The sequence below is a fragment of the Pecten maximus genome, chromosome 13 (genome assembly GCF_902652985.1).
Source record: "Pecten maximus chromosome 13, xPecMax1.1, whole genome shotgun sequence".
Taxonomy (NCBI): domain Eukaryota; kingdom Metazoa; phylum Mollusca; class Bivalvia; order Pectinida; family Pectinidae; genus Pecten; species Pecten maximus.
Genome location: NC_047027.1, coordinates 35,235,632 through 35,297,134, shown reverse-complemented (window position 1 = coordinate 35,297,134; position 61,503 = coordinate 35,235,632). Strand labels below are relative to the sequence as shown.

Genomic DNA, 61,503 nt, shown 5'->3' with positions numbered 1-61,503 from the left:
CGTTTCAAGATAAATCATGTTTTTACAGCATGTGTTCATAATCAGAAATTAACTCCTTTCCCCGAAAATGTATATTTAGCAACAAATATCATATAAATTTTTAATTCTTGTCGTCATTACAAGTATATATAGTACATGTCCGTAAATTGGTTTTGACTTTGTGGTGTTATAATGTACGTAGTACAATCATTTTTAATCTTTACAAATGTGTAAACCTTCTACGTCGATCTAAGATGGCGACATATGGTGATCTGTCATTTTCCAAACAGAGTTTCAGGACTTGAAAGAATCGGGGAGGAGGGAGGAGGCAGTAGGAAATACAAACAAATACAAAAAAAACAAAAAACAAACAAAAAAAAAAAAAAAAAAAAAAACAAACAAACAAACAAACAAAAAACAAAAACATTCTCTTGCTTTATGTGCTCAAAAGACGATATTATGAAACATTAAAGAAACAGATCTGTAGCAACTACTTATGGTCTTTAACTTACAAAGTATGAATTACAGTATCTAGTTTTTATCAGCAGTTATTGGTAACATTTGTGAACATTTCAAGGGATTTTCATTTGTGTGTTTATATTCGTCTCGCATATTATGTAATAGGTCAATGGGAAAAAATAGCATTAAATTCAAAATGTATATCACGAGGTCGCCAGGAATATACCCAGTACGTTTTCTTATACGAATGCGGAACAAACTAATCTGATATGGTCCGTACAATGTAATTCAGTGAGATAAAAGATACAAAATGTAACGGCTTCTCCATCCTTAAGGAAATATATTTATCGAAGTTGAGCAACACATCATTTTCGTAAATATATTTTAACTAATTCTGTTTCAGCGGAAATAAACATTTACCCTGAAACCGACAAAGCTTGGATCCGGGAATCACGACCTTTGAACCTCACGTGCATATTCACCGGACATCATATCAGAGATGTCACGTGGCAAATCAACGGAAGTGAAATTAGAAATGAGCTTGGTGCGCAAGTCACAAAACAGAGGACATGGACCTATGAGACATCTTATCTAACTGTGACGTATTACAAGAGGGATGCCGAGTTTACAGACACCGGAAACTACTCCTGTCATGCGGGGCAACTCAGCAAGTCAATAGAGGTGAAGGTCACAAAAGGTTAGTATAGAATTTCGCGTCTCAATTATAAAACGGAGCTACTTATGAAGTATTACATTGTACGTTTTTTACGTGCTGCAAAACCATATAAACATGCATTTAAATTTCACAATAAAACAACAAGATGGAAGTGAGCTATTTTAACGAGTTTCGTAAATTCGAAAGATTGCACCAGTGAAAAGGCTATATTAAAGTGAGTTTATTTTATGAGCCTCGAACTAATTAAAACTATTTGAAACTTCAAGCGTTGTTTTGAAGCAGATTCGTATGCATATTTCGCTTTTAATACTTAACTGACAATGTAAAATCGTTAATTTCGCCTCGTGAAAAATTAGTCTCTTAGTCATTTCAAAACGTGCTCTTTAGTCGACCCCCCCCCCCCCCCCCCCCCCCCCCCCCCTGCCGCTTTATCAAATACTTGCTCGACATTAACTCAAAGTGACAAATATTGAACTTGCCTAGCGTATGACGTCATGACTTGTGCGTATTATTACGCAGCGTTTGTAGTTAATGATTTTTTTGACCTTTTCTTCAAAGGTCGATTACGGATACGACCTGATGTCGACAAAGTAATCATCATGGCATCCAAACCGATCACTCTTGTTTGTGAGTTTGAGGGTAAAGACTTACTTCCGGTCACGTGGTATAAAAATGGCATGCCGGCATTTGGTTTCATGACACGTGGTTATGTCGTAAAACCAACAACATCTGCAAAGAAGGTAGCAGTTTCCTCGGAAATAAGTGAGCAGTTTGCTAAAAGGGAAAATTCGGGAAAATATACGTGTATCGCTGGACCTTTCATTAAAACTCTCATCCTCGAAATATCGGAAGGTAAGTTTGCTCAAACTTTCTATGCTGTTGAAGAACCCCTGTATCAATCTTAGATGTGCTTTTGCTTAATTTTAATACCATCTTATCGATTTTCGATTTAGAATCACTGATTCATTAGCTCGTTGGATCCTCTACATCCTTAAGACTGTCAGACTAAACTTTTTTTTTCCAACAGAACCTTGCCAGGTGGCGCTGGTGAAATCACTCCCTGGCGTCAGCATCACCGCGTCATCATACTACGAAGATACGCTTTATTCGGACGCGCCCTCTAGAGGCAAACTAGATACAATCAAGGAAGGGGACATAACCGAGGCTAAGACCGGAAGAAGAAAAATTCTAGGAGGTTCTTGGCAGGCATCTATAACCGATAAACGGCAATGGATACAGGTATGTAATCTGCATGATTTCGTCACTGTCCAGGTGGAGAGTGGATATTCACTTTTATGATATTTATCTTGTTTAATGACATTAACACAGATGAAAATGAAATAAATAAAAAAACTTATATTCCGAAAATACATGTAAATTAATTATCATATTCAATTTCAATGCTGTAGACTTGAGGGTTTCCAAGGCATCGGTTTTGATTTCAATTGAAGGGATATTTCGCACAATTTACCAAGAATGCACAAAGGAATTATTTACGTTCTTATAAAGTATGCCTTAATTCAGTATATAAACAAACATCAGATATCTACGAAAGCCGGTTGGGACCATTTTCGTAGAAAAAAATTTTTTTTTTTCGCGTAATAACGCGTTAGTTTCGCGTTATATCGCGAAACTTTCGCGTAATTACGCGAAACTATCGCGTAATATCGCGAAACTTTCGCGTTATTACGCGAAACTAACGCGTTATTTCGCGATACTTTCGCGTTATTACGCGAAACTAACGCGTAATATCGCGAAACTTACGCGTTATTACGCGAAACTAACGCGTTATTACGCGAAACTAACGCGTAATTACGCGAAATATTATTATATGACTGTGATTTCCCCCCTTTCCAGATTGGGCAATTCTAAACATTATCCCTTTGATCAAATATTATTATCAACCCCGAATCCGTGCCTCAGTGTAGGACAAAACACCCCCGTCCGTTAACCCCAACCCCCGGACAAAAGCCCCTTCTATATAAATTTAGTTGGTATACGTTATATACTATTAGTAAATCTGTATTTTTTAATAGTATTTTATCAATAATCATCGATTACATGGTGCCATCAGGTTCCTAAAACATCTCCTTTTTCAGTATCTGTGTCTCAAGTTATAATATAATGACTGCCTTACCAAACATGTTGCTCTGTCTTGTAATCATTTAATTTTAGGAATGATTAAAATCAAAGAAATCATATAAAAAAACAAATTGATACCTGTGCAAATAAAGACATTTCACTGTTGATACACATGAAGACATTAATGATATATTTCTTTTCATGAGAATACAACATCAATGAAAATGTACATATATTGAAATTAATTTTTATATATAAAGGAGCTTTTGTCCACTTTTTGATTAGTATGAAGGGGCTTTTGTCCTAGGGGCTAATGTCTAGTGGGGGGGGGGGGGGGGGGGGGGGGGGGGGGGGCGATCTAGGCACCACCCAATAACTCGAATCGCACCCAAATATAATAACAGGGACTCCCCCGCAATCCGTGTCGTCAAATCCAGGGTGACATAACAATCCAACAACTCGATTACACACCCAAATATAGTAACAAGGGAATGTCCAACTATCCGTGTCGTCAAATCCAGGGTGACATAACAATCCAACAACTCGATTACACACCCAAATATAGTAACAAGGGAATTTCCAACTATCCGTGTCGTCAAATCCAGGGTGACATAACAATCCAACAACTCGATTACACACCCAAATATAGTAACAAGGGAATTTCCAACTATCCGTGACGTCAAATCCAGGGTGACATAACAATCCAACAACTCGATTACACACCCAAATATAGTAACAAGGGAATTTCCAACTATCCGTGTCGTCAAATCCAGGGTGACATAACAATCCAACAACTCGATTACACACCCAAATATAGTAACAAGGGAATGTCCAACTATCCGTGACGTCAAATCCAGGGTGACATAACAATCGTACAACTCGATTACACACCCAAATATAGTAACAAGGGAATGTCCAATTATCCGTGTCGTCAAATCCAGGGTGACATAACAATCCAACAACTCGATTACACACCCAAATATAGTTACAAGGGAATGTCCAACTATCCGTGTCGTCAAAAATGTATGCTTACATGTACGTGTAGGTATGTACTCCCGGACAGAGTTTAATAGACTGAATTCTTAGTATTTTAGCATTTACATTTTGTTGAATTTTAAGCAATAATAAATAATGAAGTTTAAATTCATTGTTGACTTTGACTTTTTAAATGTCATTTTGAACCTTATTCCAGTCGATCACTATTATTTTTTCAATCCTATGACAGGTAATGATAATCATTCTGTAATATGAAAATCTTGCAGTTTTGTCATATAATAAAGCAGTTATCAACCTGTTTTCAGGTGAATACGATGACCTTCGGCCTCGGGAAATATCATTCGAGTTGTTTATAAATCATCATATTTACCTGAAAACAGGTCGATAATTGTATAATATCACGAAACTTTTGCGTTATAATGCGCAGCAGGTTATATCAGACGATGAAATGGTTTCAGAGTATCATCAGATACTGACTGTAAAGATGGAGGGCGAGAACCAAGATTTTTTTTCTGTCCAGAATTTTGTAATTCTTTGAGAATGAATAATGCAACATCGTATATATCCGAGAACTAATTTCCTTATTGTTAAACACTATCGTTTCAAAGTTCGTTTACGTGTTGAATTGCTTAAAACAGCACTATCCACTATTGTTAAAAAAACTCAAAATTTCAGCTTGGGATAGGAGGCTAAGCTCAAAATAAAAACTCACTAAACTGTCGTGCCTTATGTCAATACTCTTCAAAAGTAGCCGATACTTCTTATAACTATCAATATATATTCGTGATATGACGCGTTAGTTTCGCGTAATAACGCGTAAGTTTCGCGAAATAACGCGAAAGTTTCGCGTAATCACGCGTTAGTTTCGCGTAATAACGCGTTAGTTTCGCGTAATTACGCGAAAGTTTCGTGATATAACGCGAAAGTTTCGCGTAATCACGCGTTAGTTTCGCGTAATTACGCGAAAGTTTCGTGATATAACGCGAAAGTTTCGCGTAATCACGCGTTAGTTTCGCGTAATAACGCGATTTTTTTTTATTTTCTTCTACAAAAATGGTCCCAACCGGCTTTCGTAGATATCTAACTTGTGGAAATTCTTTATGGATTTAGATATATTTACAAACTATCACGTGGTCCTGTTGACGTCATAATAGGTTTGCATTTTACTAGATGGAATATTAATTTTGTGTACATTTTAATGTACATGTACAGTAGCTAAGAAATAAGCCAAACGCAGCAATGACATTGCGTTCCGAGTTGAAATCATTGATGAAAAATGAACACAATTTTGTATTTATCAAATATTTCGTATAAAATCTTTGTTCCAATGACCCATTCAGTTCCGGATTCTCCAACGCGCTACATCGATAGGCGGTCTAATTTTGTAATGGCCGAAGTGTTCTCACCAACTTCGCTTGTCCAAACTGACCACAGGAAAGATGCTTTGATACTGACAATAGTTGTATATGTCATTGAAATGAGTTTTGAGTACAGAACAGTCATAAATTGACCAACTTTAACTTTAGAATAATGCATTGCTGTAGAGTTTAACATTGGATACGAGTCTACGATTAATGGTTCCGGACTTTTTTTTCCAGTTGGAGTTTCCACAGCTGGCCATAGTGACACAGATAACGACACAGGGGAGGTCATCCACGGACTGTTGTACACAGCGACAGTGGGTCACCCAGTACAAAGTTCTCTTCAGCAAAGATGGCCAACACTGGAACAAGTACCGAGAGATCAAATCAGGCGAAACAAAAGTACGTTTTTTAAAACTATACCCGATATGGTTATCTGGTGTGTAAAAGACAAACCATCAGATTAACTGCTGTGTTAATCTTTATGCTTCAAACGCCACGTTATTTTATAATTTTTTTTTTTTTTTGTATTATTTTCTTCATTTGGGCTAAAGATTTAAAAACTGAAGTCTATTCAACCAATGGATCATGTTTTTTTTTACATGACGCGTCATTAATACCAATAATCAAATACCCATTTTCCAACACCAGGTATTTGAAGGAAACCATGACCACGACACCAAGCGAAAGCACGAACTTCCGGTTCCGGTTGTTGCGCGATTCTTGCGAATCAATCCTGTATCCTGGAGCGAGAAGATATCTCTCCGAGCCGAGGCGTTTGGATGTACTGTACCTTCGAGTGCGTGATGAAAATTTATCATACGTTCACAAATAATATATGCCATTTAAGTAATTTCAAAACTCTGACTTTTCATTTATTTCTTTTTCTTGACGGGTCCCTCTAAATCGGTTAAGTTCGATTTTAAGAATGTCTTTTATATCGTCAATCTATAGGAATTATAACTTCAGTTTTGTGTTTTTGTTTTTTTGTTTTTTTGTTGTTTTTTTTTGTTGTTTTTTTTTTGTTTTTTTGTTGTTGTTTTTTTTTGTTTGTTTTTTTTTTGTTTTTGTTTTTGTTTTTGTTTTTTTTTTTATTTACTTATTTTTCCAAATTTATTTTGCAAACATGTTGTGTCGTATTTTGCATAATAAACTAATAGCCTATAAGTTTATTAAACAAATTTAACTTAATTATCAAGACTTAATTTTCTTTGTTTACAGCATTGAAAATGATTTATCCTCTGAAGCCGCTGAACTACTATCGAACAGAGGAAAGTTTTCAAATCACCTGTGCGTTTGACGGGCCCGAGCCTCCGATGTTTCGCTGGATTAAAAACGAGCGTGACCTTCACCTTGATTCAACATTCATGAAGGTCATCGATACGTCATATAATCATGACGGAGTCACAACACGAGAGACTCTCATTAAAAGTCAGATGACGTTTAAGGATTCTGGGATATACACATGTAGGGACGAAACTTCAAAACTCCAACAAACCGTGGAAATGTATACAGGTAAAATCATCATATTGAAATGACTGAATTATAATTCATTAACATTTCTTATGTTGTCCATATTTTCGTTCTGATATGTTGCTTCGGTATATTTTAGCAGCATATATTGGATATATATATACATTGTATATAGATGTATACATAATGTATGTAACTTCTACTCAACACATAAATCTGTAAAAAATAGACTTTAGACTATAGACTTTATGGAAGTCAAAATGACACTGTAAAACCGGGTCATGGATAATGCTTGAACATCATTTGTCTTTTATTTTCTACAGCGGAACTAGATATCAAACCGGAAGTAGATATAATGTGGGTCACAGCGGGACAGCCAATCAACATACAGTGTTCATACCGGGGATCGGAGAGAAAACAGATCGATTGGCTTATAAACGACCAATCAAACGCGAGTACATTTTCTTCAGATTTGAAATACGACACGTTTGATGATTCCTACGCTGTTAGGACTAATATTTCCAAAATAGCCGCCAGAATTGAGCCTTTTGATATCTCCTGTACAGTGGCAACTCTGAAGAAAACAATTTCCATTCGAGTCATTGCAGGTATTCAAATTAAAATCTGAAGGCTTTATATATATAATTTATCTAGATTGTAACTTGGCTGTGCTAGTCATGCAGTGCTTGAATTGCACATACGGTTATTCACAGGAATTAAAAAAAAAAAAAAAATCTTTGGTAAATTTTAATGATGTATTTTTTCGACCACAGGTTCACTCATTGCCCATCTGATATACCATTTATTATCAGGTTGGAGTTTTTTTTATATAAATTACTAAAGCATGGTCGTTTTAATATTGTTACCGTTTGATTCTCTCCCTTCCATAAGGGAACGTTGTTGTGCAATAGGAATGTATAAGTTGCTAGGATAAAAACGCCCCGTGATAAAAAACAGAACAATAAACATTGAAAGTATGATACTAAAAATAGATTTAAAGGTTTGGTCTGATATCCTTGACGATTGTATTGTAGATATCAGTTTATTGCAACCAAACACCGTTGTGAAATATTTTTGTTTTATGAAAATAACCTTTATTATGTAGAAAAAATTGAAAGCATCGTTTTGAAAGAAGGGGAGACAACCACATTGGATTGTTCAGACATCGGCCGTATAGATGACGTCAGGAATGACGTATTTTGGACCAAGGAGCACGTGCCCCTGGAGAGAGTGACGGGTATCGTGGGGAGATACCAGTATGATTCTGAAACAAGGCGATTGACAATATCCGATTCAAGTAGGTATACTAGTTGTATTAACAGAAGATATGGTAACCGTGCATTGCCCAGTTACTTCCCCTGGTAAGATATTATACAATTATTGCCCTTGTTCCGGGTTGACATGAATATTTGACCACCCGAGAGGTGTCATGTCACCCGAGGGCGTAGCCCGAGGGTGACATGACACCTCAAGGGTGGGCAAATATTCATGTCAACTCGGAACAAGGGCAGTAATTGTTTTATTATACCGAAAAAAACATAAGTGAATTAATTTTGGTATCAATAAGTTTATTTATTACTATCAACAGTTTTTAAGAAAAGTTTTTAAGAGGTACCCCATCGTCTTTCTGGACCCGGCATAAAATTCTCCCAGTTGAACTTTCAATGTATGGACGTCGAAGTTTTCACAATCCTTTGGTCTAGGCCTACCTGTTGCAGATAGGAAATGTCTAAAGGAATCCACGGCCACATTGATGACCCTTTTGGTGTTTTTAGAATCCTTTTCTTGCAATAATTTCGCCAATTCCTCCTCTGTTGGCAGACGATAGCGTCCGCCGGCAGCCATTGTTGTTGTCAAGCAGAATACTCGGAACTTCTCTGATTCGACTACTTTTGAAGACGTTACGGAAGAGAGTTCCGAGTTGGGGCTCACGAGAGGGTGACATAACGATTTTGGAGGGCTCACGAGAGGGTGACATAACGAATGTTTTTAATCACGTGACATGGTTTTCACTAATCAGAAGCTGTGATACAAGTCTGAGGTATAATAAAATTGGTTATCACAGTAATCACAGTATGACATCGATGTAAGCCTTAAAAGGCTTGTGTGATGTATTATCGCCATGTCATTACAGAGATTTGTCAAATAGGAGGTTAGCGACTTCGGATTGGTTGTTTCTTCACTAAATAGATATACATGTATATGGTAATGCACATTTTGTACACTTGAAAGAATATGCACTTATTTACACATACTATTTACACTTGATATATGTATCTTGACAATTTCTCACGAGAAGGCTTCATTTCTAAAAACATCGTGATCAAATCGCTTTATTCTTTGATACTGTGATCAACTTAGGCGATCTATAACGTATTTATTAAGGCAGGTCTAGCAACAAGTTCTTTTATTCGTGGTAATCTTGCTGCTCATTTTTATTAGAACTCTCCGATGCTGGGAGGTACGAATGCAATGTCCTGTTAGAAGTTGGAACGTCACATCAAAGACAGATATCTATACCGGCGGCCGTTAATGGTGAGGTCCTTAATAAAGGAAATCCTTTTTAAAGCGATAATTAAATCAAAATAACTGGTTGTCCATGACACGGCATCGTAAATAATCTTATTTTTACAATCTAAGATCTACGAACATTTTTAATTGAATCATGCATCAACAAGTTAGGAAAATAAAACTTTTAACAGTTAAAGTAAGAAAACCCAGAAATTGGTGGGATTTGTCCACAAATATTCCAGTACACAGACATATATCGTATGGTCTAAATTACAACGGCTGTTTCAAAGATATAGTCGTGTTACCATATTCCCGTTCTCGTGCTCAGAGATTTAACGAGATTTGACATTTCATGAAATACGTTACAGTGGCACCTGCTATAACATTGGAGGGACAGTCTAGCGTTTTGGTCGGAAGTACACTCCACATCTTCTGCCACATAACCGGATATCCGGTTCCTAACATCACGTGGTATGGAAATGGTGAACCAATCAGAGCGGAGCCCCATAAATATGTCTTTCTTCCTCACGAAGGGTCTGACAACGGCCATCTTGAAATACATGACGTCACAGTGAAGGACACTGGGAAGTACGAGTGTACTGGAGAGGGAGGGGTATTTCCGGTTGTAAAGAAAAGCATGGATGTCCAGATGACAGGTACTTGCTAATCTGTAAACAGAAAGTTAATCATAATCACATGCATTTTCAATGATATAACAGTATGTTCGTATATAAAAAAAACAAACAAACAAAACAAACAAAAAACAAAACAAAAAAAACAAAAAAAACCAAGTAAACAAACAAATAAAAAAGGTAAAAAAATATTAAATGTATTGATGCACTCAGTGATAACGATGATGTGGAACGACAGCGTGACATTTTGCTACAAAAATGCCTTAATTAAGAAATAATCGTGATTCAATTACAAAAAAGCCCAACTAAATCGGGTCATACTCGTCCTATTTAAGAAGAGCCGCTCACACCATCCGGTCTTTTGTAGCAGATGCTTCTTACTATTTCATTTAATTTTGACAGAGACCGGTGAGGGTCGTACTGTCCTCATCCTCGGGGTTCTTGGCAGTTTCTTGACAATTGTCATCGTCATCTGTTGTTCGGCTGGTATCGTCAGAGTACGTCGACGAAGAAAACAACGAAAAGGTCAGTCACTGTGGTCATTTATAGGGAAAAAAATTGCCACATGTTAACTTTACATTATTGATGGTGCAAAGAATGAAGAAAGGCATAACATATTGCTAATGGCAGAAAAAATAGGTCGACAGAAAAGGAAAACTATCGACCCTTAAATGTTACGATTGATCATAAGTCTGAAAGTTCCCGAAAAAGAAGACGAAAGAAGAGCATCCTCTATCTTGAATTGTTGTATTGTTTCTAGGATCCCGTGTTGAAACGGAGAAATATATGTAGCATATCACTTAGATCACATAGATCACTCATCTTGAGTTGCTTGTCCTGTCGTCTACTCTTCAGGGGATATTTGAGAACCCAAGATAAGGCATGCTAGAAATCACTGAAATTAGATGACTTGTTATCATCGGCATACACTTAGAGGCTCGTTTTTGGACTCTTCTGTTCAGAGCGCAACCCAAGAGTAAGGTATATGAATATCCCACTGCAACCAAATTTGGGTCCATTCAGAGTCGGGATTTTTTTCTGTGTCTCTGGCTTTAGAGTTGATCTCTCGTTCCATATACAGTATTTTGAAACAATATTTCTGAACACAAATATAGTCGTTCGCTACGCTATACTTCTCTCAGATGAGCCCAATGTATGTCTACCCTCTCCAACTCAGTTTCCGAAAATCAACATCCTGCGAAACTCAGCTTTTAGAATTATTCTGGGAAATTTTTCAAAAACGTAGACAACGTTGAAACATGACGCAATTCTAAAGCATTTGAGATATCAGTCGCTTCTTTTAGTACATATGTTGAATCACTGTTGTGTCCGAGGGAGGTCGACGGAAAATTGTCTTTTGATAAATAAGTCGGAGAGGATTGTCTCATTGCAGTCTTGTATTCCCGAGGGATCTATATTATGAACGGCTTACTATTGGACTTGCATCTTCTACCGTCATTTCTCGGACGACACTATGGTGTATATAGGCGTTAGTAACGACGGCGGACGTAAACGGCATCATGGGAGGAAACATGGAAAACGGTCTTTCATACTGATAAATGTGTACTGCACTCTCTTCCATCAAAAACAAAAAGCCTCTTACGACTTCACCCTCCTGAACCACATATCCGAACATTATGAATATCATATTATGTCTCTTACCGTGTTCTCCCTCGCTAAAACAGGTCCACAACATTTTCAGGTCTTGGTTGATGCAGTCTTCAAGCTTTATGTCGACATAACTTCCCACAGTTTATAAAATCACTTCAACACCCAAAAGGGTAAGACCAGATTTTCTCCCCATACTCCTACCAAATACTTGTTACCTGTTAGCTGTCGTCAAGGTCTTCTATAGGCGTGTGCCTCGCGGACCAATCACAATATTTATTTCCGGTTCCGGTTAGTTTTGGTGGCCGTCCGGGCAGAATTCAATGTTCATGTTTTCCAAAATTCAGTTACTGATGATTTGAACTGGTTAAAAGTGATCGCTGACACCACTTCCATCGGGTTGCTATTCTTTGAGAGAATGACAGTTTCCTTATATTTAGTCTACAGTGTCCTTTTACCGAGTTTTTTTCAGTGACCCCTGGTTGTGTCTTCCTCTCGAATTTTGAACAGTTTGTATTTGTCACATTTGTCCATTTCAGTGAGAATTCCGTAAACGTCGACCATGTCAATTCTCAGCCGCCTGTATTGATTAACGTGATGGCAGTCCAAGGTGGATGAGCCTTTCATGATAGCTGTTATTCCTAACTGGTCGAAATTTATTCCATAATTATCTGTACACAACAATCCTTCTTCCTGAAAACCATCTCTGAAATAAATTGTCCTTTTCATCTGTAAGCTATACAGTCTGCTCTCCTGTCTTCGTGATCCCGTTTCCTTCAAGAACTCTGACATATAGTAACTCGATGGCTGTATATCGTGAGTTCGAGGTCTGGTCAAGGCACCAGTCATGAAATTGTCTCTCTTCGTCATTTGTGTTATCATGTTATATATCTGATTGTCAACAAAATGTATCGTATGCAGTATGTGTTGCCGTTCCGAAGGTAAAGACCGAAAGTAAAGACTTAGAATCTCTGTCCTAATTGCAGTATTGAATAAATGACGTAAAGTCAATATTATTATTTTCAGAGACTTTGAAAGCACTAGAAAAGATGTCACCGTCACATGACTTGTAAGTATAAATATTGTCCAAATGTGTTGATTGAGGAAATGCTAGAGTTATCTCCCCTTTCAGCTTATTTATGCTGATTAATGGTAAATACGAAACTGTAAACAAACACATTTTATCATTTCTCTCTGTTTATAATTAAAACGCATGGTTGTCAATTTGATTGTCCTAAGTACTTTACTTTAACTTACAAGTATCTCTCTCTCTCTCTCTCTCTCTCTCTCTCTCTCTCTCTCTCTCTCTCTCTCAAAACCATGCTTATGGGGAATTAGGCAAACTCCGTGGTTATGGGGAATGGCATTTCCCGCTTCATTACCGCTTCAAGGATAACACTTATTAATTCCATGCGCTAGATTGGACGGTTTCACTCAACACATTTCTTAAGTAGCTGCCAATAAATGAAGTACTGTGTGTGTGCTAATTATCCAGTCAGTATGTGTCAGAGTATTGAACAAAAAACATTTAAAACATAAAAAAAATTGATTATTTTAAATTTTGGCGGGAAAAGCATAAACTTATCGGCCAATGAGGTGGTGTTTCACCTGAACCAAGTTCCTTAAAGTTATAATCTGCTGATGTTTGTGTGGATTTATTTGAGGAATTAACGTTTGAATTAGGTACTTCATTGATACCATAATGAAGAGTTATAGCTAAAGATTCGGAAAACAAATACATACGTTCCTATTAAAAATAGAATATGTATAGTAATTAATGCGCGAGGTGCAAACAGGAAGGAATTCCCCATCTGGGGTTTCCCAGCCCACTGTTCAGGTCAAATCATTGCTCGAAGGGAGAGAACGACACCCCCCCCCCCCCCCCCCCTGGGGGTGGGGATGGGGGGGGGGGGGGGGTATGTTAAATATTTTTATTCTGTGCTTTAATAGGGATGTATACTTATGTTTCTCTCTTAATATGCCTATTTATGGGGAATAATTATCACTGCTCTTAGGTTTGCGGGGAAGTCGCAATTATCTCTCTATAAAGTCGTCTTGTGGGGAATATTACCCATAATTATTCAAGCCCACTTCTACGGCAGTGTGAGAGAATGAAATTTGCTAGTTGTTCTAAAAGGAACACATTTTCAACTTTTGGCGGCAACTTACACATTATCGCATCCGGATTCTTTTCAAATAGTGCTTGGATTTATGGGGAATCAGAGGAATCCCCATAAAACCGATTATTCCCCACAATGTTGGTCAAACGTCTAATTATATTCCCCATAGGCATGGTATTGCGAGTGTTCTCTCTCTCTTTCACTCTCTCGCTCTCTCTCTTTCACTCTCTCGAGAGTTTCTTCACGAGCTACGAAGGGGTATCACTTGCTCTCGCTCGTTTCTCAATCTCGCGCTCTCTCGTCTCCCTCTCGATGTGCTCTCTTCTCTCTCTCCTCTCTCTCTCTCTCTCTCTCTCTCTCTCACTCTCTCGCTCTCTCGCTCTCTCTCTCTCTCTCTCTCATCAAACAAATAATATAGTACATGATTATGTGTAAATACATAGCGACGTAATTTACTCTTTGCGCTCAAACGCACATCCGGGCTTTTGTCACCATCGCAAATTTTCAACACATCATTATCTCGAACAACTTTTTGTCTTAACATCTGTCAAAATATTTGTAAAAAAAGTGTGTATCAATTCATTCCAGTGCGAAACAATACGTACAGCTCCACACCATCGACAGGACAAGAACAGTAGAAAGAGAAGATGAGCAATCCAGGTTCATATCGAGGCCGTTTGACCTGAGCACTACTGACGAAAGGATTAATCAAGCACGGTCGCTACCGGAACTACCAGAGGTCGCTTCACTTCCTCCACCGGAAGCGCCATTGGATGACGACACTGGTTCAGAAACTTATGAAAAGTATGAACGTCCTATGCATGCTCATACGTTTCCTACACAACCGTGCCGTTCTTACCGGAAGTGATCCAAATGAACTGTTTTCAAGAAATTTGGTCCACAGATGAACTCTCATATCTCATAAATAATACTAAACCGAAAGTGAAATGAATCAAAAATGGCATCTTGTCCGCAGGTCAGCTGGCATCACGTGCTAATGTTCCATAATCCTTTCAACGTTCCACTGCATGTAAAAAGAATAGAAATTCCGTCCATCTAACTTTCTGTTTTCTTAACCGATGATGACAAGACTGTGCACTGGGCCGTTCCTTTATTTTTGTTTTCATTTCAGTTTCGTTGTCGTTTTAGTTCCAGCATATGATGCACATAATCTTTGTTGTTATAATCACGTGAGGAGAGCTATATATAGCATTTCTCTCTTCTACTTCTTCTTCGTACAACCTCCGTAAAAAAAAATGACGATTACGGTCAGTTTGTAGGTTGGATGCTGTTAAAATGTGAGGGAATTTAGTTACAGTGAGAGGGGTTTTTTTTATTAAGTTTTTTTTAGTGGAAACTATAAGATAAAAACATGAGGGTGTGTTTACGGTGTATGCTTGAGATCATCAAAGGCTGCATTGTGTATATGTGCCTTGAAGATCTCTAGTGTAGTGCATTGTACTGCTTTTGCATCTGAGGATACAGTACTTCCGACAGAATCGAATCTTGATGTCGTATTGATTATCGGACTTCGGAATACAAATATTGCAGTATAAACACTTAATGAAAAGGATGTGTTAATTTGAGAGAAAAAATCAAGTCATTTGGCGCCAGTACAAATTTAAAGACGCCTGTGCCCAGATTTTCAAAATGTGATTAGGCTTATCACAGTTTAACAACAATTTTATATTCCCAATAAAATCATTTCTAGTAAAACTGACAAGATTTCTTTTAACTATAACACTCGCCAGTCTCTTTCTACTGCATATTTTAAGGAATAAGCATAAAGAGCTTTTCTAGGAAAAGGAAAAATAATATTTCAACTTATTAGAACTAATTACCTTTTGAACAACTTGGCCCAGATAACTATAATGTGGTAAACTTCGATGAAAACAAGTCAGGTTCTCTGATTTGTTTATTTATTTATTTATTTATTTATCGATCTATTATTTATTTAACGGGTTTTACGTCCGCTATTACGGCCTTACGGCCTTTCAGCTGACGAATATTCTCTGATAAATCTGACTATCCATTGTCTATATCAACTCATTTTAATGCGATGTACAGTGAAATATTTGCATATATGATCAAACTAGGAAAGTTTCCTATTGGAAATTCGGAGATGTATTCAAACTTTTGACGGATTTTTAACTTTGAATTGTACTGTCATATATATATATTACATAACATTGTATTTTTAATAATATTTTATGTGTTCTGTAAATAAATCATAAATACATTAATATATAATCATATCGAGACTCTTTCCTACGGAAGCCCGTTTATGCGCAAAAGTATCGCGTTTAAACGCAATAGATTTGTTTTTTACATTTAACATTTGGCATCAATGAGCTTCCGTAGTACTTCACTTATTACCTGGTACATTTTACATTGTTTATGCTGGGAAATATCGAGTTTCAAATACTGTAATGTTTGATTGATATTGTGTATATATACAGTCAATTCTGGTAAGTCTGTGCGTCCGCTAAGTCTGTGCATAGCTACCTATGTATTTTTATTCTTTCAACTTAGATATACGACGTTTTCCAAGTTTAACCACAGGGGCATTGTCAATATATATATAGGTATTTCTGGCTATTTTTCAATATAAGACTAGACATGCCCCTGTGGTTTAGCTAAATCAATAAGCCTACAACAACAAACGCGAATGTGCGCAGACTTACCGGAAGTGAAGATTTAGCAGCACCGTATAAGATTTACGATATTTTGGAGTAGTTCAGCTTAGTTAAGAACTTGTGTAAGCATGTATCGAGAAAGATCTTTATATAGTAATTAAAGATAATAAATTGATAAATGTGTTTACAGTGGTTTTGTTTATTTGAAATATCCTGACTAAGTGTGGTAGATTAGAATTGATATTCATTTGTCAGCGAATCACAATTTCACCTTTTCACAATTCCAGATAAGTACGTGTAAGGATGGGTCTGTTTCTTTTCTATTTCCCAATTTTAGATTCTTCAACAAACCCAACAACCTTCATCAACACACACACACACACACACACATTTCATTCACGAGATCCTTTGTGATTTCATGTCCCCATTTAAACTTTTCCTTTCAAAGAATTCTTTGGCTATTAACTTCTACGGTACTATTCCAATTTTTGGAATTGCTTTTCCACGGCGCTGATAACAAATCTGTGGAAATATTATCAATGTATATCTATAAAACGGAATCTTTATCTTCAACAATTAAACATGTTTTTTTTTTATATTTGAGTGTTAATTAATAAAATGAATAATAGGGTAACCCACGGGGGATGTAACAATGATCCTAGTGTTGGCTAACATTGAGGGAGGGACCTGTCTACCTCAGAGGGAGAGGGAGAGGGGTCTGTCTATCACAGACGGAAGGGTTTGTCTATCACTGGGGGAGGGGACTGTCTATCACTGAGGGGGGGGGGGGGGGGGGGGGGGGGGGGGGTCAGTCTATCACTGGGGGAGGGGACTGTCTATCACTAGGGGCGGAGACTGTCTATCACTGGGGGAGGGGACTGTCTATCACTGGGGAGGGGACTGTCTATCACTGGGGGAGGGGACTGTCTATCACTGGGGGAGGGGACTGTCTATCACTGGGGAAGGGTATGTCTATCACTGGGGGAGGGGTCTGTCTATCACTAGGGGCGGGGACTGTCTATCACTGGGGGAGGGGTATGTCTATCACTGGGGGAGGGGTCCGTCTATCACTAGGGGCGGGGACTGTCTATCAATGGGGGGGGGCAGTCTAGCACTAGGGGAGGGGACTGTCTATCACTGGGGAGGGCTGTCTATCACTGGGGAAGGGGTCTATCTATCACTGGGGGAGGGGACTGTCTATCATTGGGGAGGGGACTGTCTATCACCGGGGGAGGGGTTTGTCTATCACAGACGGAAGGGTCTGTCTATCACTGGGGGAGGGACCTGTCTACCTCAGAGGGAGGGGGGAGGGGTCTGTCTATCACAGACGGAAGGGTCTGTCTATCACTGGGGAGTGGTCTCTCTATCACTGGGGGAGGGAACTGTCTATCACTGGGGGAGGGGACTGTCTATCACTGGGGGAGGGGACTGCCTATGACTGGGGGAGAGGCTGTCTATCACTGGGGGAGGGGACTGTCTATCACTGGGGCAGGGGACTGTCTATCACTAGGGAGGGGACTGTCTATCACTGGGGAGGGGACTGTCTATCACTGGGGGAGGGGTCTGTCTATCACTAGGGGCGGGGACTGTCTATCACTGGGGGACGGAGCTGTCTAACATTGAGGGAGGGACCTGTCTACCTCAGACGGGGGGGGGGACTGTCTATCATTAGGGAGGGGACTGTATATCACTGGGGGAGGGGACTGCCTATCACTAGGGAGGGGACTGTCTATCACTGGGGGAGGGGACTGTCTATCACTAGGGAGGGGGCTGTCTATCACTGGGGGGGGGGGGGGGGTCTGTCTATCACTAGGGAGGGGACTGTATATCACTGGGGGAGGGGTCTGCCTATGACTGGGGAGAGGCTGTCTATCACTGGGGGAGGAGACTGTCTATCACTAGGGAGGGGACTGTCTATCACTGGGGGAGGGGACTGTCTATCACTAGGGAGGGGGCTGTCTATCACTGGGGGGGGGGGGGGGGGGTCTGTCTATCACTGTGGGACAGGGCTGTCTATCACTGGGGGACGGTACTGTCTATCACTGGGGGAGGGGTCTGTCTATCACTGGGGGCGGGGACTGTCTATCACTGGGGGACGGAGCTGTCTAACATTGAGGGAGGGACCTGTCTACCTCAGACGGGGGGGGGGGGGGACTGTCTATCACTAGGGAAGGGACTGTCTATCACTGGGGGAGGGGACTGTCTATCAATGGAGGACGGGGTTGTCTATCACTGGGGGACGGGCTGTCTATCACTGGGGGACGGGGCTGTCTATCACTGGGGAGGGGACTTTCTATCACTGGGGAGGGGACTGTCTATCACCGGGGGAGGGGTCTGTCTATCATTGGGGGACGGGGCTGTCTATCACTGGGGGACGGGGCTGTCTATCACTGGGGCAGGGGACTGTCTATCACTGGAGAGGGGACTGTTTATCACTTAGGGAGTTGACTTTCTATCACTGTGGGACGGGGCTGTCTATCACTAGGGTAGGGGACTGTCTATCACTGGGGGACGGGGCTGTCTATCACTAAGGGAAGGGCTGTCTATCACTAGGGGAGAGGACTGTCTATCACTGGGGCAGGGGACTGTCTATCACTGGAGAGGGGACTGTCTATCACTTGGGGAGGGGACTATATATCTATTACTAGGGGGGGGGGGGTTGTCTATCACTAGGGGAGGGGCATATATCTATCACTGGGGGGGGGGGGGGGTGTGTGTGTGTCTATCACTAGGGAGGGGCATATCTATCACTGGGGGCGGGGGGCAGTCTAGCACTGATAGAGGGGTCTGTCCATCAGTAGGGAGGGGGTTTCTAGCTCTGAGGGAGTGATTTGTGTAGCCCCCTCCCGCAGAAACACGTTGTATCTGAAGTATGTAAGGGGGCGTAACTCCTACTCTGTTATCCGTGGTCAGTATGATATTGTTTATACTTCCTAATTATGGATACCTGTAGCGTGTATATACGTGAAGTGGTATACATACATTAGTATCACATTATTCATAAACAAATGAACACCTCGCTCGTACAGGTGTGGTAGAGGTAACAGGTGATCACGGAACAATAAACTCTCGGTATACTACTGGCCTCCAGAGGTTTGTTGATAGATATATGTGTATCATTAATGGTATAGATACCAATTAACAGGTGTGGCTTCCCTTTGTCTCACCTGCCAGGTATGAGGAAATTCGCGATCGGTTCTATAGGTCATATTTACATATAACAAGGAAGAATCGGAGCATTGCGTTTTAATGAGGGCAGGGAGTTACAGTTAATTGTCGGGAGATACTGGGAATAATATCATGCCTGTATCAAAATAACATACACAATATTTATGACATGTTCTTAAAAAATAACACGTGGAACACATTAAAATATCTAGAATATCTTTAAATCACAACGACTTCGTTATGACGGTATTTTCTTATAAAGTAATTGAGCTGGAGAGAAAATATGGTTTCTGAAAAAAATAGCAATCTCATCATCATCATCATTCTTTATTCCTCAAAAATATGAGAGTGTATATTATAAGTAATAATAATGAAAGTTAGAAATTATCAGAACATCATACGATGTACAAATATATCATTAATATAAATTGTTCATCAAATCATTTCCTTTTGCTGGTGGGTGTATTCACCCTTGACATATAGACTACGTTATATCGGCAATCTTTTTTTTCAATGCTAAATAAGAAGATGACAATTTCTGAGGGTGGTTATAGTGTAAAGAAAAATACATATGTGTCTATTCGTGTTTTTAATTGATAAAACATACTATTCAATGTCGGAGGGGTAGCATCTTAAACAAAGATATAATATATGTTTAATCAAACAGGTATTTAAAGCACGTGTCTGTATTCGATCACAATTCCTTTTTTATTATCAAAATCAATTTCATGGTTGTTTATTCTTATTGTTCTACTTCCTAAAACAGTTTCATGGAATGAAGTTTTGCTTTCAAATTTTATGTAAAATGACTTGATGGTTTAACGTTTCACTGTAAAGTAGAGGGGGTCTACTGAATCAGCTTGTGCGTAATCCACTAAAGGTTCCCGTCTCTAGCGATAAAATACATTTAATTTAGTCTTGTAATGTTACTTGTCAATCAACGATGTAAACCTCTGCATGCCTGTTTAGTCAATTTATTACGAAAAATAGTTACAAGTTTACAACATATATTAAACCTAGCTTCATATCAACTGCATTTTGATTATTTTTCCTTTGCATAAGTTTCATATAATTTGAAAACAGGTTTTGAATAATAAAAGCAAAAAAAAAAAAAAAAAATGATAATAATAACAGAGACCTATATTAAGGTCTCTGATTATAATTGTTAAAAAAATAAAGAACAAACAAACAAACAAACAAAACCAAAAACAGAAATCAGCAGAGAACAAAATATGATATCTTAGTTTTCCGAAATAGTTTTCATACACGTAGATTCATGAAATACAAGTGTATGCTACAAATCGTTATTGATTTATAAGTGGTGTCTTCCTGAAGCCTCTGTTCTCGTCGGTTTCACTGTTGTATGAACCAGTCTCTCGTTTATATATAAACACACACAATATACAAGTAAACACACTCGGCGAACATATAGCCCTAGGCCTACCGTCAGATCTAAGTGGGTGTGACTGTCTATTTATTTATCACTGGCGATGGAGGAATCTCTCACGGAAAATTTGATCATTGTCTAAAATATACATATACAAGATAACATTTCTTGTGATTATTGCGATTTATACACAAATCTGTATATTTATTGTACCGATACACTTTTTTAATTGAAAGCCAGCATGTAAATAAATGGTAAAGATAAGCTTCGTCTGTAGATAAGCATATGTGTGTAAGTTCGTTCCGTTTGGATTTCCGAAGTTCGATAAATACACATACCTGCCCAAACCGGAAGTTGTCAAAGTAGGGGCTCCATAAAAAAAGAAAGAAAATTATTTGGAACCGAGAAGTGACTTAGTTAACTGCAGCAAGGAGGATTTACGACATACAAGATGCCTAATTGTATTGTAATTACAGCGATAGTATGTGTGTTGGTCACAACAGTTGCTACAATTGTGTCTTTTTCACTTCCAAACTGGCTACATTTTCGAAATCTCGGTGACGCACTGTGTGGATGCTCGTCCAAGGATTGCCATTGTGGCTTGTGGATAAACTGCAGGGGAGGTTTTGATGCCAGTTCGTCGTTAGCAAATTGTGAATGGTTCTTCTCCGACGATTTTCACATCGAAAAAAGTTTACCAGGTATTGTATAAAACATGAAAAGAGAAAATCAAACTTACTCTTTTCCATGGTCCCAGACTGACTGAAATTCCAATACACAGACCCTGTGTATTCAATGTTCAAAGCTGATCTTGTCTGGAAAATAGTGTTTCTGTATCACCATATTATTTGTGTTCAAATAGTATTTTAGATCAAAAAGTAAAATCCATGATTTCCAGTGGCCCCTTATAAGAGTCAGTAGACCATTTCTGTATATTCAGAGATTTTTCATTTTTTTTTTTATTTATGCTTCAAAAGACTTCAGGGAGCCCAGGCAGCTTAAACAAATACTTAAGCTTACATTTTCAGTAAAATCTGTCGATTGACCTGTAGATAGACATGTACAGCTATCAAGACCGATTTAAAGAGTAATTTGACTTCTGAAATTTCTAAATATCAGGAGTAAACAGAAAGTGCAGACTTTCATGTTTTATTTTATCTTATGTGATAAGAAATCAGGTTAAAGTCTGTGATATGCCCATAAATCCCTTATAATTATCAATTTTATTGAAGTCTTATGATTATCTTGACCTGTGCTCCTGTTGCACACTCCAATCTTGAAGTTGATGTAACAGTGTAGATTATGGAATGGGATATTGGAGATCTATCAAGATATGATTTTAATCAAATTGATGTTTTACTTATCTGTGGATTATTTTAGGTGGATGAAACAATGTAGGCCCCTATAGTGGTTATATGATTAAAAAACCAACAGAAATGACATTTTCATATAATCATTTCATCCTAGCTAGTAATGGAATTTCATGGTTGTGCGTGTGAAAGAACAAGGAAGTTCCTGCTTTACAGTGTATATAAACAAATTTGTATAGTTTCAAGAGAAGTTATTGAATACGTAGAGGTTACACAATGAGTGGTCATTTATATATATATCCAACTGTTGGCACATTTATACAATGGCTTGAGAGTGGAATAACACAGCGTATTGTGGTAAAAGGGTATAGATCTATAGTCTGACAAATCCTGTCTGTACCAAATGAGTCGGTGAAGCATTTATAACATGTCATATAATTCTTTTATAATTACAATTGATTGATTTTAATTGGTATGTGCAAATAGAGCTGTCATGATCAATGTATTCATCAGGAAAAAACTATATGCAAGTTACAAATTTACAAAATGCAAAATAATATCTAACGCAAACTTTTCACTCCTGTATCAAGTGGCGTGACAAATTATCTGAGATCATTGTTTAACTTCAGTTAATTTGATCCCATGTATTGTAATAAAACTTTTTTCTCAAAATTAGTAGGGGCTGAGGTTGTTAAGGTGTCCCAACATTTCTTTTTTTTTGACACTTCCGGGTTGCGAGTTAGAAACCCACAAGAGGCACATGTACAGTTGTCTGGTACACCGGTACTGACCCTAGATTGGTCGTTTTCTTCGTGTGACCGGCCGGCTTTCCTCTGACTACAATTTGGTTTGGTTTATTTTTTTTAACGTCCTTTTAACAGCCAGGGTCATTTAGGACCTGCCTGGTTTTGGCGTTGGAGGAAAGCCGGAGTTATATGTATATTTAATTTAACCCAGAGAAAAACCATCGACCTACAGTCAGTACCAGGCAACTGCCCCGCATGGGTTTCGAACTCACAACCCAGAGGTGGAGGACTAGTGATAAAGTGTTGGACACCTTTTTATAACCAATATGTGCACTCGGCCACCGCAGCCCTTCCACCTCCAAAACCAGACATTTATAATAGTGTGTGATTGTACGTAGTTGTTATTGAAAAATATTATATAAAATACAAGTGTCTAAATGAATAAAACAGCATGAAGTAGTTATAGGCACTACAAAAAAAAGTAAGAAATATTTTCAATTTGAATACCAAAGAAAGAAAAATAAAAATTAATTGAATTTAATTGATCATCGATTCAATAGAAGTGTTCCCATCATGACAAATTGAGATATTTTCATATCTAGCACCAATATCCTTTGTTTTTGAAATGGTATAACAGGGATAACTCTGGCTCTTAAAACCTGTGGGAGATTTTATGAGATTAGCAAAATTCCTATGAGATTTGTCTGTATAAAGAGGTACAATTTTGAATTTTTAATGAGATTTTTTTTGAAAAACATGGGTAAAAATCCCCAAATCTCTGCCCAAAGTGATCCCTGGTATAATAATTTCCATAATGAAACACTAGGTTTATGTGTCAAGACTTCATCGATATATAATAGTACAATTTCAACATCTCTGTACCGTATATAAGTAATACACATGTATGCTATAACCTTGTAGGCTTAAATTTTAAACAAGAAATGTATCTTTACTAAGTGCATTTTCGTGTACTTGAGGCCATTTCACATCTGCTACACCTGTTAAACTCATGATTTTACACAAATTCATGTAAATTATTCTAAACAACCTTTAGTTACACATTATACAGCCCCTGTCAAAATTAGTTGCTGGCTATATTATATAGATATATGTACTCAATAACTCATATATACCTACTTCACCTGTTTGTACCATGTCAGTGACTTTCAGTTCCCGGTATTTATAAAATTATGAAATTAGATAAAAATGGAGACAAACTTAATTAATTTACAAAAGATAGCTCTATTGACTGAAATGTATAATTATAGATCTATAGTTTTCAGACTGGATTAAACAGCTGGGACCCCTTATATCTATACTATAAATGGTTCCCAATAACATAGGTAGCTAATTATAATCACCTAAATTAAATCAGCAGTATGACAATAATATAGACTGTAATTTGCATAATTGATTAACAATTATTGATAAGAGATAATAGGTTAATCACACTTATGTACCTGTTTGGTCTAATTACAAACACAGGTGAGGTTTACCAGGACCTGTTATGTAATAAACTGGGGTTAATTATAAGTTGGCCTATATATAATAAGAACAGATCGAGATGATCATGAGGTTGGTCTAATGTATTACAAGGTTATATATAATTAGGTTATAATAAAGTTGATCATGACCTAATTTAGGACAGGTGAGATTAATCTAATGTAGGACAGGTACTGGTGTAGTTGGCCTAACTTAGGACAGGTGAGATTGGCCTTATTTAGGACAGATGTGGCCTAATTAAAGTAATTTAGGACAGATGTAGTTGGAATGATTTAGAATAGGATAGGTATAATTGGATGATTTAGAACAGGATAGGTATAGTTGGATGATTTAGAACAGGATAGGTATAGTTGGATGATTTAGAACAGGATAGGTATAGTTGGCCTAATTAAGGACATGTGTACATGTTGTTGAACTAACTTATTAATTAGAACAGGTGTGGTTGGCTTTAGGTAGCACACCACAGTAAGACAGCCTGGCCATGGGCAATTTTTTTGTTAAGCAAATAACTCCTGTATTATGATATGCATAAAAAATGAAAAAATAAATGTACACTATAATTGGTATATTCAGTATGAAGTAGTACATACAGGCTTCACATTTATTAAAACAAAAATCAATAAATTGGTTCCGGATTTTAAATATCCGGATTTTCCGAACGTGTGTTTACACAGGAAATTTAGTTTTGCCTACAGCGCAAAATGGAAGCCCACAGAAAAGGTAAGATAGCGGAAAAACTTAATTTACAACATATGTCCAAACAAGATTAATTCTGTCTTTGGGATAGAGATATCTAATTTTAAATAGGTTTCAGAAAAAAAATTGTGTAGAGAATTGTGCCATTTTGGGTCAAATATCATAATATTTAGCAATTTTTGAGAATTTGTTAAGCTGTTACCATGGTATTCACAGCTCTAAAAATCACAGAAAATATCAGTTTACTTATCCTTCAGAGCTCTATTAAAATTGCAAATGTTGTACAGATTTCAAATATATATACTTTATTAGAGGTTATATGTAAGGTTAACTGGCAATGTTTACATATCTAAAATATGTGCCATATTTTTCAGAATTTGGCATTTTTACTGTACACTGCTACCTTATAAGGGCTGAAAAATGTTATTTTTTGGAAATTGTGCTTAATTATGCTTGATTAAGCTTCATTTTAATTCATTATTGCTCACAAATGCATAAAAACAATGTAAAACTTGTCTATTATCTGGCTTGTCATATTAGAGGAATCAAGGGAGGTAACTCGCATATCTACCCATTTTAAGGGTGGGTTAATTAAGCATAATGTTAATGAGTCAGTGTAAATTGAAAAGATATTCTATGTTTTATAACAAACCCAATATAACTTATTGGGTATCTAACAAACCATATAGACTGAATTCTGGTTTGTTTTACCTGATTTATTACCCCGTATCCATGGAAACTATTACAGTGAGTGTTATTTTTTGAAATATTTGGTGAAACCATTATTTTCAGTTTATTTATACAATGGTAAGCATGTAATTTCAATTGACTGAGTGTACGGTTGACACAATATTGTCAATTATTGTCATTTCCTTCGGTAAAGCAGAAAAAATAGCATCTTCCGCATAAAATGGGATCAGCGGACACTTTCATATGATCATTGGTACATATCTGAATAACCGGAGTGGAAACAGATGATTGTGATGTCATAGGCATGACATTTTGAAATCTTGGATATCATGTCATGATTTATCAGTTAGAATATTGCATGCATTGCTAAGCTGAGGTTTGGAAAGGAATTTGGTTATTTATTATGACACCATTGAGTATTTATGACGTCATAGATACCATCTGATGATGTCATAGTTACTGATGACGTCATGGCAACTATGACGTCATATTACAAGGCTAAATTTGATAGTTGTATAGTATTTTTTGCTTGATTACATGCACAGAGACTCAAAGTACCACATTCAACTCAAAACACAACTTTATTCAAGAGATATACAGAATTATGGGAGTTTTCATCTTTAAAATTACCTCCCCTTATTACTGGATTGGGAGAAAAAGTTGTCAAAATACACCTCTCAGGGAAATCAGCAATACTCGGTGACTATTAAAGATACACAGTAACCGGATATGTCATTTTGTTCGTCGGAACATGTGCTAGACATTCATAGGGTTTTTAGTAAAATTAGAATTTGAAAAAGTGATGTATAAGGTAGCACACCACAGTAAGACAGCCTGGCCATGGGCAATTTTTTTGTTAAGCAAATAACTCCTGTATTATGATATGCATAAAAAATGAAAAAATAAATGTACACTATAATTGGTATATTCAGTATGAAGTAGTACATACAGGCTTCACATTTATTAAAACAAAAATCAATAAATTGGTTCCGGATTTTAAATATCCGGATTTTCCGAACGTGTGTTTACACAGGAAATTTAGTTTTGCCTACAGCGCAAAATGGAAGCCCACAGAAAAGGTAAGATAGCGGAAAAACTTAATTTACAACATATGTCCAAACAAGATTAATTCTGTCTTTGGGATAGAGATATCTAATTTTAAATAGGTTTCAGAAAAAAAATTGTGTAGAGAATTGTGCCATTTTGGGTCAAATATCATAATATTTAGCAATTTTTGAGAATTTGTTAAGCTGTTACCATGGTATTCACAGCTCTAAAAATCACAGAAAATATCAGTTTACTTATCCTTCAGAGCTCTATTAAAATTGCAAATGTTGTACAGATTTCAAATATATATACTTTATTAGAGGTTATATGTAAGGTTAACTGGCAATGTTTACATATCTAAAACATGTGCCATATTTTTCAGAATTTGGCATTTTTACTGTACACTGCTACCTTAGGACAGGTGGATTTGGCCAAATTAAAGACATGTGTATACATGTAGTTGCCAGGCCTAATTTAGGACAGGTGGAATTTGCGTAATTAGGACAGGTGAGGTTGACCTAATTAAGAACAGGTGAGGTTGACCTTACTGAGGACAGGTGAGGTTGTAGGTGAAGACAGAGGTATAAGTAAAGGTGTTTAGATGTGGCTGTATCTCCCCCAGGTAAGGAGACATGTTATACGAGATCACGTAGATCTAATGGCAGAAGGTCGTTTACATGTCACACCCTCTGTGTATAACTTAATGGGTGCTGTCATGGCTGTAGGGAGGAATATATCGGGGTCTCCTACACATACATGATGGCTATTCTCAGTACAAAGATAACATAGGACATGTGACAGTGTCACTTATCTGGTGGGCTATATATAAGCTTTAGTCTGTATTTGGTATCTAGACTTCTAAATATCATCTTTAAAATGTTGATAATTAAAGTGCTTCATCCATATTGAAGGTGCTAGCTAGCGCTACTCTTGTACATTTAGCTATGTTTCTCCATTGAAGTATATTTCGAGCAGAATTTGATTTTCTACATATATACCTGCTTCATTAGATTTTACTTTTATCCTGAACATGTACATCTAGACTGTCCTGATCAGCTCATTCAACTATTTCCTGAAATTTTGTGTTTTCAGACATTATATAGCGAGTTAAAGTCTGGTGGCCTGGCCTGTCTAAGGTTAAACATTGTGTCTTGTGGTATAGCAGCTAACTCTTCCCACTGAACACCATTGATGTACTGAAAACTAATTATAAGAGATTGAATCAGGGCATCCTTGAGATGACTGGGACTGTGTGTAACACTAGAGGCAACACACATCTAGAATGTGTAATTTGTGGGGTGGAGGTTAGTGGTCTGCTGTTCCAATAGCCCTTGTAGATAATGTTTTATCAGTAGACCTTCTTACCACCCAATTACATTGTCTCTAATAGGCTCCAACTGTATAGTATTGGTTAACGTTACTCATGGCAACTCAGAACTTTACATCATCATTAGTCCCATAGCTAATCCAATCATAGTGTAACTCCAATAGCTATCATATTGTAAATCCCATATATAGTTAATCCATAGTGTAACTCCAATAGCTATCATAGTGTAACTCCCATATATAGTTAATCCATAGTGTAACTCCAATAGCTATCATAGTGTAAATCCCATATATAGTTAATCCATAGTGTAACTCCAATAGCTATCATAGTGTAAATCCCATATATAGTTAATCCATAGTGTAACTCCAATAGCTATCATAGTGTAAATCCCATATATAGTTAATCCATAGTGTAACTCCAATAGCTATCATATTGTAAATCCCATATATAGTTAATCCATAGTGTAACTCCAATAGCTATCAAAGTGTAAATCCCATATATAGTTAATCCAATCATAGTGTAACTCCAATAGCTATCATAGTGTAAATCCCATATATAGTTAATCCATAGTGTAACTCCAATCACTATCATAGTGTAACTCCCATATATAGTTAATCCATAGTGTAACTCCAATCACTATCATAGTGTAACTCCAATAGCTATCATAGTGTAACTCCCATATATATATATATAGTTAATCCAATCATAGTGTAACTCCAATAGCTATCATAGTGTAACTCCCATTTATAGTTAATCCATAGTGTAACTCAAATAGTTATCATAGTGTAACTCCCATATATAGTTAATCCAATCATGGTGTAACTCCAATAGCTATCATAGTGTAACTCCAATAGCTATCATAGTGTAACTCCCATATATAGTTAATCCAATCATAGTGTAACTCCAATAGCTATCATAGTGTAACTCCCATATATAGTTAATCCATAGTGTAAATCCAATAGCTATCATAGTGTAAATCCCATATATAGTTAATCCAATCATAGTGTAACTCCAATATATAGTTAATCCATAGTGTAACTCCAATCACTATCATAGTGTAACTCCCATATATAGTTAATCCAATCATAGTGTAACTCCAATAGCTATCATAGTGTAACTCCCATATATAGTTAATCCATAGTGTAACTCCAGTAGCTATCATAGTGTAACTCCAGTAGCTATCATAGTGTAAATCCCATATATAGTTAATCCAATCATAGTGTAACTCCAATAGCTATCATAGTGTAAATCCCATATATAGTAAATCCAATCATAGTGTAACTCCAGTAGCTATCATAGTGTAAATCCCATATATAGTTAATCCAATCATAGTGTAACTCCAATAGCTATCATAGTGTAAATCCCATATATAGTTAATCCAATCATAGTGTAACTCCAATAGCTATCATAGTGTAACTCCCATTTATAGTTAATCCATAGTGTAACTCCAATATAGCTATCATAGTGTAACTCCCATATATAGTTAATCCATAGTGTAACTCCAATAGCTATCATAGTGTAACTCCCATATATAGTAAATCCAATCATAGTGTAACTCCAATAGCTATCATAGTGTAACTCCAATAGCTATCATAGTGTAACTCCAATAGCTATCATAGTGTAACTCCAATATAGCTATCATAGTGTAACTCCCATATATAGTTAATCCATAGTGTAACTCCAATAGCTATCATAGTGTAACTCCCATATATAGTTAATCCAATCATAGTGTAACTCCAATAGCTATCATAGTGTAACTCCCATATATAGTTAATCCATAGTGTAACTCCAGTAGCTATCATAGTGTAACTCCAGTAGCTATCATAGTGTAAATCCCATATATAGTTAATCCAATCATAGTGTAACTCCAATAGCTATCATAGTGTAACTCCCATATATAGTAAATCCAATCATAGTGTAACTCCAATAGCTATCATAGTGTAAATCCCATATATAGTTAATCCATAGTGTAACTCCAATAGCTATCATAGTGTAAATCCAATATATAGTTAATCCAATCATAGTGTAACTCCAATATATAGTTAATCCAATCATAGTGTTAATCCCATATATATAAACCATGTATACATTTCAGGGACAGTTATGATATACAGGTAATTAATGACAATTCCAACCTACTTGATAAAATTGTCATGGTACAATAGCAATTTCAGGATTAATCAAGTTTACTTGCATTTGGAGGAGGGGTACCCGGCCGGTGGCCATGGAGTGTCTATACACTAGTACTACTGGGGGATGGCCATATGCATGTGCATATGTCTGCCTGGACAGGTCATGTTTAGTTTTTAATATCAGAAGTTGAATGTTGATATTGAATCCGTGTACAAATGTAAATATACCTGTGTAAATTTATTCTATGTTTGCTATACTATAATATACAATTATGGACTTTTTACTTGGTTAATATGCTCTGATATTAACCAGAATGGAACTAATATTGACCGAGGCGAAGCCGAGGTCAATATGGTTACATTCTGGTTAATATCAGAGCATATTAACCAAGTAAAAAGTCCATAACTGTTTTATTATATAATCAAAGTATAACGTTATATGATGAAATGATAAACGTACTCAACTCAAAGTCCAAAGTCTCAACGTCCTCTGCAACGTTCTTTTCTTTTAAATATTCCTTAAAAATTTTTACAGCCGAGTCTGTCGCTCTTGTGTTTATGGAATCCTTTTCTGTCATTAACTTGTTAATGTTCTCATCGTTTAGAGACGCAAACCGCATTTTTTTTAGGACTCGAATCCGGCGAAACAGCAGACGCAGCCATTTCCTATGCGTTGCTATGGTATTACGTAACTTCCGGTAGGGTATTTCCAGAATCTATTTTTAGCGGAGGTGTTATTAACTGGTTTTTAGGTCACCTGAGACAAAGTCTCAAGTGACCTATTCTAATCCCCTTTTGTCCGTCGTCGTGCGTCCGTAAACAATTTACATTTTCGACTTCTTCTCCAAAACCCCTAAACCAAACTCAATGAAATTTGGCATGAAGCTTCTATGGCTAAAGGTCAACCAAAATTGTAAATTATATGGTTCCCAACCCCCAGGGGCCTGAGGGGCGGGGCTAAAAAGGGTCAAATTGACTAAAACTTCAAAAATCTTCTTCTCTACTCCCAGTCATGGTGGAATCAAACACTCTTCATAGATGGAATGGTCTTAAGGTGCTTTACCAAAATTGTAAATTTCATGACCCAGGGGTCTAACGTTTGCCCCTGGGGAGGGGGTAAACTTTACTATAGTTTATATAGGGAAATCACATTTTTGACTTTTATTTGTTTTATTTCTTTTGGAATTCATTCTAATTTGGTAAACATTGTCAGCATGGGATGACAGTTTGATGGCATGCACATGTTGGCCCTGGTTGACCCCCAGGGGCTGATGGGCGGGGCTAAAAAGGGCCAAATTGACTGAAATTTCAAAAATCTTCTTCTCTACTCTCGGATAATAAGGAATCAAATACACTTCATAGATGGCAGGGTCTGAAGGTGCTTTACCAAAATTGTGAATTTCATGACCCCGGGGTCTCAAGTTTGCCCCTGGGGAGGGGGTAAACTTTACTATAGTTTATATAGGGAAATTACATTTTTGACTTTTATTTGTTTTATTTCTATTGGAATTCATTCTAATTTGGTTAACATTATCAGCTTGGGATGGCAGTTTGAGGGTATGCACATGTTGGCCCTGATTGACCCAGAGGGGCTGATGGGCGGGGCTAAAAATGGTCAAATTGGCTGAAATTTCAAAAATCTTCTTCTCAAGACCGAAATAAGGTAGAATCAAATACTCTTCATAGTTGGAAGGGTCTTAAGGTGCTCTACTAAAATTTATTAATTTAATGACCCTGGGGTCATAAGTTTGCCCCTGGGGAGGGGTTACATTTTACTATAGTTTATATAGGGAAATTACATTTTTGACTGATTTGTTTGATTTCTATTGGAATTCATTCTAACTTGGTTAACATTTTCAGCATGGGATGAAAGTTTGATAATATGCATATGTTGGCCCTGACTGACCCCTGAGGGCTGATGGGCGGGGCCAAAAAGGGTAAATTAAATTAACTGAAATATTTCAAATCTCAGGTGACCGTTAAGGCCCATGGGCCTCTTGTTCATAATCTATTGTTAGCGCCGGTGTTATTAACTGGTTTTTTAATATTAACTGGTTTTGCTTTGGAAACCAGTTAATATCGCTATTTATCAAAAGTCACGTGTTAGCGATTTAGCCAATGAGAATATGGATAAATACACATTATATAATAAATCTAGATATTGAATAATTTACATTTTGTTGCTTATATACAATACATATATTTTTATCATTTTTATCATACAATATGTTTATATATATTTATACCCCCGCAACGAAGTTAGGGGGGTATACTGGAATCAGGTTGTCTGTCCGTCCGTCCGTCTGTCTGTAGACACATTTTGTCCGGACAACTCCTCCTAAACTGATGGGCCGATTCCAATGAAACTTCACGCACATATTAATGATCATGTGTAGATGTGCATGCCACTTTATTTTTCTCAAAATTATGGTTGCTATATGGCAACTAGTCACTATAAACAGGTTTTCTGATAAGAACCATAACTTTCAGTTTGTCTGGACAACTCCTCCTAAACTGAAGGGCCGATTTCAATGAAACTTCACACAAATATAGAGGACCATGTGTAGATGTGCATGCTACTTTCTTTTTCTCAAAATTATGGTTGCTATGGCAACTGGTCACTATAAACAGGTTTTCCGATAAGAACCACAACTTTCAGTTTGTCCAGACAACTCCTCCTAAACCGAAGGGCTGATTTCAATGAAACTTCACACAAATATAGAGGACCATGTGTAGATGTGCATGCCACTGTCTTTTTCTCAAAATTATGGTTTCTATGGCAACTGGTCACTATATAACTGGGTTATCTTAGTTAGCCTCTAATTAACAGTTCCAATTCACCATTGACTTGTGCAGATTGCGGGGGTATTAGTCAGCCATCCTGGCGACAGTTCTAGTTATATATATATGTATATCTACTGGAAACAGATTCTAATTATGCATTTGAGTTTATAGTGTAAAATGACAGCCATATGTATTTACTAAACGAAAAAATATCACCCTTAGATTTCCTTTGGGGAAAATATAGATTATATACCAAGGATATCTTAAAATTTTATCTTCTGAAGTGCTTTCTGTTCCAAAGCTTGCCCGAGTTTTACACATGGGGATGTCGAGGTGAGGGGTATAAGGCCTGCCCAATATGATCCCTGCATCTCGGGTCTCCCTGATAGCAATGTTACCAGGTGAATCACATTTGTACACACTTTTTCTCCATTTTACTGGGATGCTAGCTTCCAGCATTACACAGTCGGTTTTTTTTGGGGGGGGGAAAAAGGAAAAATATTCATATTCACCAACATATGAATGTGAAAATGAGAGGGGAGCATATGTCTTTTGTGGTTCCGAGTTTTTGAAAGAAAAAAAATAATAATGAGATGCAGACAATATTTAGGCAGTCTTGAATTTTGTTAAGGTTGGGGAACTCAAGGAGGGTGGGAGGGGGGGGGGGGATTCTGTCTGGTATGCCAATCACTGCCATTCCTAAGTTCTAAAGGGGAAATTAAAAGAGAGGCAGTGATATCGACCTATTAAAGTTAAGTATGTATACATGGCCCATATGGTACATAATAAGAAATGTGTCTTTGTTATACCTCATCCTTATAACAACTTTTGCTAATTAGTTGTACTAACTTAAAAAAAAATTCAAGACAGCCTAAATATTCTTTCAAAAACTCAGAACCAGAGTGACATGATATGATCATTAGTTTGGGTTCGACACAAAGTGCAACAGCGAGCTTGGACCTGAGTGGGGGATGCAATATTTTTTTCACTAGATTCTACCTTAATTCTTCCGAGTGTATCAATTAACTATTTAAAAAAATTTTGATAAAGAAAAGCCAGGGAATCATGAAATGCATTTGTATCTTTGTAACAAAGAAAAATATCCGAACTCCTTAAACTTGAAAATATGAAATTGAGAAGATGAGTTTTTTGCGCTATACATGTATATAAATTATATATCAATTAATCACATCTATGGAGGGCTGCCATCAGAAATCCTGAGGCCATGATCATGACCCAAAAAACATAGAACACACAGCTCCACACAGCTCCACAGACCTGTAGAGAGGATCCTACCGAGTCACTCAGGTTTTCATATAGAATTTATTGAACAAGTTTTAACAAGTTTCATATGACATATACATGATCAAGTCTAAGATTCTATTTATCGCATAACTTAAAATTTAATGAAAGTCGTACAGTGTATATTAATTGTGACATCATTAAATTATGATGTCACAATTGTGTTATTGAATTTATTGTGACTTATAAATTTTGCAATATTGTGTGGCTGTATAACATTGTAGAATAGGCCAGTTTTATAATATATGATTGAGAGAGTTAATAGTCGTTGTAGCTATATATAGGGTCATACAGAATAGGCCTATTTTTAACGTCAGGATATGCCTTTGGCACCTGCCGTTATAGTCGTGGTGGGAAAATGTTGTTAGTGACACTTTTGTTTCCGGCTAACAATTCCTCTTTTCTGTCATACAAATGATATACATCCGCAGCCTGATATAGTTCCTATTTTGATAGCAACTATTGACATGATTTAACTGATGTAAACCGTGTTTACTGCAATTATTTAAAATGAAATATGAATGTTTGGAGTTCTAGACTATTTTAGAGTATAAATATAAACATTTTCCTCATCAGTATATGCAATTTTGTTGGCAAGCGAAAGTAAAAAAATCAGTTTGATCGTCGTGGAAATTTACATGCATTCACAGAGAAACTATCCACATGTCTTAGACTCATATGTTCATCCTGAGTTCATATGCAGGAACATTTCATATAAGCCTAAAACCAACCCTATTTTACGTAGTCAAATGGTATATACGTCTCTCTGGTCAAATGCACCTGAGCATTCCACGAGATAACTTCAGCTGTCACGTGACTCATCACTAGTCGGCCAAAATGGCGGTTACGGTATGTCTAATGTAATTACTACCCAACGACCGTTCGCAGTTTCATATTCATTTGTAAGTCGCTAGAATAGGCAAGAAATATCACCAGGAATTGAAGGCAAGTTGTAACAAACTACATTGCCGTTTTTCGTGAGGATTTTATTAAATAAGGTTATTATTTGTTTATTTGAAAAGAATCTAATGATTATGATCCGTGACTGATGTACTGGTGTCGATGCGGCCCCGTCGATGTCAAAACTAGATACATGTATGTCTCGTCGGACAACGCGACCGCAATTTTCTATCGGAGTTAAACTAAGTTACTAGGGGTCACAAAATAGATGTCAGGGGTCGACATTAACTTTTTTCTGCACTTGTCCCTTCGGACAAGTGATAAGATAAATTCACTTGTCCGAATGAAATAATCACTTGTCCTACATGTGTTTCTACTTTCCATCTGTTATGTGTAAACAGCGAGATGATTTATTATAGTGTAGAGGTAAGCACTGCAAGCCATAATTTTGACTCATAATAATTACTAACAACAATAAAACAGCTAGAAAGCATTATTACAAGTTATTAAGTTTTACTAAACCATTCTTTTTTTACCTAAAAGCAGATGAATGAAGTACTTTAAAATAATTAACTTTCATGAAGAACTGTTCGACTAAACTATAAACAAACTTACTGCTGTAAAAACATTAAAACATGTCACCGTTTTCTAGGGCACGGTAGTCTGCTTCATCTGTAGCCTCCTTAATTATATCAAAACTGATTCATTTTTATTACGATTCCAGCAGACGGTATCTGTCATAGTATCAATGCTCTCACATGTACAGCATTCGCATGCGTTTCAAACATACTAGTGATACCGATTACATGTTTTCGAGAGCCCTCGGAAGTCTGCCATCATTTCTATGTAGTTCCGAATGAAGCTTTAATAAGCATGCAACTCACTTCCGTTCGATGGTTAACACAATTTAAAGGAGTTTTTACTCATTTTACAGTGAGTATTGAATCAGTTTTGACTTCAGAATATAACATAAATAAAACACAAAGACAGATTTGTTACTTGTCCCGTCGGACAAGTACTTTAATGATTTCACTTGTCCGACATCAATTTCGTCTGGTACCGGACAATCGGACAAGCGTTAATGTCGACCCCTGGATGTTTGCTAGGCCTAATTATGATCTTATAGTATAAATTAAATTTTAAAAAATCTTAGGCGGTGTACATCTGGATTTTATCTTTGGTTGTACAACATGTTCTGTTAATAGACCAATTTGTCGTTCAGTTGATTTTTTTTCAAAGTTTACAAGCAGCTTTACTGATTCAGGAGTATATCAATAATCTTCCACAAGCATTAAAGAAATGGGGAAAGAACTATACTCAGCTATATATATATCTATTGGAAAGTTGTCAGCAGATAAATATGTTATACATGTTTTCTTGAATATAGATAGAATAGGAATAACCAGATTAAGACATTTCATCTGATACAAATGTAACTGTATGACTATAAAATCCAATTTTAAATTCCTTATTATATGACCTCAGACCCTGACGTTTCTCAGGGACTTTGGCCCTTTGGTTTTTGTAGTCATTGGTTCGTGGTAGAGACATACACTATGATTGAGAGAATTAACAATCGTTGTAGTATATAGGGTCGTACAGAATGGGCCAGTTGTATATGATTGAGAAAATTAACAACCGTGGTAGGGTCGTTCACCAAAGGCCAGTTGATTGAGAAAATTAACAATCGTGGTAGGGTCGTTCACCAAAGGCCAGTTGATTGAGAAAATTAACAATCGTGGTAGGGTCGTTCACCAAAGGCCAGGTGATTTAGAAAATTAACAATCGTGGTAGGGTTTGTTCACCAAAGGCCAGGTGATTTAGAAAATTAACAATCGTGGTAGGGTCGTTCACCAAAGGCCAGGTGATGTAGAAAATTAACAATCTTGGTAGGGTCGTTCACCAAAGGCCATTTGATTGAGAAAATTAACAATCTTGGTAGGGTCGTTCACCAAAGGCCAGTTGATTGAGAAAATTAACAATCGTGGTAGGGTCGTTCACCAAAGGCCAGGTGATTTAGAAAATTAACAATCGTGGTAGGGTCGTTCACCAAAGGCCAGGTGATTGAGAAAATTAACAATCGTGGTAGGGTCGTTCACCAAAGGCCAGTTGATTGAGAAAATTAACAATCGTGGTAGGGTCGTTCACCAAAGGCCATTTGATTGAGAAAATTAACAATCTTGGTAGGGTCGTTCACCAAAGGCCAGGTGATTTAGAAAATTAACAATCTTGGTAGGGTCGTTCACGAAAGGCCAGGTGATTTAGAAAATTAACAATCTTGGTAGGGTCGTTCACCAAAGGCCAGTTGATTTAGAAAATTAACAATCGTGGTAGGGTCGTTCACCAAAGGCCAGGTGATTTAGAAAATTAACAATCTTGGTACAAACTGAGCTACTGGTCATACATGTACAGATCTAGAATAGGCCGTATGTACACCATGCCTCCAGCTTGCACTGTAGTATATATGTGTGCATGATATATATGTTGATCTTGTTATTCTGTTGTGACTGCCGAGACAAATCCATTGCACATATACCCTCGGTATATATAAACATGAAACTATTGGTACAGGTATTTATTGGTAAACACTGTTGTAGATTTGTAGATCAGTAAGAGATACAGTAGCATTGTTTGTTTGAGGTGAAGATAAACAAGTCTGGGAGAAGTGTCACTATAGAGCATTGTGGTGCTGTATATGAGGGAGAGTTGTACTTCAATGTTTCCTGTCTAAAGCTCCCATGATCAGAGGTAATTGTTACAAGGACCAGAAATACCTAGAACTTCTGACTACCACATGGTAACTCCATACAAATATACAGTGTGTCTGGTCACTGTGGCTGTGTAATGCTTTATATGATGGGAATTGCACATGGTTAAAAAAAAAATCACTTTCAGAATGGATAATCAGAAACTTAAAATCGATCGATAATCATGCAATCATAATCAGTTTTCTAAATCAAGCACAGTTGCCCTTTTGTAGAATATTACACATCTTAGTGTTTATTATCAATATTCTTCAATGCTGAACACTAAACAAAGCATCGAACAGTTGTTGATATATTTAAATCTTCTAAATCGCTTGTAAACACCAAATGAATTTATAATTAGTAGCAACGTTAACTAATTTTTGTGTTGGCTACATTACAAAAAAATATGTGCAGCTGAATTAATTTAAAGTTTTATGAACATATATGCTATTAATTACCTTTTCTAGGTCGTCATCGATGATCAATTTTATTTATACATTTTTTTTCGATCTAATATGCTGCTTAAAGCGAGTTTTTGTGCAAGTAACAGTATTCGTTTAATTATTTTAAAATAAAGTTGAAGATTTCAGTTATATCAGATATTTGAGGCAGCATATATGTTCACAGTGAGGAAGTTTAGCCACTTGCCATTTCAACATAATGTATTCAAATATTAATGCTAAACATTTCACATATAATTTTAATTAAACTGATAGAAATTACGATATATACATTTTTTTGTACATATTAGTTAGTCCTTGAATTAAAAATTGGAAGAATTCATTTCCTGAATATGCATCAGATTGATGTCAAATTTAAATTACCGCTGATGGTTAACAATTAATGATATAAAAGTTTCTTGTTACATGTAACATGCTTCTTGTTGGGGTATATGTGATTATATAACAACAGCCTTGAACTTGTGTATTGCAACTTCTAGCTATAAAGGTCAAGGTCAACTTTGTTTGTGTAAAACAAGTCTTAATGCATCTTGGGAAGCTGGTAGGTGTTGAGATGGGCCTATTTTCACACCTATAATTGAGGTGCTGTTGTAATTATGTATTTACTGCTTCCATGATCAGTTTCCCTAATTAAACTCGGAGAAATTGGCAGTACCCCAATTCTGACCGTGACCAGTGCAGGATGGATGAACAGAACTTACACCAGTTGTCTGTATAATTAATGGAACAGACATGTGTATAACTATAATCCTTCTGCTACATGCATGTACATCTTAATATATGTGGTCACTGGTGAGATTGGGAAAAATAATTAGATATGATGTATATTTCTAGGTACTGTAGTGTATTATATAACCTGTACTAGCCCTATTGTTAGTACTTAATTAGTAGTACCATCAGATCGTAGGGACCAATATGATAGCTCAGTCAGTTATAGAGCACCACCCCCCCCCACCACCCACCCCACTTACTTATAACCTCAGGTGAAGAATCCAAGATATGTGGTTTGATGATTTATACCCATAACTAGGCTAATCTGTACTGTCATGCATGGTCGCATTTGTTTCCTTGGGCATGCCATGCATTTTACCAAGGGACCGCAGTGGCCGAGTGGTTAAGGTGTCCCGACACTTTAACACTAGCCCTCCGCCTCTGGGTTGCGAGTTCGAAACCTACGTGGGGCAGTTAACGTTGCCAGGTACTGACTGTAGGCCGGTGGTTTTTCTCCTTTTCTCCGGGTATCCCAGCTTTCCTCCACCTCCAAAACCAGGCACGTCCTTAAATGACCCTGGCTGTCAATAGGATGTGAAACATTGCTCTGGATGGCATGTAACAGGCCTCCTGTATCTTTTTAGCTCACCGGTTACGAGTAACCGAGAGCTAATGCTGTCATCCCGGCATCGGCGTCCCACCCCAAAACTTTAAAGTTTTTGGAAAGCTTGTAAGTCCAAAAATATACACCTCATGCCCTTCTTAGTTGGTTTATACATTCATTAGAGGTCTAGGAGTGATGTTATGGCAAAATTATGCAGAAAAAAATGTGATTTTTTCGCATTTTACCATTTTGTGGACTTAACTTTTTTGGCACCAAAACCCACTTTAAACTTTTTGGAGTAAGTTTTTGGAAAGCTTGTAAGTCCAAAAGTATACACCTCATGCCCTTCTGATTTGGTTTATACATTCATTAGAGATCCAGGAGGGATGCTGTGGCAAATCATGCAGAAAAAAATTGGCATTTTGGCATTTTACTATTTAGTGGACTTAGTTTTGAAAAGCTTGTAAGTCCACACCCTTCTTATTTGGTTTATACATCCATTAGAGGTCTAGGAGCGATATTATGTGACATACAATTTCAAAATGACATGCTTATACATACATAAAAAATGAATGGATAGTGTGATTGCTGCCGCCGGTGAGCTTTCGCAATCATTGATTGCACTTGTTCAGTGAGGTAGTCACAAACTACTACAAGGAGACCTTGCCTCAGTTTATTGACCCTGGCTGTCCCGGCAAACAGACAATGGATTTAATTTTAGGTCCTATTCTAGATCTCAGTAGTGTATTATAAAAGGCTGTTCATTTTCCAATGAAGAAAAATCCCTCACTTTTCCTTAAGTCTGAATTTTCCTTCATGCAAAATACAAAATATTCAGCTACCTAAATGTGAATTCCATTTCCTTCCTTTATGCTTTTGCTGCACAATTTCCAAAAAATACTCTTAGATGATGTCTTGCTAGCTGTCATAAACAGGTACAGATTTTGACAGGTGTTGAGAGACAGCTGAAGAAAACTGCCGCAGCCAACAGACACCTTGTAATCATTTTATCACCAGCTTTTTGCAGTGAAGGGCTAGCTGTGCTGGGCACAGGGTGTGTTACCAATTTGTGCTCTATCAAATACAAATTGATCATAAAATAGCACATTATACATGTGCATGTGGTAAGATGGTCACAACTATGCTAACTCTTCCTCTTTTTAGAAGTGGACTGGGCTCGTTCCAAAGTATAATATTAAGTCATTTATTAAAACGAGGGGTTACAGCATAGTGAAGTTTTGCTGCATCAAATTGCACATCAAAATGTTTTGTTCTTTAGCTCACCTGCCCGAAGGGCAAGTGAGCTTATGCCGTGGCGCGGCGTCCGTCGTCCGTCCGTCCGGCGTCAACTTTTTCATTTAAAAAACTTCTTCTCAATAACCAAGAGGCCCAGGGACTTGATATTGGGCCTGTAGCATGCTGGGGTGAAGGGCTACAAAGCTTGTTCAGGTAAATGACCTTGACCTTCATTTAAGGTCACAGGGGTCAAATAGGCTATAATCTTCAAACGACTTCTTCTCAATAACCAAGAGGCCAAGGGACTTGATATTGGGCCTGTAGCTTGCTGGGGTGAAGGGCTACAAAGTTTGTTCAAATAAATGACCTTGACCTTCATTCAAGGTCACATGGGTCAAATAGGCTATAATCTTCAAACGACTTCTTCTCAATAACCAAAAGGCCCAGGGACTTGATATTGGGCATGTAACATGCTGGGATGAAGGGCTACAAAGTTTGTTCAAATAAATGACCTTGACCTTCATTCAAGGTCACATGGGTCAAATAGGCTATAATCTTCAAACGACTTCTTCTCAAAAACAAAGAGGCCCAGGGACTTGATATTGGGCCTGTAGCATGCTGGGGTGAAGGGCTACAAAGTTTGTTCAAATAAATGACCTTGACCTTCATTCAAGGTCATATGGGTCAAATAGTCTATAATCTTCAAACGACTTCTTCTCAATAACCAAGTGGCCCAGCGACTTGATATTGGGCCTGTAACATGCTGGGATGAAGGGCTACAAATTTTGTTCAAATAAATGACCTTGACCTTCATTCAAGGTCACATGGGTCAAATAGGCTATAATCTTCAAACGACTTCTTCTCAATAACAAAAAGGCCAAGGGACTTGATATTGGGCCTGTAGCATGCTGGGGTGAAGGGCTACAAAGTTTGTTCAAATAAATGACCTTGACCTACATTCAAGGTCACAGGGGTGAAATTTGTGATAGCCAAGAGCCTCCAAGACCTGATATTAGGCCAATAGAATGCTGGAATGAAGGACTAGACAATTTTTAATATGAATAAAACTAGCTTACAATGATATTTGAATAAAGAGGTAATCAACATAGTATCTTTAGAAATGACCTCATCAACTTCAAAGTTGCTGTAGAGCCAGGTGAGCGATACAGGCCCATTGGGCCTCTTGTCAGTATTTGTTATTGTTGTTAATTTGAGCTTAGATAACTATTATCTTCATTTTTAGCTCACCTGGACCAAAGGTCCGGTGAGCTTATGTCATGGCGCGGCGTCCGTCCGGCCGTCCGGCCGTCCGTCTGTCGTCCGTCCATCAACATTTGCTTCAAATCTCTACTAGTCAAAAAGTTCTTATTGGATTTTTACCAAATTTGGTCAGAAACATCCTTGGCAGAAGGGGATCAGAATTTGCATAAATGGTGGCTCTGACCCCCCAGGGGCCGGAGGGGCGGCCCAATAGGGGAAATAGAGGCAATTCCTTTAAATCGCTACTAGTCATAAAGTTATGAATGGATTTTAACCCAATTTAGTCAGAGACATCCTTGGGGGAAGGGGAACAGATTTTGCATAAATGGTGGCTCTGACCACAAAGGGGCCAAAAGGGCGGGGCCCAATAGGGGAAATAGAGGTAATTCCTTTAAATTGCTACTTGTCATAAAGTTATGAATGGATTTCAACCCAATTTGGTCAGAGACATCCTTAGGGGAAGGGGAACAGATTTTGCATAAATGGTGGCTCTGACCCCGGAGGGGCCAAAGGGGCGGAGCCCAATAGGGGAAATAGAGGTAATTCCTTTAAATCGCTACTTGTCATAAAGTTATGAATGGATTTGAACCCAATTTGGTCAGAAACATCCTTGGGGGAAGGGGAACAGATTTTGCATAAATTGTGACTCTGACCCCAAAGAGGCCAAAGGGGCGGGGCCCAATAGGGGAAATAGAGGTAATTCCTTTAAATCGCTACTAGTCATAAAGTTATGAATGGATTTGAACCAAATTTGGTCAGAAACATCCTTGGCAGAAGGGGATCAGAATTTGCATAAATGGTGGCTCTGACCCCCCAGGGGCCGGAGGGGCGGCCCAATAGGGGAAATAGAGGCAATTCCTTTAAATCGCTACTAGTCATAAAGTTATGAATGGATTTTAACCCAATTTAGTCAGAGACATCCTTGGGGGAAGGGGAACAGATTTTGCATAAATGGTGGCTCTGACCACAAAGGGGCCAAAAGGGCGGGGCCCAATAGGGGAAATAGAGGTAATTCCTTTAAATTGCTACTTGTCATAAAGTTATGAATGGATTTCAACCCAATTTGGTCAGAGACATCCTTAGGGGAAGGGGAACAGATTTTGCATAAATGGTGGCTCTGACCCCGGAGGGGCCAAAGGGGCGGAGCCCAATAGGGGAAATAGAGGTTATTCCTTTAAATCGCTACTTGTCATAAAGTTATGAATGGATTTGAACCCAATTTGGTCAGAAACATCCTTGGGGGAAGGGGAACAGATTTTGCATAAATTGTGACTCTGACCCCAAAGAGGCCAAAGGGGCGGGGCCCAATAGGGGAAATAGAGGTAATTCCTTTAAATCGCTACTTGTCATAAAGTTATGAATGGATTTGAACCCAATTTGGTCAGAAACATCCTTGGCAGAAGGGGAACAGATTTTGCATAAATGGTGACTCTGACCCCCGAGAGGCCAAAGGGGCGGGGCCCAATAGGGGAAATAGAGGTAATGCCTTTAAATCGCTACTACATGTAGTCATAAAGTTATGAATGGATTTGAATCCAATTTAGTCAGAAACATCCTTGGGGAAAGGGGAACAGATATTGCATAAATGGTGACTCTGACCCCCGAGGGGCCAAAGGGGCGGGGCCAAATAGGGGAAATCGAGGTAATTCCTTTAAATCGCTACTAGTCATAAAGTGATGAATGAATGCATGTTCTAAAAACAATTCTTGAGGTCTTTCAGACCTTAGAGAGTCTGGACTTCATTAATCTTTAAAGCAGTTCGGATTCCCACACTATAACTATATATAGCATTGTTAGAGATTGACAAAATAACAAATTGAATATGAACATTATTTTGACGTTTGGTCTAATCCAACCAGGTGAGCGATACAGGCCCCATGGGCCTCTTGTAATTAATTAACTAGAGTCAATATCACTGTACATAGGGAACATGATTAATATTGTAATGATCGATAAGTCATTTGGTAGCCACAATGAAAACTAATGTTATTGAACAACATATTATATCATTCCCAAATTAGAAATTATTTCATATTTAAGCCAAATTCCCCAAATTTGCAGTTTACTCCTGAAAAAATCTTTCCAATTCACTAATTTTCTTCCCAAAATGAGACAAAAAGGCCTTTTCTCAAACCAGTGAAAAAAAGCCCTGAAAGAAGTTTTCCCTTATATGATTAACTCCCTTCTATTGGTGTTTAATATTAAATGATGAGATATAGGAAGGATAGGAATAAATGAAAAATATCCTGCTGCAGTCGGCCTCATCCAATGGTAACCCTAACACATTGAATTTCCTCGAAAGAGTGTGAACCTTTTTCAGTGTAATATTGTCATCAGTGGGCCTGCAGCTATAGCTATAATGACCTCTGATCTCATGATCACCCTCCAGAGACATTCCAGCATTTCATATAGGCCAGGGTGACCTAGCTTATACTTGCCACTTTGGCCCCCCCCCCCCCCCCCCCCCCCCCCCCCCCCACAACCCTTAATTACTTCCCACTCATCTAATGTTTCTTCGGTTGTGTGCTTTATCACCGGGCCTTAAGGCAAATATTATAAAACATAATATCTGGATTTATAATTCAATATGCTGTAATAATTTTTGCCAAGTTATATATGATTCATGCTAAAAAATGTATACTGTATTTATTCAATTGAGCTATATTGTACAAACTGACATGCTTGAATTGGTAATTATATGATAATCCCTGATGTTGGCCCCCTAGTTAAGCTCACCTGTTAATTACCAGTAACCGTGAGCTAATGCTGTACCCCCAGCATGGGTATCTGAACGTCCCACCCCACTTTAAAGTTTTTGAGATCAGTTTTTGGAATTGTAAGACCTCACAACCTTCTGATTTGGTTTTTATATTCATTAAAGGTCTATGTTATACATGTAGCTAAATCATGCATAAAGAAATTTTGATTTTTTCGCATTTTACCATTTTGTTGACTTAACGTTTTTGGCACCAAAACCCACTTTAAAGTTTTTGGGGTAAGTTTTCAGAAAGCTAGTAAGTCCAAAATTAGACAGACAGACATAACTTTATTTAGCCATAGATAATATATATATTAGCTAGTATCCTGCAGCCATTGCTGCTTTGCCTTGGTTTCTCACTTCATTTTCCTCATTAAAGTCTCCTCTTTATTATAATATAAAAAGTTTTACAGATTATATTTAGAATTAATGTACTCCAGGATTGGGGTTGAGTGCTGTTAATGCCTGATATATGTGATGTTATATATCCTTTGATGATGTTTCATCAATAGAATGCTCAGGCAGTTTACAGAATACAGTGATGAAAAAATTGTAAAAAGCAGCCTATAGCAACCTTTGTGTATTTTAGATTAAATTTGTCTGATATTTATCAATGGGGAATGTGTATCGAGTCGAGCATGATGAAGTTAAGTCAGTTGATGAGATCAAATTACCAGAGATGATGAAGTTAAGTCAGTTGAAGAGATCAAATTACCAGAGATGATTTTAATTGCTTATATTCAGTTTTAGAAATGATTATTGTAAGATATCGATGTAAACAGCAAATTTTGGTAATTTGGCTTAAATATGAAATAATTTCAGTTGGGAATAGGGCCCATTAACGGCCCCCAAAAGCCCCCAGAAAAAGCTCTGAATATACAGGGCAAGTTCAATCATCAACTATTCACTTAAGTCAGACTTCCATCTAATATAATGTGATTATAACATATGAACAAAAACATATCACTACTATGTTTCCAAATGGTGATACCCATGTGCAAGTGAGGTCTATATCTAGTTAACGTTGATGTGGTCGGACCAAAGTAAATCGGTGGTTGTGAGCCGACTAGACATGACGTGTAGGACGGTGTAACCAAAGTGAGTTGGCTTTATCTATACATAGACCCTAGTCAATATAGTGTTTCCAATCAAATCTGCACTCACAGAATGTTGATGACTATACTGAACAGTCTGGTTCATCTAAGTGTTTGAAGTGATCATGATTTATCTTTCTTGATCAAGCATCTAATATACCATGACTTGAGTTGATGGCATTTTTAGCCCACCATCATCAGATGGTGGGCTATTCAAATCGCCCTGCGTCCGTGGTCCGTGGTCCGTCCGTCCCTCCGTCCCTCCGTCCGTCCCTCCGTAAACAATTCTTGTTATCGCTAATCCTCAGAAAGTACTGAAGGGATCTTTCTCAAATTTCATATGTAGGTTCCCCTTGGTGCCTAGTTATGCATATTCCATTTTGGGACCGATCAGAAAACAACATGGACGACAGGCAGCCATCTTGGATTTTGACCATTGAAGTTTGTTATCGCTATTTCTGAGAAAGTACTGAAGGGATCTTTCTCAAATTTCATATGTAGGTTCCTCTTGGTGCCTTGTTATGCATATAGCATTTTGGGACCGATTGGAAAACAAGATGGCTGTCAGGCAGCCATCTTGGATTTTGACAATTGAAGTTTGTTATCGCTATTTCTGAGAAAGTAATGAAGGGATCGTTCTCAAATTTCATAAGTAGGTTCCCCTTGGTGCCTAGTAATGCATATAGCATTTTGGGACTGATCGGAAAACAACATGGCCGACAGGCAGCCATCTTGGATTTTGACCATTGAAGTTTGTTATCGCTATTTCTGAGAAAGTACTGAAGGGATCGTTCTCAAATTTCATATGTAGGTTCCCCTTGGTGCTTAGTTATGCATATTGCATTTTGAAACCAATCAGAAAACAACATGGCCGACAGGCAGCCATCTTGGATTTTGACCATTGAAGTTTGTTATCGCTTTTTCTGAGAAAGTACTGAAGGGATCTTTCTCAAATTTCATATGTAGGTTCCTCTTGGTGCCTTGTTATGCATATAGCATTTTGGGACCGATTGGAAAACAAGATGGCTGCCTGACAGCCATCTTGGATTTTGACAATTGAAGTTTGTTATCGCTATTTCTGAGAAAGTAATGAAGGGATCGTTCTCAAATTTCATAAGTAGGTTCCCCTTGGTGCCTAGTAATGCATATAGCATTTTGGGACTGATCGGAAAACAACATGGCCGACAGGCAGCCATCTTGGATTTTGACCATTGAAGTTTGTTATCGCTATTTCTGAGAAAGTACTGAAGGGATCGTTCTCAAATTTCATAAGTAGGTTCCCCTTGGTGCTTAGTTATGCATATTGCATTTTGAAACCAATCAGAAAACAACATGGCCGACAGGCAGCCATCTTGGATTTTGACCATTGAAACTGGTTATTGCTATTTCTAAGAAACTAATGAAGGGAGCTTCCTGAAATTTCATATGTAGGTTCCCCCAGGTGCCTAGTTATGCATATTGTATTTTGAGACCAATCGGAAAACAACATGGCCGATAGGCAGCCATCTTGGATTTTGACAATTGAAGTTTGTTATCGCTATTTCTCAGAAAGTACTGAAGGAATCTTTCTCAAATTCCATATATAGGTTCCCCTTGGTGCCTTAATCTTAAATTTTATATATAGGTTTCCCTTGTTTGAAAAGTACTAGAGGTTTCTTCTGAATGTACACAGATTAGTAAGACTTAGAAGAAGAGAAAAGTAGAGAAAAGATCAATCTGACATGGAACCTATGAAGAACATTCAATGGTGGGCGCCAAGATCCCTCTGGGATCTCTTGTTATAATTAGTCTTTTGAGGCATTTAAAACAAAAGGAACCAAAGTTATTTTCAGGATTCCATTCAAACTATACAGGAAGACATATATACTCCCCAGTTTATCTGAAATGAACTACTTTTAAAAAATATACCAAGTGCAAACCCTGAATGTACTTCAACAGATCGAGGGTATATATCATTAATGTGCCTTGACTGTTTTTAAATGCTACTGATGAAATGATAAAACAAGGTGACTTAAAATTGATAGGTAATTATACATTCATTTTTTCTGGTAGCATATGCAGCACTTAATTATAATTAGTTCATGAAATTTTCAAATGACTTTGTGACATCATTTTCAAATGACTTTGTGACATCATTTTCAATCGAAAAATACTGTACGTGGTATCAGAAATATCTTAACTCCCAAAAACTTCTTAAGAAATTTAAAATAATTCCAGAAAATTTTAAAGAAAATTTGAATCAATATTAATCTCTAAAAAAAAGAAATGTCCTTGTCTGAATTTTTTTTATTCTGCATATATCATATATAACATCTTGGAAATATGGGAGGATTTTCTGATTCCTCAATAATATGGTTACAATTTGATTAAAGATCACATCTTGATCTGCACTTCCACTCCATATACAGGGATTTTCCTACAATAGAAACAGGGTCCATTAAAAGGACCCATTCTCCTAAAAAAATCTGAAAATAGCACTGAAAAATTCCCAATTTTGAAGTCACTTTTGAATGATTAAGTATACATCTATATTAAGGTAATTTTTAAAAATAAAAAACAGCAACAGATAACAAAATTAGATAAAAAATAATTTAAATGCAGATATTCATCAAAGAAAAACTGAAATTTGTATCAATTTCACTATTTTTTGTTTTTCCCAATGTCACATTTTGTTGCATAGAAATTCCCAATTCATTGGACCATGGACCCAGTTGGAAAATTGTAGGAAACTTTCCGAAAATCCCTGATATATTTTACAATAAACGACACTCGTCTACGTCATGTAGTGGAGTGGAGTTTATAAAACGGGAGCGCAGATCATGATATGGTTTTAATCACATTGGCATAGTTATAAAATGCTTTTCATGACATGAATATGCTAGAACAATTTTGAGAGCAGGAAGCGCCATACTTTATTTAAAGCCTATATATGATTATAACTATTGTTTTTACAGATTGGTTCAAGGCTGTCCAGGGTTTGATGTCATGTGCCGTCGCCAGCTCAATGTTGTCCCTTTTGATTGGTTTGTTCTCCCTCTGTTGGACTTGTAAAGGTTGTAATCCTCATCAGGCCACCGGCGCCTTCGCTAACCTCACCTGTAAGTATTTCACCTGCCATAATGACTCACCTGGTCATCATAATGTAAGTTACTCACCTGTAAATAGCAATTGTATTAACTTTTTATGAATCATACACTCGGTCTTTGAAATAATATGACTGCCTGAGTATGCAACAGTTACTCTTGAACATTGCTCCCTAGTGGAGTCAGGGTAAAGAGATGGTGTATCTAGTAGGATACAACAATTACCCTTGGACATATTGCTCCCTAGTACTAGTGGTGTCATGGTAAAGAGTTGGTGCATCTATATATAGTAGGATACAACAATTACCCATGGACATTACTCCCTAGTGGTGTCATGGTAAAGAGTTGGTGTATCTTGAAGGATACAACAATTACCCTTGGACATTGCTCCCTAGTGGTGTCATGGTAAAGAGTTGGTGTATCTATATATAGTAGGATACAACAATTACCCATGGACATTACTCCCTAGTGGTGTCATGGTAAAGAGTTGGTGTATCTTGAAGGATACAACAATTACCCTTGGACATTGCTCCCTAGTGGTGTCATGGTAAAGAGTTGGTGTATCTATATATAGTAGGATACAACAATTACCCATGGACATTACTCCCTAGTGGAGTCAGGGTAAAGAGATGGTGTATCTAGTAGGATACAACAATTACCCTTGGACATTGTTCCCTAGTGGTGTCATGGTAAAAAGTTGGTGTATCTAGTAGGATACAACAATTACCCATGGACATTACTCCCTAGTGGTGTCATGGTAAAAAGTTGGTGTATCTAGTAGGATACAACAATTACCCTTGGACATTGCTCCCTAGTGGTGTCATGGTAAAAAGTTGGTGTATCTAGTAGGATACAACAATTACCTTTGGACATTGCTCCCTAGTGGTGTCATGGTAAAGAGTCCTAGTGGTGTCATGGTAAAGAGTTGGTGCATCTAGTAGGATACAACAATTACCCTCGGACATTGCTCCCTAGTGGAGTCATGGTAAAGAATTGGTGTATCTTGAAGGATACAACAGTTACCCATGGACATTGCTCCCTAGTGGTGTCATGGTAAAGAGTTTGTATAAGTAGAAGGATACAACAATTACCCATGGACATTGCTCCCTAGTGGTGTCATGGTAAAGTTGGTGTATCTATATAGTAGTATGTATATTCAAATAGCTGTCTCTGTGTTATCTGAATGTGCCGAGGATGTTCAAAGAAACAAAATCTAAGTTCACAACTTTACATCTGTCTTTGAAATGTTTATTTTTGCTTGATAATGATCATTTTAAACTGAAGGGAGATAACTCTAACACAGCTATATAATTGTGTTCTTTCAAACTGCAGATAATTTATAGATTTCATTTTGACAAACTAATGCATGTATCTAAATTCAAACACCTTATTCTTAGTGGTCTTTCCGGTACCCTATTGAAGATTTTTAAACTGTAAAAAGTGTAGATATATTATGTGTAGAAAATTGAGGTGAAAACATGGAAGTTTTCTGATATATATAATGTAGGTATGAAGGTATTTATCTCTGAAATTGATCATATACAATGTAGGTATGAAGGTATTTATTTCTGAAATTGATCATATATATATGTAGGTATGAAGGTATATTATTCCTGAAATTAATCATATATATAGGTATGAAGGTATTTATTCCTGAAATTGATCATATATATAGGTATGAGGGTATATATTCCTGAAATTGATCATATATAATGTAGGTATATATGGAGGTATATATTCCTGAAATTGACCCTGATTTTCAATTAAATTTAACCTGTCATATCTTACCTGCAGTCCTGTTGCTGGCTGTCGCTGTGTGCGTGTTCGGAACCAAAGCTTACCTGGACAAACAGGCCATCGTGATGGAGTCCCAGACCACTAGTACGGAGATGCTTTTGTTCGGCTGGAGTTTCTGGGTCGCTGTAGGAGCCACAGGGATGGCACTAATATCTAGCATACTGTACTTTTGTGTAGGACGAAGTGACTACGTGTATTGATGCTAATAACAAAAGATCCTTACGTTGGACTAATTTTGTTGGTCCAATTTTCACCACCGTTCTTTGTACAGGACTTTTGCCAAAATACTTACTTTTTTTTTCCTTTTAATGAAATATTTTTGTTTGTTTTTTCGAACAGGTTAGCTAATTACAATCACATGTAAAAATAATTGACACAAATTGCACTTTCAGTCATTTGCATGAGTTTTATATTATGAAATATCAAAATTTGACTTAAAAACAAAGTGCAGTTTTCACTGCTACATTGGTAATTGATAAATTGATTGTCTTGGGTTTTTTTTTAACTCGTTCAAATTTGACGATTTTGTTTTGTATCATGACTGAATTTTGATTGGTGTTAATTTTTTTTGTCATATTATATTACTTTTATTAACAAAAATAATCCTAAAGATTGTAAAGTAATCCTTTCATGACAGTATGACAATTTTAGGGAAGAAAAATGCCGATTACAAAGAAAGTACCGTTTGACTTTCATTGCCAGTCATCAAATTAAAATGGTCATTAGTTACAATATGCTACATGTAGCATTTGTACCTACAGATAGCGTTTGTAGCTACAGGTAACATTTGTAATTAAAGGTAGCATTTGTATCTACAGGTAGCATTTGTAGCTACAGGTAGCATTTGTATATAGACTTTCTTTTCTATGTGTACAGTATATCAAATTTGTTTGAAACATAATTTTTGATACATTTGTATTTTTTCAATACAGATGATGGTCCTTTCTTACCTCTTTGTAATTTCTGCTTTGATACTGAGACTAAAATATACCTATTGTTGACAATTTTTTTTATCCAAGTTGTGATTTACAAGGGTTGTGTGAGAAGGTAACCCTGATGCCTGAAGCTAAAAATACAAAATTAAGTGTCTTCCTGGTTTTAACAAGGCAGCATCAGAGTTACTTCCCTTTCATTCAGACAAAAATCTTTTCATATTTAGGGAGGTATTTGAATGTTTCTAAACAAAGTTTATATTTATCCATTGTATATATTTTGTATATATTTATAAAAAGTGATGATATCTTTATAGTTCCAGTAAAAATATATATTTGCATATTAACAATTTATTGCTACAAGAACAATGGAAATCAACCAAGCCAATTGTACCTTTCATAAAAAAAATTAAGATTTTTTTACATCAATTTTCAGCATTATCAGTGAAATTTACCAAATTTATATGATGTCAGTTATATGTCATATTTGTTTTAGAATCGTGTGCAGAACTGGAGTATTTTTGTCATAAGCTATGAGAATTATTTTGAATGTTGTTAAGAATATTTTTTTTCGTGATAATTGAAAATATTTTTTTTTTTAATTTTTATGTAAACCTGTCTTCAAGATATTGAAGTGTTTGGCTTGGTTGGTCACCTAGCGGGATCGTGCACAGAGCGAGTTCCAGCCAGGGGAGATAACTCTCCCTTGATTTGTATATAGATATGTATGTATAATTATCTAGTCATTCATTCCTCGTGTGATTTGACAGCGGAGGTTGTAATGTGCTGTGGCTCCATCATGTCGACAGAAAATTTTACTGGACATTTATACCATTGTCATAACAATGCCTGGTAAAAAAAAGGAAAAGAAAAAAAGACTAAAAAAGTCATTGTATCGAGTCCCTTATATTTACCTCGTACACATTTTTGCTGAAATTATATTTGAATTTTTCCTGATATGGAGGTTCATATACAGGTTGCTGTGTGATATGGAATTTATTTAATGAGTTCAATAATCTGAGGCATTTGACTTATAAAATAATGAACAAGTTGAGTAAATTACATATTATACAGCCAGGAGTGTAAGGTTCTGTTTATCATATAACTTACATTTTTGAGAAAGTAAATAAAAACTATCAATTTTTTTTTTTTATAAGAAAAGATGAATTTTGATTCGGTTGATAGGTTTTTCTCTACAGAGAAGTCATGTAACATCACAGATTCATTGTGATGTCATAAAGTACTTGTGACACCACAGATTCATTGTGATGTCATAAAGTACTTGTGACATCACAGATTCATTGTGATGTCATAAAGTACTTGTGACACCACAGATTCATTGTGATGTCATAAAGTACTTGTGACACCACAGATTCATTGTGATGTCATAAAGTACTTGTGACACCACAGATTCATTGTGATGTCATAAAGTACTTGTGACACCACAGATTCATTGTGATGTCATAAAGTACTTGTGACACCACAGATTCATTGTGATGTCATAAAGTACTTGTGACACCACAGATTCATTGTGATGTCATAAAGTACTTGTGACACCACAGATTCATTGTGATGTCATAAAGTACTTGTGACACCACAGATTCATTGTGATGTCATAAAGTACTTGTGACACCACAGATTCATTGTGATGTCATAAAGTACTTGTGACACCACAGATTCATTGTGATGTCATAAAGTACTTGTGACACCACAGATTCATTGTGATGTCATAAAGTACTTGTGACATCACAAAAAGTGTCACACATATGATATTTATGACATGGCCCTATGAGATGGTAGAATGGGTCAGTTATGTGATTAAGCTTCTTAATTAATTTATTAAGGGGAAGTAATTCATTGACTTTTATCTTCCATGATGAGAACTCAATGCAAGGATAGCATACTGGAAGACTGAAGTGACCTTTTAACACAATATATAGATACCTATAACCCTGTACCTTCTCTCTCATCATAAAAACTCCATTGAAAAAAAACAAAAAAACCCAGAACCAATCAATCTTTTAAAAATTTGTTAAAGTCTTCTTAAAAATGATTTTTGCAAGAATAAATTTTAAACAAAACGAGGAGAATTTCAGTGTCAGTATATGCCCATTCAAATCCAACTTGCCCCAAACAATTAGTTTGTTAATAATCAGAATATTAGTAGATTATTTGCGAGCATTGACAATAGTCGTACAGTATACCTTGTTATTGACAGTGGTGTAAATGTGATTGGATTGTAAATGTCGAGTGCTCTGGGTCGGGTACGAAGTATATTTGTCTCATTTCATTATTTTTTCTCTCTTCTAGTCACAGTTTTATTTCCTTAAAGAGTTATCCCCCTTTCCAAATTTTAATTAAATTTCTGAATTATAAAAAAGCCTGTCTGTCCATGATATGAAAGGAGATGAGGCCAAGGGTTACAGAAAATTTTACGAATTTCATGCAAAACAGAGCACATATTTATAGTGTATTGGAATTCGTGAAATTTGGTCAGGACATGAGGGGGAAAAAAAATCAATATTTTTGAAAACAATATTATAAAAGTGATATTTCACATAACAATTTGATGAAATTTACATTTCGTTTTCCTTTGATGTATCATAATTTTGAAAAACCAAGGGCAGATAACTCATTGGGGAAATATTTTTCAACTGTTAGAGTGCACAAGTGTATAATAAGATGTATGTATCAACCACTTGATTTCAGGAATTATGTAACTTATTCAAGGGTATTCTAAATATATTTCTTATAAGAAAGGATTTAGTTTGAAAATTACATGTATCAAAATACCATTGGTGTTTTTCAGGTGAAATGTTATCGTAAATTATCAAAATCTTTAATATTTTTATGATCTTAAAATTCATATGATTAATTTTTTTCAGTAATCTGACTTTACGAATCATTTCATTTATCTTTGATTTTGACAAAAATGTCATGATTTTCACAAGGCTATCATTGTTTTTTTTTGCTTTTGCTTGTTTCAAAATGCATTTTTCATATAGTGTTGTGTATCTGGTTTAGTGAATCTTTTGTATGTATGCTTCATTAATGATTATTTCAGAATTCAATATTAATTATATTTTTTGTAATGGTGGTAGAATCATGTGACTATGTCCTTTGATATTTTGATATGGCTATTCATTGCCTGTAATAAGTTTATCCTTGTGAAAAATTCCTTTTAAAACTCCACATGATAATTGGTTAATTAGTGTCCATGGGTATTTTTCACAGAAATTAATATGAATTCTGATTTTCGAAATTTTGATCGTGACTTGGTGATTGATGAATTAATTAACAATGTGCCGTAGAGTTGCGTGTAAAAACATTTTGCCAATCGCTTGTTTCAATTGTTCGTCTCCGTGCCATATTTCCCCTGATGTGGTTTTTATGAAATTTTGTAAAAACTCATCCCATGGGTTTGCAGATTCTCTTACCGAATTTCATACTTGATCGGTCTCGATTCAGACACCGATATGTATAAGGTTGCAGATTTTCTTACCGAATTCATACCTGGCTGGCTCCGATATTCATTATAGGGGCTAGTCCTCTGTTATTAGATTGCCTAAGACTTTTACAATGCTATCCGATAGTAGGCTTGTGTTTGTATGAGTTTAGCACTTGCATGTTCAATGTATTGGTATTACTATTTTGCTGATTATAATTTTTTCGCCATTTGTCAAATTTGATTGTCATGGTGTTAATGTTACAAACTGTTGTGATTCATTTATCTTCTCAATAATATTTGAAATAATTTTCAAATTTTAATAATGAAAACGACATTCATAATCAAAATAATCAGAATTATTAGACAAATTGACAAACATTTTCCTCTCACCGATCGTTGTTTATCACTGTCAGAAGGATGTTTTTTCAGCTACTTTTAGATTTAATAATATTTTCATAGATTTTTTTTTTTTGGTATTTATGTTGTAGTTGAAGATGTTTTTTATAAAGTTACATTGCTAACTTAGCCACACAGCATTATATATCATCAGTAATTAATCTCTTAATTAGATTGTTGTTAATGAGGTAGAATAGAATAAATTTGGCTTGAAGTGTGATGATTTATATTTTCTCTAAAAATATCAGGAAATAATTTCAAATTCAATGGACATCAAATAAAATCAAATTTTAGCTTTAAAATCCGCAGAACATTTGAGATATTTTCTTAAAACTTACCATTATGTATAAGATTATACTGATATTTAGAAAATACAATTATGTATATAGAAAACAATATTTTTTATTACTTTTGGTTTAATTAATGCTTTGATAAATAGTTTTGAATGATCAATCATTAAAATATTTGAGGCAATAAATTATTATTTAAAAAACTTTATGAAAAGAGTTCTAATGCTAGAACTTTTCTTCAAAGCTAGTGTTTAACTCCTTATATACATTTTTTTTCGGGTTAAAATGTCATCGTTGCATTGATAGATTTACATTGATATTGTTTCTGAACAAATATTTAAATGACTTTATTTTTGTGGTTGTGCATGTGCAATATTCTCACGTATTTATGATATTAACTTACAAAGATATACTGAGTTACGTTCTTGCGAAAAGGTGTAACGGTTTTTGTAAAAATAAGAAAGGAGATGTTGGCAAGTGATTTATATTACTGTTCACGCTGTTTGTGAATGTAAACTTAACCTACTTAGTTTATAAAAATGTAGGCCAGTGATTTCCTACCGCTTAAGGACCCCCTTCTCAAATTTGCTTGAATTAAAGGAGATCAAAGAAAATATTTCTCAAATATATTCATATTAGAGTATGTATGCATATGTGTTGAAAAAAACCATTAACAGAGGTAAATTATATCTCTCAACTATAAAAAAAAATCTCAGTTGGAAAGACACTTAAAAATGTTCAATCCCAGCTGTGAGATAGGGATTTTATAAAGCAAAATAGCTATTGAATAGCTGAATTCCTTAGTTTGAGGAATTTCGAAAAATGATGACGGCATATGTTTTGTATGAGAAATGGTTTCACTGTGTATATAGTTCAGACAGTGATGTTTTATCAAAATTACATAATGTACTATAATTAGCTTCATGTAATCGATCATTATCACATCAGGTTCATAATTTTTTTTTCTATTATCTGGTCATTAGATATGGAAAGATTAAAAAAGATTGTCAGTAGCTATCTTAATTTTCTGTAATACAAATAAGGGAATGAACTACTTTTAGATTTATCATTTATGAAATGTTGAATTTACAACTGAACAAGTCTTTAAAATCGAATTTAGATTTAGATTGAAGAGAAAAATATATGCAAAAAAAACCCATTTAGGATAATTATGGAATATTTGTTTATATGTATGCTCATGTTATATTTAAGTCAAATGTTATATTTAAGTGATTTTTAATGACATCAATTAATTTTTGATTGCGTTAGAGGAGTCAGAATTTCATTGCTTTGATATGCATATCATTAAATTATACATATATAATTATAAAATTCACCACCGCACATATCACACATGCTTTCGTATAAACATTGGTGCAATTCATTTATAATACTAACATTTAAAATCTGGTGTTTCTACTTATGTAATTGTTTTGACACCTTTGATGCTTGGAACTAGGAGAATCTGTTACTAAATACGATTTTATTCATCATGGAATTACTAATATGAGGAATTTCAGCAAAATAATAGGAACTTCATGAATTCGTTCCAAAATTTTAGCAATAAAATATTTTTGAATGCTATTTTCTTTAATAAACTATCATTTAAATCTTTTTGATAATACCATAGATATATTTTTAGCAGAATTCATCTCAAGTATGCTCTATTTATTACAAGTTCTTAATATGTTTGGAGCCTTTTTGAACCAACGATCATGAGTTTCGTCCATTGTAGGCCACCATTGGCAGCTCTAATGCAAAAAGATCCAACAAAGGATAATACAACCGAGCCGGTCAATGATTCATATTGATGGTTTTGTATACAACAGCTCGATAGCGTGTAAACTGATATAAACATGGATTGTATAGTTTTGTAGACTTTGTAATAAAGGTTTCTTGGTAGAAGGCGGGGTTGTGTAATTTTGTTTCCAATGTTTCCTGACCTTTCATCCTATGTCAGGTGATCATTTTGTCCAAAGTGTCGAACCACTTTGTATGTATCCTTGATACGTCACCTCGACACCCCACCTGCTCATAATCTGGCCAACAGAAGAAGCTAACGGATACCGGACGGATAGCCCGAGTCTCCTCTGACCCTGACACCATGTCTGGTGTAAGGCCAGAGCGCACTACTATATGAAAACGTGGACTTTTTGTGCAATTATAATTAAATGGGGTCTGACATAACACCTACCTTACATATATGGATAAATGAGATACCCATTTACCCCAAAACACCCATTTAGTCCCATCTAAGTGTTTTATTCCATCAGTAGAGGCGCTCGCTTTACGCTAGTCATGCTATGTGGTCTTTTCGGTTCATTGCGTCACATGCAAAATGGCGGGTCAACAGTAATTTTTGACTTACGAAAAGCGAGAGTCTATACTGACAGAAGAAAACACCTAGATAGGACTAAATGGGTATTCTGGGGTAAATAAATATCTCATACATCCATATCTGTAAGGTTAGTGTTATGTCACAACCGATTTTATTTTATTTCCACCATTAGCGACACCAAACGGTGTCGTAGAATTCCACGTTGTCATATAGTAGTGCGCTCTTGCCCTGCACCAGAAATGGTGTCAGGGCCAGAGGAAACTCGGGCTATCACCAGTGATGCTGTGGACATCATACAGTTGTTTTGACATTTGGGACACGTTCAATGATGTTAGGGACATCATGCAGCTGTTTTGTCCTTTGGGACACGTTCAATGATGTTAGTGACATGATACAGCTGTTTCGTCCTATGGAACACGTTCAATGATGTTAGTGACATCTTACAGCTGTTTCGTCCTATGGAACATGTTCAATGATGTTAGTGACATCATACAGCTGTTTCGTCCTATGGAACACGTTCAATGATGTTAGTGACATCATACAGCTGTTTCGTCCTTTGTGACACGTTCAATGATGTTAGTGACATCATACAGCTGTTTCGTCCTATGGAACACGTTCAATGATGTTAGTGACATCATACAGCTGTTTCGTCCTTTGTGACACGTTCAATGATGTTAGTGACATCATACAGCTGTTTCGATCTTCTTGGACTCGTTCAATGATGTTAGTGACATCATACAGCTGTTTCGACCTTCAGGTACTCGTTCAATGATGTTAGTGACATCATACAGCTGTTTTGATCTTCTTGGACTCGTTCAATGATGTTAGTGACATCATACAGCTGTTTCGTCCTTAGGGACACGTTCATTGATGTCAGGACATCTACAGCTGTTTCGACCTTCAGATACCTGTTCAGTGATTTCAGGGACATCATACAGCTGTTTCAACCTTCAGGGACCTGTTCAGTGATTTCATGGACATCATACAGATGTTTCAACCTTCATCGACCTGTTCGGTGATTTCAGGGACATCATACAGCTGTTTCAACCTTCAGGGACCTGTTCAGTGATTTCATGGACATCATACAGCTGTTGCAACCTTCAGGGATCTGTTCAGTGATTTCGGGGACATCATACAGATGTTTCAACCTTCATCGACCTGTTTAGTGATTTCAGGGACATCATACAGCTGTTTCAACCCTCAGAGACCTGTTCAGTGATTTCAAGGGCATGACTTGTTGATATCTAGGGGATGGAAGAAAACGGATGAAGAGTTGTCAAAATCTGCTGCGATAAATTTCATAAATATTGGATTTAAACGTGATAACCAGGTGAAATATAGTTACATCATCACTATCAAAAAACTGTTTCGTCCTTTTCGGACTCGACTGATGTTAAGGGCGCGCAAAGAGAAGGGAAGCCGGAGAAAGATAAGATCTCGAATTTAGTCACCTCTGACGAATGACCATTGGGCGTCATCATATACAATATGTACGTCCTACATGTAGGACAGAAAAACACCGGGTATTCACAAACAGATTTATCAAACGCATGATAAAATGTGAACTTTGTAACATCCTGGTTTATTCCTAGAAGTGATCGATGATTTCGCTTGTGTGAATGATTATTATCTTTAACATACAAATAAATGATAATCATGATAATTATCAATATGTTGTGGGTGTTACAAAAGGATATACTTATACAGGTAGATCTATGTATGGGTGTCTGTACGACCTTTAATATCCACCTGGACACCTGTCCTCATAATTCACTAAGGGAAACAGAAAGTTGGAAATATATGTTCCGTATGATACAGGTCGGTCACTGGTAACTCTCTATAAAATAAAGAAGCACGAAAAATATTTTGACTGCTACGTTTACTAAGAAACTGATAGTAGAGTTTTACAGATTCAAGGAGAATAAAATGTTATATATGCCAGCTTGCAACTTTTCCTTTTCTGACATATTTGGTAAATTAGCTACAGTATGCACATGTCAACCGATATCAGCCGACTTGTTAAAATTTCAAAAATTGTGGTACAGCCAAAATTCGTTATACTGATCTCAAACATCCTGCTTATCTCGAACGCAATTTTGGGAATAAAAATGTGAAGCAACGAGGTACATCTGTAAATTACTGAATGTAGAATGCTTTGTAATAACTATTATAAAGAGAGAAACAGAGGAGAAACCAAGATCAGTATTACACGTACAATGTACATAATTGTATATGTTCAAGATAACATTACAGAATATTGTGCGACGTACAGCGACCTCTAGCGGACTTCATACGACCTGACCAGTGATACTACATTTGATATGTAAGTGTTATCACTGGATTTTAACAGTATATCTATATTTTACTTACTTCAATGTAACACACATACAGCACAGGAGTCTGCTTCTTGTTGATATTTATAGAAAAATGTTTGCCCCTACTCTTACTACAGTCGGTATTGTAGGAGGAGGGGCTGACATCTTTTATGTAAATACTAACCAGAAGTTAGACGCCTGCGCATACAGTCAAAATAAGGGAAAATACTTCCTGTTCCATCATGTATTCCTCGCTATAGAAGCATTACCACACTGTAAACAAATAAAGAAATACTATAAAATGGATTTAAAACTGCACCGTACACCAGTTATGTCTTTTCATTTTGGTCTGTGATATGTAACAAAGGCAATGATATTTAAAACCAAAAGAGATGTCAAGAAAATCGAAATGTACCTGGACAAATGATAAAATACAAAAGGGGAGTTATATTTATCCAATGTTTGAATGATTTCCATAAATTCGGGAAGAATTGGAAGATGTTTAGTA

The 61,503-nt window shown here is 36.6% G+C and overlaps 2 protein-coding genes across 2 annotated transcripts in view; both read left to right on the top strand.

Annotated features, from left to right (window-relative positions):
- The window catches only part of LOC117340701 (hemicentin-1-like), a 14,884-nt gene extending 119 nt beyond the window's left edge, over positions 1-14,765 (top strand). The window contains exons 2-14 of the mRNA XM_033902465.1: positions 842-1,135; positions 1,673-1,966; positions 2,142-2,353; positions 5,791-5,955; positions 6,205-6,352; positions 6,775-7,068; positions 7,350-7,634; positions 8,132-8,323; positions 9,469-9,561; positions 9,906-10,193; positions 10,572-10,694; positions 12,804-12,846; positions 14,486-14,765. Coding sequence (XP_033758356.1) covers positions 842-1,135; positions 1,673-1,966; positions 2,142-2,353; positions 5,791-5,955; positions 6,205-6,352; positions 6,775-7,068; positions 7,350-7,634; positions 8,132-8,323; positions 9,469-9,561; positions 9,906-10,193; positions 10,572-10,694; positions 12,804-12,846; positions 14,486-14,765 — 2,711 coding nt within the window. The remainder of the gene's footprint in view (positions 1-841; positions 1,136-1,672; positions 1,967-2,141; positions 2,354-5,790; positions 5,956-6,204; positions 6,353-6,774; positions 7,069-7,349; positions 7,635-8,131; positions 8,324-9,468; positions 9,562-9,905; positions 10,194-10,571; positions 10,695-12,803; positions 12,847-14,485) is intronic.
- Positions 14,766-21,350: 6,585 nt separating this feature from the next.
- On the top strand, positions 21,351-58,247 carry LOC117340267. The gene is made up of 3 exons (XM_033902023.1): positions 21,351-21,789; positions 49,351-49,494; positions 51,274-58,247. Exons 1-3 carry the CDS (start codon positions 21,540-21,542, stop codon positions 51,474-51,476), a joined length of 597 nt encoding a protein of 198 aa, XP_033757914.1. The 5' UTR covers positions 21,351-21,539; the 3' UTR covers positions 51,477-58,247.
- Positions 58,248-61,503: the final 3,256 nt, after the last annotated feature.

What these genes read in the sequence shown, in the direction of transcription:
- LOC117340267 (XM_033902023.1), top strand. Translation starts at nt 21,540, where the DNA reads ATGCCTAATTGTATTGTAATTACAGCGATAGTATGTGTGTTGGTCACA. An exon ending in CATCGAAAAAAGTTTACCAG is followed by an intron (nt 21,790 to 49,350) that starts GTATTGTATAAA and finishes TTGTTTTTACAG; the next exon opens with ATTGGTTCAAGGCTGTCCAG. An exon ending in CGCCTTCGCTAACCTCACCT is followed by an intron (nt 49,495 to 51,273) that starts GTAAGTATTTCA and finishes TCTTACCTGCAG; the next exon opens with TCCTGTTGCTGGCTGTCGCT.